At 59.7% G+C, this 69,872-nt stretch overlaps 2 protein-coding genes across 2 annotated transcripts; one reads left to right on the forward strand and one right to left on the reverse strand.

The window, feature by feature from the left end:
• The first annotated feature begins 29,442 nt into the window (after positions 1-29,442).
• On the forward strand, positions 29,443-41,211 carry CD5 (CD5 molecule). Its single transcript, XM_055143815.1, has 10 exons — positions 29,443-29,449; positions 31,631-31,669; positions 33,500-33,811; positions 34,183-34,245; positions 34,435-34,734; positions 36,182-36,469; positions 37,851-37,976; positions 38,632-38,685; positions 39,656-39,772; positions 40,652-41,211. Exons 1-10 carry the CDS (start codon positions 29,443-29,445, stop codon positions 40,738-40,740), a joined length of 1,395 nt encoding a protein of 464 aa, XP_054999790.1. The 3' UTR covers positions 40,741-41,211.
• A 2,345-nt stretch (positions 41,212-43,556) lies between these two features.
• Positions 43,557-58,121, reverse strand: VPS37C (VPS37C subunit of ESCRT-I). The gene is given in 6 exon segments (XM_055142230.1): positions 43,557-43,952; positions 43,954-44,339; positions 44,612-44,694; positions 45,175-45,346; positions 45,816-45,914; positions 57,870-58,121. Coding segments are annotated over 5 exon segments (978 nt in total). The 5' UTR covers positions 45,909-45,914; positions 57,870-58,121; the 3' UTR covers positions 43,557-43,708.
• Positions 58,122-69,872: the final 11,751 nt, after the last annotated feature.

Consider the following 69,872-nt stretch of genomic DNA (forward strand, 5'->3'; position numbering starts at 1 on the left):
TGATTACGTTCAATATTTCAACAGAAAACCCACTATTATTATTATTTGGAATTTCCCCCCCACCAATCAGACCTGCCCAAAAGGCATCATTAGATAATTTGTTTTCCACTGCTGAGAATGAAGAGCCAATGAGGTCTTGGATTTCTGGTATTTAGTAATTAAGTCCAGAGGAATTTCTGCCAGAAGTCGAGTCATTGCAATGTTCGTACCTCTGGTTAGTGGTCGCTACAAGATGGCGGTCGCCACGCCGCCGCCACCCGTGAAAGGAAAGGCCGAGAGAGAAAACCTTTCCCCTGCCGGGGCGGCATGGGGCCGGAGCTAGAGGCATTTCTGCAAGAAGCCGCTGGGTGCCGGAAGTAGTCAGGGTCTCCGGAATCATGGTCTTTCAGGGGCAGAGGAGGCCTTCGTGTGAGGCCGCTCGGGGTCTCATGTCTCCTCTCTCTCTCTCTCTCTCTCTCTCTCTCTCTCTCTCTCTCTCTCTCTCAAGCTGTCAATTGTCGCAGCAAATGGGTAAAGAAGGGAGTCTGAACATGCTTTATTTCTGTTAGCAAATGTCGTGAGCTGCTTTTTTTTTCCCTTTTCAGTTTTACTTTACTCGCCGTGGCTCACGGTGCCGTCATGGTAGTTTCATGCATTGAGCATTCCAGCATCACAGACACCAGCGTGTCGGTTTCTCCCTCCCCCACTGTCCCAGTGTCACCCCCCCATCACAGTCAACAGCCCAGGCTCCCGGTCCCCAAACTGCTTTTATCAGAACTAGAAATGCTCTTTAAAAGCAGGGCTGGGGCTGGGAGCCAGGGCCCCAATCCTGCAGCAACTGAAACTCAGAGAAGGTGGGCCCAGCCCCCTGCCCTGTGAGATTAGCAACAGCCCCAGAACACACACACACATGCACACACATACACATGCACATGCACATATGCACACATATGCACACACGCACACATATACGTGCACACACATGCATACATGCACATATGCACGCATACACCTGCACGCACACACATACACATGCACATGTGCACACACATGCACACACACATGCACGCATGCATGCACACATGCACATGCACACACATGCATGCACACATGCACGCATGCATGCACGCAGACATACGCATGTGCACAAACACACACACACACAGGGCAGGATCAGGAGAAAATTCCGGGGTCAGAGTGGAGCCCAGGGTGAATGCCGCCATCACGCCACTATTTCTTTTGACAGGAAGCCATCCCCCACACGGCCGCCTGACCCACTGGGACCTTCTGTGTCCTGCGCCCCCAAGTGTGCAAACACACAATTCCCGCCAAAGGAACCGCACGCAGCCCTGCCACACTGTCCCCAGCGGCCGCGCTTCCAGGAGGCAGGAAACCCCCATCTCTGCCCTCCAGACCGTCTCCTCCGGGCACCCAGCCGTAGCGTGTCAGGCTGTGTCAGAGACAGAGGGCCACGCCAGCACGCACCAGCTGAGCTGGCCGGCTAAAGAGGCCAGAGGCGGCCTGGCAGGCAGTGGACTGTGGTGAGGGGCTGAGCAGGGCGGAGGGGGCAGGGGTGGGGCGGGGAGGGCAGAGTCTCTGGGTGATGGGCAAGAGTGAGGTTCAGATGCTCTTCGCTAGAGTCTGGGGACCTCCTCGGCCTCACCCAGGAGGGGCAAGTGCTGATGTGCTCCCCCCCCACATGAGCCCATTCGAAGGTGGTAAAGGGGACGCGTGTCTCTCCTGGGAGGGACACAGAGACGAGGCACACGGTCACTCTCCTCTGCTCGGGGCTTCTGTGTCTAAGGCTCACTCAGGCCCGCGTGCTGAGACCAGCAGGGGAGGGAGAGGCAGGGGCAGGAGCAAGGACCCTGGCTGGCCCCGCCCCAGCCCCCAGGAGCCCCCCGGCTCCCCTCACCTTCTGTGCTTTGGGGGGCACCGAGGGGAAGCAGGGCTTGGGGGTCTGCCCTGGGGGCCAGAGCTCAGATGGGTCCCCCGAAGCCTTGTGTCTCTGCCACACGCCTTCACACGGTGTGTGTGGGAACCGGCCCTCGGGGTGATGGGGACTGGAGGGCACCGGGGTACTCCCACCTCCCCCCGATGATGGAATCGTCTCCTTTATCAGAAGAGACTGCAGACAGCCGGCTCCCTTCCGGGCCTCCTCAAAGGGAAAAAGGAAACAAGTGGTTGAGGAACATGTTTTCCCAGGACCCCGGGTCGCTGCTGAAGAGACTCTGGCGCGGTGCGGGGATTGGCCCATTGCGTGAAGATGCTGTTACTAAAATTTTTGCCAGGGGCCAGAGAGACGGTACAGTGGGCAGCGCGCCTTTCTGGCTTGGAGCCAAGCGGGTCCCATCCCCGGCAGCCTGGGTGGTCTCCCAGCCAGCCAGGACGGGTCACTGAGTGCAGAGCCAGGAGTCAGCCCGTGTGGCACAGCCCATGCGGCCCAAAAAGGAAAAAAAAAATAACAACAACACAAAAAACAAATCAAAGTTTTGTAATAAACATTAAAAACAAGGGCTGGGGCCATAGTACAGCAGGTAGGGCTCTTGCCTTGCACACGGCCGACCCAGGTTCAATCTCCGGCACCTGATATGATCCCCTGAGCACTGTCAGGTGAGACCCCTTGGTGCAGAGCCAGGAGTAAACCCGAAGAACTGTCGGACATGGTTAGAAAAGAACAAAACAAATTTAAAAAAATTTTTTAGATGTACTTCAACAGTCAAAAGAAAATTCTCACCCCACACCCACTACCACCCCCCCCCCAAAAAAAAGGGAAAGAAACTTGGTTTCCCCCACCTTGAGCTGGGGAGAGAAACTGAGTCAGCAATGAGTCCTAGGAGAGTATTAATGGGAGCAGCACTCAGAGGGCAGGGGAGGGGCCCAGCCTGCGCTGCGAGGGTCGCACTCGAGGCTCCCAGCCCCTCCCCTAACCCTCCCTTTGCTCAGTTTACCCCCCGATGTCGGCCCCGTCAGAGCAAGGGGGAAGGAACTCGAGTTTCCCGCTTCTGAGAACTGACACCAACTCACGTTTCTGTCACAGAAATTTCATTCCTGAGAACCTGGGGGTGGTCGGCCCCTGGCGCCCCCGTCCTGGGCCTCCCTATAGCTGAGGCTGGTCCCAGACCACACGCCTGAGGCCCATCCAAGGGGTGTTTCACCCCAGAGAAGGGCGAGACGTTGGGGTGACAGACGCCTCGCCCCCTTGGCGCCTTCCCTCGACAGGGCCAAGCTCTCTGTGTCGATGTCCTCTCGGGAGCCCCCAGAGCCCCCAATTCCCCAGACCCCCCCCCCACCAAGACCAGGAGCTGTGTAGGAGACTCCCGGGGCCTGCTGGAACCGCCCAAGTGAGCTGCGGCTAAAGTTAAGAAGCCGGGGCCATGGGGGGCACCCAGGGGCTCTGGGCTCAGACATCAGGACCCGATTACCAGCCTGCACCCACCCAGACACTGGCAGCTCCCTGCCACATCTAGGCCACTGCTGTTTCCACAGGGGGAAACGGCCCCAGATCCAAAGTGGCACTGCCCCGTGGCACTCCCAGGTACCAGCGTGGCCGACTCTTCAGCCCGCCTGGGTTCTATCCCCATATGGTCCCCTGAGCACTGCCAGGTGTGATCCCTGAGCACAAGAGCCAGGAGTAACCCCTGAGCACTGTCGATGTGACCCCAAAACACAAACCAATATCAAACAAATCAAAGTTTTGTAATAGCACTGTAGCACTGTCGTCCCGTCGCTCATCCATTTGCGGGCACCAGTAATGTCTCCATGGTGAGACTCGTTGTGACTGTTTTTGGCATACCGAATATGCCACGGGGAGCTTGCCAGGCTCTGCCGTGCGGGCGGGATACTCTCGGTAGCTTGCCGGGCTCTCCGAGAGGGGCGGAGGAATCGAACCCAGGTCGGCCACATGCAAAGCAAAAAAGCTTTGAAAAGAAAAGAAAAGAAAAGAAAAGAAAAGAAAAGAAAAGAAAAGAAAAGAAAAGAAAAGAAAAGAAAAGAAACAGGGGCTGGAGCCCTCGTCCAGCGGGTAGGGTAGGAAAGGCCTCACTTCCTTCTCTACACAGCAGGACTCAGCGCCAGGCACGGCCCCAGGACAGGGGACAGTTCCTGGGTGGGGGGGGGGGGGGCAGCACTGAGTGTCCGGGCCCTGCAGGGGGCCCTCGGCGGGGAGCGGCTGCAGCAAAGCAACAGACCATGAACGGACACGGGGACACGCTCGCCGGCTCGCCCGCCTGGACCCCAGCCCCCAGGGCTGCGGAGAGTGCGGGAGAGGGGGAGCAACGCACAGAGGCACCCCACGCCACAGGCAGCCTGGCGGGGACCCCTCCGGCGAGGGCCAGCCTGCAGTGGGGGGGGGGGCAGAAACGAAGTCCCCACCAGGCAGCTGGGCCTGACCCCCGCCTCGGTAGGGCTTTCTGGCAGGACTTGGGGTGTCTCATCCCTGCATGCAGGGTCCCCAAATCCGGGGTGGAACAAAAGGGGCTTCCTCTCTGGGAACTAAAGGTGTCCTGTGAGATGCACTCACAACGGGGGGGGGGGGGCAGGTGATGGGAACCCCCACAAAGCGCGGCTGTGAACACCCCATCTGGACTTGAGAACGACAGAAGGCGGCCCTCAGCCCTGATCGCCTTCGCCGCGTCCCGGGGTGACCAGCCGCACACCAGCATGTACCCACACTCCTTCCCGAGGCAGCCGGGCACCCCAGGGAGAAAACCCAGCCCCTGCTGGGTGAAGTCAGCCCGGGGGAGGGACAGTCACAGGCTGATGGCAGCAACACATCAATGTGGCACGTGAATAATACCCAGTACCCAAAGAGAGTAGAAACAGGGGCCGGGAGGACGGGTTTGGGGTGGGGAAGCCGACGCCGAGGGGGAGGGGGAGGGCGGTTAGGACAAAGAAGGGACCCCCGTGGCAGTGTGGCTGGAAAGGATCACTCTGGGCAAGAACTGAGTGCGGAGGGGGGCAAAGTGATGTGCCTGATAACCTTTCAGTAACAGTACCGCAAACCTGCAAACCACAGTGCTCGAATGCAGAGAGGGAGAGCGGAGAGTCTGCCACAGAGGGAGGAGGCTGGGGGGCGGCCAGCAGGAGGGAAACTGGGGACACGGGAAACGTACCCTGGTGAAAATGGTGAGGGGACCAGTTTTGGAACATTATATAACCGAAATCCAATCATGAGTAGTTTGATGTATTTTGGGGTGACTCTATAAAAGAGAAAAACTAGAAACAAACAAACAAACCCAGTATCGGTCCCTACCCCAAACCTGTCCAAAACACACACACACACACACACACACACACACACGCACACACACACACATGCACACACACTCACACACACATGCACATGCACACACATGCACGCACACACACATGCACACACGCACGCACACACATGCACACACGCACGCACATGCACACACATGTGCACACACACGAACATACATGTGCACACACATGCACACACAATGTGCGAGCGCGCGCACACACACATACACACAAGGTCGCCCCAGAAGGCCAGGTCAGGGTGTCCACCCGGGCTGTACCTTCCCCGTGTGGCGGAGGAAGCGCTCTCGGAATGACCCAAGCCAAGACCTCCCCCTCTTCCGCGCGTCCCCTCTGCCAGAGAGGGGGCATCAGAAGGGCACTGAGGGGAGACACCAAGACAGGGGAGGTGGGCACGCCCGCCCTGCAGGGTGTGAACCAAGGAGGGCTCCATGGCGGAGGAAGCCCAGGGCCAGAGCGTGGCTGAGGGTGAGAGCGGGGGCAGGACGGGCTCCGGCTTCCTTCCGCCCCCCACACGGCTTCCCACGCACCACCCCGACCTTGCCCTGAGCAGGCCCGGCCCCACCCACCGCCCCCGCCCTGCACCTCCAGCCCCGACCGGGGCGGGGGGGGGCCCTGTGCGCCCCCTCCCCAGTGCCAGCCCCGGGCTCGGGGTGCTTTGGGACGAAGGTCGGTCCCTTTCGGGCCTGGGAAACTTGGCCTAGTGGCCTTGTCAGGGACTCCGGGGAATGGCCAGGCCAGACTGGGGGTCCGGGCAGCCGGCCCTAATCTCGGAGCTCTGTCCCCTTCTTCTTCCTTTGGATGTCCCCCCCCACCCCCGCCACCCACCACCACACACCAGCATTCCTCTTGTTCCCTCCCGCCTGCCATGGGAGAACTTTCCGGAACATAAAAGAGGCTCTAAGAAGGCCGTGTGCAGGCACTCTGCTCTCCCACCCGGCCCGTGCTTTCTCCTGCAGGTCCCAGGGAGGGCCCCGAGCATCAGAGGTTCCTGTGCCCCGAGTCCCGTGCCCCCCTAAGCAGGCCTCAGTGGGGGGCGCGCCCCGCGGGGACGGAGCACAGAGGTGTGTCCTCTGGGTTCCTTTTCTGTGTGGGGGCCACACCCAGCAGTGCATGAGGGCTGCTCCCAGCTCAGGGGTCCCTCCCTCGTGGGAACCCGACTGGGCCAGGGATCGAACAAGGGACCCTCCCAACCCCGGGCCCCTGTTTCTCCTGAACCACTAAGAGCCTAAGGATGGTCTTTGCACCCCTTAAAAAAAAAGGGGGGAGGCCAAAAGTCTCTGCGCCGCCTCCCGCCGGGGCTATGAGATGACTCAGAAATCTGAAAGTGTTCAGCTCGTGAGGGCGTCGGGGCTGCGTATGATTACGGGGCCACAGTTCAAGGACCCCCACTCACCCACCCCTACCCCATCCTTCATCCGACACCCTCAGATTCCCAGGCTCCGAACACCCAAGAGCCCCAGCCAAGGGCTTAGTGTCTGCAGCGGCCGGGCCGGGTCCTGGCTCTGTGTTCTGGTCCCGGGCGGCGTGGCCCCAGCCTCAGGTCCCTCTCTGACACCCTGGAGATGAGGCCTGGCCTCAGCGGCTGCTGGGGAGCATGCTTTGCAGCGTCCGAGGCCACCGGCCAGGGAGGCGGTGGAGGGGAGCACTCCCTTTGCAGGTGTGAGGCCCTGGGTTCAAACGCCCGGCAGCACCAAAATAAAGAACAGAAAGTGCAATGCCCTGAGAGAAGGTGGCATGGTCCGACCGGCTCGCCCCGGCCAGGCTGCCTCGGGGGGGCCCCCTCTGGCTGGGAGAGCACCTCCCTCTGGGACTGTGGCTTTGCGTGTTTCACACCCCAGCTCCGTCCCGCCGGCCCTGAGGAGCCCGTATCTGTGGGTGGCAGCAGAGACCCAGGCTTGAGCTGTGTGCTGCAAACACCCTGCAGGGCAGAGGCAGCCTAGTGAGAGGGGCGCCGTGCAGGGCTGAGCAGGGAGCCAGCAGGAGCTAGTGACGCCTGCTGCACCCCCAAAGCACGGAGGAGCCTCCCAAGCACGGCGGCTGAATTGCACGGCTGGGCGGCACCATCCGACAAAGTGCAGCTGAAAGCCATCGACCGTGACAGAAACCGGGAAAGCAGGGAGCCAGAATTCCTTCCTATAGAGAGGGTTGTTTTTTTTTTTTTTTTTTGAGGGGGGAAGGGAGTGGATTGCTCGGGGTCTTGATCTGGCTTCCAGGGGCACAAGCTGCGTGAGCTGTTTGGAAAGGCGCTGATAGGTCCGAGTTTGGTGCCTGCATTTCTCTGCTTGCGTCTCACACCAAGACGACACGGCTTGAACGACTCTGGCCTCGCCACCACTGCCTGCTAGGGAGTCCATCTCCGCTCTTCTCTGCAAAGTGGGACTCCTAATGGCATCTGCCTCAAAGGGTCCCAGAGGGCAGCTATTCCAATCCCTCCTTTAAGATATGGATTTGGGGGGACAGGGGCTGGAGTGATAGCACTGCGGGGAGGGCGTTTGCCTTGCACGCGGCCGACCCGGGTTTGATCCCATATGGTCCCCTGAGCACCGCCAGGGGTGATTCCTGAGTGCAGAGCCAGGAATAACCCCTGAGGATTGCTGGGTGTGACCCAAAAAACAAACAAAACAGAAACAAGATATGGATTTTTGCTAAGTGTCATGTATTAACTCTTACGCCCCCCTCTAAAGTAACTTGACGGTTTCATCTCAATAATCTAAAAAAATGAGACTTCCATGACGGTGGAATGTTATATGACTGAAATCCAACCATGAACAACTTTGTAACTGTGTATCTCACTGTGATGCAATTACAAAATTAAATAGGGGGCTGGAGCGATAGCACAGCGGGGAGGGCGTTTGCCTTGCACGCGGCCGACCTGGGTTCGATTCCCAGCATCCCATAGGGTCCCCTGAGCACTGCCAGGGGTAATTCCTGAGTGCAGAGCCAGGAGTAACCCCTGTGCATAGCCAGGTGTGACCCAAAAAGCAAATTAATTAATTTATTTATTTATTTATTTTTAAATAATAATAGTAAGCATTAAAATGAGACTTCCCATCACCCTCATAAATCATAGACTTGGGCTACTGCTGACCTATTTTCTCTCACGCTAAACGAATAGCAGCGAAAGCAAACACATGGCTCCTAGGAACAGATGCTCCCCGCTGAGCCTCCCCATTCGTGCATCTGGCGCCACCTCCTACCATCGAGGGTGACCCACAACAGGACTGCGCTGTCAGGCCCCTCACTCTGTGTGGACCCGCAGAAGACGCAGCCGTTGTCCGTCACCACCGTCTCTCTTTTGTCTTATTTCTGAGGGACACCCAGCTGTGTTCCAGGTTTCCTCCCAGCTCTGTGCCCAGGGATGAGTCACGGCGAGGCTCAGGGGGCCATACGTGTGGTGCCAGGGGTTAAACCCAGCCAGCCGCGGGCAAGGCAGGCACCTCCGACCCTCTTCTCTCGCGCCAACCCACCATCACTGCTATTGATGCCGTCACCCTTGTCATCCCCGCCAGCCTGTCGTCACTGCCCTCATCCCCCTCCGGCTCCATCATTCCATCATCACTAGCGTCCTTCTCAGCATCAGCACCCGCCGTGATGGCCACGCCCCGTCCCCACCACCACACACACAGCCAATACACGTCTGCTTCTGCCGGTCACCACGGCGGGGCTCTGCCCACGGTAGAGCCGAAGAACACACAGTACGGAACCCACCCTGAAGGGGGCTGCTCCCTCCCCACCCCCTCCCCACAGACAAGCTCTCCCCAGAGCCCTTACTTCACCCGCCTCTTTCAGCAGGCCAAAGCTGACCCCCTCCCTGGGCGCCCGCAGCCTCTCAGGACATCTGCGTGGCCTCTAAAGCAGAGCCAGAGCTTGCCACGGGGTGCCCAGATTTCGGGCACACGTAAGTCATCAGAGGAGAGGCTCAAAATCATCAACGCTGTGAATCCGGGCGGAGTCCACGGGAGACAGGCACGAGGCTGTCGTTCAGTCTCCCCACTGTATGCCAGACTGAGCACCAGCCTGGGGCACCGTCCTTGCCGTCCCAGGAGTAACAGGAGTGCGTGGTCTCCAGCAAGCACCACACCAAGGGTGCAAACATCACACCAAGCATGCAAGCACCATGACCAAGTATGCAAACACCATGGCCAAGCATGAAACACCAGGATTAAATGTGCAAACACCATGACCAAACATGCAAGCACCATGACCAAGCATGCAAACACCATGGCCAAGCATGCAAGCACCATGACCAAGCATGCAAACACCATGGCCAAGCATGAAACACCAGGATCAAATGTGCAAACACCATGACCAAACATGCAAGCACCATGACCAAGCATGCAAACACCATGGCCAAGCATGCAAGCACCATGACCAAGCATGCAAACACCATGGCCAAGCATGAAACACCAGGATCAAATGTGTAAATACCATGACCAAGGGTGCAAGCACCATAACCAAGCATGCAAGCACAGCACCAAGCACAGAAGCACCATGACCAAGAGTGAAAATACCATGACCAAGATGCAAACACCATGCATGACCAAGCATGCAAACACCATGAGCAAGCATGCAACCATCATGAATTAGCATCATGCAAGCTCCATGACCAAGCATGCCTTCCCCAGTCGTGGAAAAACCACTGTAGCACTGTCATCCCATTGTTCATCGATTTGCTCGAGCGGGCACCAGTTGTTACTGTTTTTGGCTATGAATACACCACAGGGAGCTTGCCAGGCTCTGCTGTGCGGGTGGGATACTCTCAGAGGAGAGGCTCAAAGTCATCAACGCTGTGGATCCGGACGGAGTCCACGGGAGACAGGCACGAACTTGCCAGGCTCTCCGAGAGTGGGGGAGGAATCAAACCCAGGTCAGCCACGTGCAAGACAAACGCCCTACCCGCTGTGCTATCACTCCAGTTCAACGGGAAGGGGAATAAAATAAAATAGAATAAGTTATTTTTTAATGTGTCTTAAGGGGCCAAAGGGATTATGCAAGAACTAAATCACATGCCTTGCAGGCAGCTGACCCAGCTCGATCCCTGGCACTGCGCAGGTCACACATATGCAGACACTGAGCCCTGAGGAAAGGGGGTACTGGGTACCGGGTGTGGCCACTGTCCCCAAAATAAAAAGTGAATGTGACGAATTTTTCCTCTAAGGTGTGCCCCGCCTCCCCCCAACACACACGAACACTGACATATTTGGGGATACTCTGAGTGATCCTGAAAATGGAGCTCGCTTACTGGGGCGTGCTTCTTTAATTAAATCCTGCCAACCAGCACTCAGATTTACTAGAAGCAAGTCGGGGTGAGGCCACTGTTCTGTTTTAGAATGGGTCCTTTGGGCATTTGCCATGGGGAGGCCTTAGGGCTGGAACGATAGCACAGCGGGGAGGGTGTTTGCCTTGCACGCAGGCAACCCGGGTTCAAGTCCCAGCATCCCATAGGGTCCCCCGAGCATCTCCAGGAGTAATTTCTGGGTGCATGAGCCGGGAGGAACCCCTGTGCATTGCTGGGTGTGACCTTAAAAAATAAAAAACATGGGGAGGTCCGAAAGGAGCCGGCTGTCTGCAGTCTCTTCTGATAAAGGAGCCGATTCCATCCCGGGGTGGGGGGACCCCAGTGCCCTCCAGTCCCCATCACCCCAAGGCCCATTCCCACACACACCGTGTGAGGGCGTGTGGCCGAGACACAAGGCTTCGGGGGACCCATCTGAGCTCTGGGCCCCAGGGCAGACCCCCAAGCCCTGCTTCCCCTCGGTGCCCCCCAAAGCACAGAAGGTGAGGGGAGCCGGAGGGCTCCTGGGGGCTGGGGCGGGGCCAGCCAGGGTCCTTGCTCCTGCCCCTGCCTCTCCCTCCCCTGCTGGTCTCAGCACTCGGGCCTGAGTGAGCCTTAGACACAGAAGCCCCGAGCAGAGGAGGGTGACCGTGTGCCTCGTCTCTGTGTCCCTCCCTGGAGAGACACGCGTCCCCTTTACTACCTTCGAATGGGCTTGGGGGGGGAGCACATCAGCACTTGCCCCTCCTGGGTGAGGCCGAGAAGATCCCCAGACTCTAGGGAAGAGCATCTGAACCTCACTCTCGCCCATCACCCAGAGACTCTGCCCTCCCCGCCCCACCCCTGCCCCCTCCGCCCTGCTCAGCCCCTCACCAATGTCCACTGCCTGCCAGGCCGCCTCTGGCCTCTTTAGCCGGCCAGCTCAGCTGGTGTGTGCTGGCGTGGCCCTCTGTCTCTGACACAGCCTGACACGCTACGTCTGGGTGCCCGGAGGAGACGGTGTGGAGGGCAGAGACTGGGGTTTCCTGCCTCCTGGAAGCGCAGCCACTGGGGACAGTGTGGCAGGGCTGCGTGCGGTTCCTTTGGCGGGAATTGTGTGTTTGCACACTTGGGGGCGCAGGACACAGAAGGTGCCGGGTCCCAGTGGGGCAGGCGGCCGTGTGGGGGATGGCTTCCTGTCAAAGGAAATAGTGGCGTGATGGCGGCGTTCCCCGTGGGCACCGTCCCTGACCCCGGCATTTTCTCTTGACTGGCTGTGTGTGTGTGCATGTGCGCACGCATGTGAATGTGCATATGTGCGCATGTGTGTGTGCGGGTATGTGCGGGTATGTGCATGTGTGTGTGCGGGTATGTGCATGTATGTATGTGTATGTGTGTGCATGTGTGTGTGCGAGTATGTGCATGTATGTATGTGCATATGTGTGCATGTGTGTGCATGTGTGTGCGGGTATGTGCGTGTATGTATGTGCATGTGTGTGTGCATGTGTGTGTGCGGGTATGCACGTGTATGTATGTGCGTGTGTGTGTGTGTGTGTGTGTGTGTGTGTGTGTGTGTGGTGTATGTGTGTGCTGGGGCCGTTGCTAATCTCACAGGGGAGGGCGCTGGGCCCACCTTCTCTGAGGTTCAGCTGCTGCAGAATCAGGCCCTGGCTCCCAGTCCTGAGCCCTGTTTTTTTTTTAAGAGCGTTTCTAGTTCTGATAAAAGCAGTTCACGGCGGAGGCTGTGGGGGGTTAACACTGGGGCCGTGGAGGGGAGAAGCCAGCGTGCTGGTGTGGGTTCGGTGCTGGAATGTGTAATGCATGAAGCCCACGGTAACAACACCGTCGACCACGGTGCCCAAACGAAAACAAAACAAAATTAAAAAGCAGCTCATGATGTTTGTGAACAAAAATAAAGCGTGTTGGGGCTGCAGGGATAGCACTGCGGGGAGGGCGTTTGTCTTGCACACGGCCAACCCGGGTTCGATTCCCAGCATCCCATGTGGTCCCCTGAGCACCGCCAGGAGTAAATCCTGAGTGCAGAACCAGGAGTAACCCCTGTGCATCTCCAGGTGTGACCCAAAAAAGCCAAAAAAAAAAAAAAGAAAAATCATGCTATAAAAATGCTGTCATATGTAATCATATCAATGAAAAACATTTTTATTTGAAGAATTTTTGCATTTACATCCTTTACATCCGTCTGTGTGCATTTATTTTAATTGCATTTTAAAACATTGCTTTGTTTTACAAACACATTTATTAAGAAAAAAGCAGAGGGCGGAAGCAATAGTACAGTGGGTAGTACAGGCACCTGCCTGTAAAAGATCCACAGAACTCCGTATGATCCCCCCCATCCCCATCAGGACTAATCCCTGAGCTCAGAGGACCTGGGAGAAAGCCCTGAACACCATCAGGTGTGGCCCCCCACCAAAAAAAAGGGGGAAAACATGAAAAATATTCTTACAGGGTATCACTGTCACTGTCACTGTCATCCCGTTGCTCATTGATTTGCTCAACCAGGCACCAGTAAAGTCTCCATGGTGAGACTTGTTGTTACTGGTTTTGGCATATTGAATACGCCGCGGGGAGCTTGCCAGGCTCTGCCATGTGAGCGGGATACTCTTGGTAGCTTGCCGGGCTCTCTGAGAGAGACAGAGGAATCGAACCCGGGTCGGCCGCATGCAAGGAAAGCACCCTACCTGCTGTGCTATCACTCCAGCCCCTTACAGAGTATATCATACATAATTCAGACAGAGTACATAATAAAAGTATGCATCATACTATGCACTCATTAAAAAAAAAAATAGAGAAGACGAAAGTGCCCGAAATAAAACAGAAAGTCCCCCTCTGTCCCCTTCATCCGTCTCTACCAAATTCTGTGCCCACCATTCATCTCTATTATCATTATTTTATCGCTGTTTTCAATGATGAGTGGGAAAATGCATCTCACTTTCCACTTCCTGCTCGGAGGCTGAAATGAAAATATGAAATCATCCTGAAAGTCCGTGTTTTCACTGAGCGAGCCGGGCACTATCCCCGAATCAGAATTTTCCCTCCTTCTTGCTGGCTGTGTTGTACTCCAGAGTGGAGCTGGGTGTGACGACGCCCTTTGCCCTGTCTTCCCGCTTGCCCCTGACCCTGTGTCGGGGCGTAAGTGTAGAGACCGCTGAGCTAGGCGAGCACTGCACAGGGCGCCCACATCCGAGTTTCGAAAAGTCCTGTGGGGGCCGGAGCCACAGGACAGAGGGGAGGGCATTTGCCTTGCACACCGGGCTCACCTGAGCGCCACCCCAGGCATCTCAGAGCCCACCCGGGCCCCAGGCACCGCCGGGAGTAATTCCTGAGTGCAGAGCCAGGGGCTACTGAGCAGCCCAGGGCAGCACCAGGTGTGGCCAGAAAAAAAAAAAATTAAAGTTCAGTGGCTTTGGGGTGGGAAAATGGGGACAGTGGTGGAGGGAAGGGGACGGTGGGGGTGGGTGGGGGAGCCCTGGATGCAGCACAAGCAACTCTGTCAGCCTCAGTGTTTCAACCAAAGGGAAACAAGGCCATACCCATTTCTCAGATCCCTGTAACTGGTATTCTTTCAGACCTCACAGATGGGGGGTCTTGGGGACCAGGCCGTGGAGCCCCTTTGTGTTTGACAGATAAGGGGGACAGACCCTCAGGACTGACAACCAGGCTCCCCCCCCCCATTTAAAGATCGTTCCCGCAGTCACAGAGCTCCCAGGCAGACCCTTTGCTCTCAGTCCGGAGAAAAACATCTCCTGGCCAAACTGGCAAACTCCTACTCGCCCTCAGACCTTCCTCTGGGTGCCTCCCCTCTTCCAGGAAGGCTTCCTGGACTTTCCTGAGATTGGACAGGACACAAACTCCCCGGACACCTCCTGGCCAGGCCCAGGCTTGCCCAGGGAAGTGTCCCAGCTGCCCGTGGGTGGTCGCCCTACTGGACAGACAGGGTGTCGGGGGCTGGGCCCTTGCCCCTGCTCCTCTGCTCCGTGTCTCTCTATGTCTGCTTTCGGGACCCGTGTCCGTCTATTTCCCGCCTGTTTCACGGCCGCCTCTCTGTCAGCGTTTCTGGCCAAGTGAACACCGTTTCTTGTGTGTTCTGTGTCTGTTTCATCTCCCCAAGCCCCGAGCCTGCTCCCTTCATTCATTCACGGCTAAAAATAGCTTGGGTGCAAGGAGGGAGTGAGGAGACGGAACAGCCCCAGCAAGGAAGTGCAGGGGGGCGGGGTGGGGGGTCTGCAAACCCCAGCGAGACTGAATGCTCAGGTCAGGCTGCTCTGCCCATCTCCCAGAGGGCACCGGCCTGCCAGGGCAGGGGACTGCACTGGGCCTGTCACTCCTACACCACAGCGAACCCCTCCAAGGGCACGAGAGCACCAGCCACGCTGAGGGGAAGGAGGGGGTTGGTGGGGGGGGATGAGTCCCCACGAGTCCCTGCGCCCCCCCCACCACCACCCTACTCTATTGAAGCAGTCAGCGGTTTTATTTCCTCCGTCAAAATGTGTGGAGCCCACAAGCTCTCCGGAAACTGGAGTACTGAGTCCCAGGGAGTGCTGAGTCCCAGGGAGTACTGAGTCCCAGCACTGAGTCCCGGGGGGTCTGACCTGTACCCATAGCCAGGCAGCTGCTGAGGGGGCATTTGTTTCTAGAGCAGCCACATGGGGAGGCGGGCACAGGCTCTGTGTGTGTGTGTGTGTGTGTGTGTGTGTGTGTGTGTGTGCCCGCGCGTGCGTGTAAAAGGGCAGGTTGGTTTGTTCAAGGGCATCTCTGGGAGAGACAGAAAGAGACCCAGAAGAGATTGGGGTGGTGGGGAGGGGACAGTGAAATAAGCCCCAAGCTAATCGGTTCCCATTCTCAAAGGAGCAGGTGAGGGTCTGTAAGCCCTTCGTGTCGTCCCAATAGAACTTTCCAGAAATTCTTGCTATGCATCCGGGTTACAGAGAAAGACGATGGGTCTCAGGAAGGGGACATGAGTCCTCCAAGGCCGCCTCCCAGTTGGACGGAAGACCACCCCTCGGCCCCCCACACCTCCTGCCCCCTCCCCAGTGCTCGTCCCAGCCTGGCAGCTGTGGTTTCCCGGCCCGGCTGGGCGAGGAGACGGGGCTGGGCTCCGCCCTGGGGGTTCACGTCAACCCCCAACGGTCCCATTTTACAGATGAAGAGGCCGAGGGACTTCCCCGGGTGCTTTAGCTCTCGCCTCAGATTTCATTGCAGGGATCGGGGACCAGTGCTCCGTCAGGGGAGAGGCTGGGAAAGCGTGGGGCGGGTCCCTGCTGAGGACGGGCCCTGGGAGGGCGGGGGGGGGGGCAGCTCCTGAGACTTGGAGAAAGCGCAGGGACCCCCTGGCAGACCTGCGGATATTCTGTCCACCCCAAAGCCCCGCACTCCTGCCACCTCCTCAGAGTCCAGCAAGAATCAGGCGGGGCAGGAAGGACGCAGGAGACGAAATTCCCCCAGGCCCAGCCCGAGTGCGCCCCCAGGAAGAGAGAGGGTCGTCCAGTCCGGCGGGCAGGGGTGGGGCGGGAGCCCAAGGCCCCTCCACCAACCCCAGCACGCCCATCCCATCGGAGCCAGCAAGTGGGGTCCGTCCTAGTCCTCCCCGCCCCCAGCGCCCTGATTGGGTGCTAGCAAGGCTGCGGGAAGGCCGGCCCCCCACGCTCCAGGCTTCCCAGCCAAGGTTTTGAAGGAATTAGGTCACAGAGTCAATCAACAAACCTTCCCCTGCCGGTGGGCAGCGGGGCGGGGCGGTGGGGGGGAGGAGGGAGGGTGCTCTCTTTCCGACCTGCTCGCCAGCGGCTCCCGCTCTGGCCACCGGGCAGAGGGAGGCCGGCCGGCCAGAGCTCCGTCCGTCCCCGCGACCCCGCGCCCCCCACCCCGCGAGGTCCGACCGCGCGCTCCGCGGGCCCGCCCCTCCCCCGCGCGCAGGACGCGCGCCCGGGGCTTACCTGGCGCGGGCAGCAGCGGGCAGCGGGCAGCGCCTCTCGGGGCGCAGGGCGAGGAGGAACTGGCGCCGTCCCTGGGGGCGCTCACACCGCCCCCCACCCCCTCACCCCCCTAACCCCGGCCCGGCCCACCCCCCTGGGCCTCCATGGAAAACCCTGCCCGCCTGCCCAGCCCGGCGACTTCCTCTTGTGTCACGGAAAGTGCGGTGATGGGGGGCAGGAAACGGCACCAGGGATGGGGGTCTGCGTGGGGACCGACAGAAGGATGGGGCGGGCAGCGCTGGGGATGCCCGGGGAGAGCTGGGGACTCCCAGCCCTGGCACCTGGGTGAGGGGGCAGACAGGGGCCAGTGGGCAGCGACCCAGCCAGCCCCTTTGGGACCCCCAAAGCCAAGCTAAAGAAGGAAAAAGAAGAGGAAAGTAGCGCCCAGCCTGTGGTCAGGACCGGGAGCACCACGGGGAGTGAGCCTCTCTCTGCCTGCGCGGCTTCCGGGCCGGTTTGGGGGGTCCGCTGGGTGTAAGAGGCAGAGGGGAGGACTCTGCAGAGAAATACGGGGTTCAGGTCTTAGCTTTGACCTCCCGAACCCCAGTTTCTTCATAAAGTGACACCCACTTCCCCGAGGAGGGGAAGATTAAAGGGGCTGAGTGGCTTGCAGTGGGGAGGTGGGTGCAGACCCCTCTGCCTGTGGGAATCGATTAGGGTCTCCGGCTAAGGAAGGGCCTCGAAGCACGCCCGGAGCATGGCCCGTAAGAAGAGGTAAAGGCCCAGGTTCAATCCCCAGCACTCCTCGGCCCCCCAACCCAGACTCGGAGACAGCCGGGAAAGGCCACGGGCCGCTTTGCCCTGCCTCTCCGAAATGCTTTGGGTCTTTGCTTCTTACAATAATGTCAGTGTGTGGGCCCAGAGTGATAGTACAGCAGCTCAGGCGCTTGCCTGGCACAAGGCCAACATGGGTTCCATCCCTCGTACCCCATATGGTCCCTGAGCCCCGCCAGGAGTGATTCCTGAGCACAGAGCTAGGAGTCAGCCCAGGGTGGCCCCAAACAACTCCCCAAATTAAAAAATTTAATTATTTGAAATTTAGGGCTGGAGCGATAGCACAGGGGGTAGGGCGTTTGTCTTGCATGTGGCCAACCCGGGTTTGATTCCCAGCATCCCATACAGTCCCCTGAGCACCGCCTGGAATGATTCCTGAGTGCAGAGCCAGGAGTAACCCCTGAGCATCGCTGGGTGTGACCAAAAATTTTAAAAAATTAGTTTAAGGTTACAATGGTGTTAACAAGCATGGTTTTGAAGTACACAGTTCTGCTTCTTTACCATAAATTAAAACAAAAAAAAAGCTTTTAAAAGTCAGCTTTTAAGTCTTAGGGATAAGGGGCCAAGGGGGGGGGGCGGGTACTTATCATGGAATCAACAAGGATTTTGTTGGGTATTTGTCTTCTGTTAGCTGGAGGCCCCGCCTGACAGTGCTCAGGGCTTACTCCTGGCAGAATGCAGGGGACTAAATGGGGTGCGGGGGTGAGCCATTTGCAGGGTGCCCTCCCTGCTGTACTACCGCTCAGTTTTTTTAATTTTTTTTATGGAATTATTGTAAATGTAGGTTTTATTATTTCAGTAGTAATAAAGTCAACAGGTAAAAAGATGAATGTTCTGAGAATATTGGTATTCACTGTTTCTATTTATTTATTTTATTTTAATAAATCACCATGAGCTAGTTACAGACTCACAAACGTTCAAGATTACATTTCAGTCATACAATGATCGAGTAGCCATCCCGCCACCAGTGCCCATTCTCCACCACCGGTGGTCCCAGCATCCCCCCCCCACACACACACCCCTTCCCACCTCCTGCCTCTGTGGCAGGCACCTTCCCTCCTACTCTCTGTGCTTTGGGGTATTATGGTTTGCAATACAGGTACCAAGGGGCCATCATGTTAGGTCCATAGCTTACTTTCCTATTGCTCAATTCTCGAGAGAGGGAATGAACAGCTCACGAATGAATGAATGAAAAGCCCACCTCCGCCGCTGTTAGCAGAGCAGAAGGATGATGTGGGGGGCAAGAGGGGCCGGAAGGGCCAGCTGAGGCAAGGTCGCCTCCCAGCCTGCCTGGGGTGTGGCTGTGGCCCTGTCACAGCTGCTTGGGGGCATCCCCATTGTCCACTCTCCTCGAGTGAGTGGACTCGGGCCCCCAGCCCCCCAGCCCTCTGTCAGCTGACTGGGGTGCTACATGGATGCCTCCAGGTGGCTGCTAGATCCCCGGCATCCCACATGGTCCCCTGAGCACCTCCAGGAGTGATGCCAGAGTGCAGAGCCGGGGTAACCCCAGAGCATTGCAGGGTATGGACCAAAAGCACGAAACAAAATTTAAAAAGAAATCAAAGGCTTCACACAGCCTGGAACTGCCACATTATGAGACACCCTGAGATGCTGGGCCCCCCTGGAAAGCCAAGGGAGGGGGGAGCCCCTGAGCTCCACAGGCCAGACCCCCGACCCCGTCCCAGGCCTTCCCCATGGGACCCCAGGTCTCAGCCCCCCGCCATAGCTCCGAGGCTGATTCCAGCCCCTCGAACAGCCACGTCAGGCCAGAGACCAGCTCCGTGGGCCTGGAGAGCACACGCGGACATGGACACCAAACATGGACACGGAAACCGCACACAGGCATGAAAACAGTACACAGCACATGGACACAGAAGCTACACGTGGACACCACACATGGACATGGAAAATGAACATGGAAACTGCCCACGGACATGAAAACTACACAGAGACATGGAAACCGTACACGGACACAGAAACTGTATACGGACATGGAAACCACACACATGAACATGGAAATCACATATGTGGACGGGAAAGCACATGGCAACACAGGTGTGGAGATGGACATCATGACCATGGAGATCACACGCCAACCTGGAAACCATAGGCAGACAAGGGAAACACACACATGAACACTGATATTACACAGCATAGACAAGAGAACCATGGATGTGGAGATCACGCTTCCAGAAATCACACATGAGGACATGGAGGTCACACACATAGACATGGGGGCCATGGGTGTGAAAGTCATGTGCACAAGGATGTCACCTGTGGCAATGGAGGTCACCTGCATGAGCATCATACACACACATGGACACGGGGATTGATCACACATGTGTGCAAGGAGGTCACACGGCCTGGAGTTCACTCATGGAGGCGCCCTTTCCTGAGCTTGCCGTGGGGGTCCCCTCCGGCCGGCCTCAGTCCCGTGGGGGCTGGGGGACGGGGCTTCCTTTGGCTGGTCGTCACCAAGCCTGCAGCAGGGGTATCCCACATCCCGCCCCTGCCCCTGCCTCTGACCGCCCCAGACCGACCACTGCAGAGCCCCCGGGACCCCCGTGCTGTCTCCCTCCCGCCAGCCCAGCTCCCGTCCGCAGCGGGTCCCGGCGTGGCGTGGGGCGGCCCCCGGGCTGCCCTGGGCACCCGGCAGGAAGCTGGCAGTGCCAAGCCCGCCATTTGCCGGGAGCAGGTGGTTTCACCAGGAGGAAGTTGACAGTTCGACTTCAAACACGGGTGACGCAGGCCTCACAGTGCCTGCGCCCCAGCGCGCCCCGGCCCACGCCCGCCCGCTCCGCCCCCCGAGGGAGCCAGGGGCCCCCGCACCCTCACCCGCGGCCGCTCACCCAGGCCCGAGCAGAAGCCGCGCCCATGGGCTCTCCGCACGCGCCGCGGGCCGCCCTCTACCTGCTGGGGGTGCTGGGTGAGTACCCTCGGGGCGCGGGGGCGGGGGGGAAAGGGCAGAGAGGTCCTGGGGCCATGACAGAAGGGGGTCCCGCCGCGGGGCGCCCAGACGCCGCCGAGGGCCTGATGCAGCTCCCAGTGGCTCCAGGTTCCGCCGAGAGCTGAGAGCGCGTCAGTCTTCCCTTCGAGACTTGGAGTCGGGTGCTCACCCCCCGGGGCGGCCCAGTGGGCCGAGGCGCCCAGTCCCGAGCCACCTCTGGCTCCGTCCCCGCCGCGCTCCGGGCCGGCTCGGGCTATGGGGACGGCTGGGGTGGGCCTCCTTTGGACGGGAGGCCCTGGCGGGCACTTGGGGTCCTCTGTCCATGAGGGTGCTGAAAGGGGGGGGTCCGGGCCACGCTGGGGCGGGACTCGGACACACCCAGCTGGGAGAAGCATCTGGCTCCTGGCCAAGACGAGGGGGCGCAGGAGGGAGGGACCCAAGGGGACACGGTCTGCCTGGGCATGGAGCCACATTCCTCGAAAGGCTGGTGCGTGGGTGTGAGTGTGTGTAAGTGAGTGTGCTTGTGTGTGTGTGATATGTACATGAATTTGTATATGTCTATGGACTTTCGTGTGGACAGCATATGAAAAGAGTATGTGGGGATAGTATGTACGTGTATAGTGTACGTGTGTGAGAAGCATGTGTACGTGAATTCCTGTGTGAATCTACATGTGAGAAGCTACGAATTTATGCGCAGGTATGACGTGCGTATACAGTGTGTGGTGTGTGCGTGTACGGCGTGTGTGGTGTGGGGAGGGAGAGCGATGTGTATTTGGATTTGAGTGTGTTTGTGTCCGAGGCGTATGCACCGTGTGTGTACAATGTGTGTACACGTATTCGACATTGCAGCAAGGCCTCAGGGCGACTTTCCTCCCGTGCCAAGGCCTGGCGCCATGGGTTGGAGCCATAGTCCAGCGGGAAGGGCGTTTGCCTTGCCTGCGGCCTGCCGGGGCTCCATTAGTTCCCCCAGCCCACTAGGAGTGACCCCTGAGCACAGAGCCAGGAGTAAGCCCTGAGCACCACTGGGGGTGGCCCGAATCCCACCCTCCCTTGGAGCTTCCTGGGGGTCCTGGACCTGGTCTGAAACCCCCCCAAACACACACACTGTTGTGGCCTCTGACCCCAAGGGCCAGGGGCTCTGTGAATCCCCCCACCTGGGGCTCCGGGAGGGACCAGATGCGTCCCCTGGCCCAGGGGAGCCCAGAGCCAGGAAGCCGGGCCTGTCCGGGAACCTTCTGGAACGTGCCCGCTCACTGAGTGGGGGAACCTTCTGGAAGCCGGTTGTATGTCTGTGTGAACAGGCAGGTCACAGACCTCCTCAGTGTCGGCCGGCCCCTGGCTGACAGGTCACCCTCACGGCAATTTTCTTCCAGAAGCTTCACAGCTCCTGCCCCAGTTTCAGTGGGGAAACTGGGCCCGAGAAAGGCCGAGAAGGAACGCAGGGTGGGTGGGCTCCAGAGACCCCAGCCCGGCACCCCTGCTCCCACGGGGGCCCCTCGGCCCCCGGGCTCTGAGGAAGGCCATCCAAGGCAGCGCTGTGAGGAGGCCACAGGCCACAGAGACCTTCGGGGGGACATGCCAGGGGGCCAGTGCCCCAGGCCGCGCAGCAGCGGGGTGAGCCAGCGTTGGGGGTCTCCAGGGCAGGACCCCCACATCAGGCCCAGGGAGGGACGGGCTCACCGTCCCCCTCTGCCCCAGATGCTGACCGCTGCACGAGTGAAGGGTTGGGCGCGTCCACCAGGACCCCGGGGCCAGCACGGGACACTGGGCGGGCACCGGGGCTCCGCGGCCAGGATGCCAGCCTGCCGCCTGGCAGCGGGAGAAGCCCCCCACTCCCGGGACGTGCAGGACGCGGGAGCCGCGGGGGCCCTGCAGCACGGACAGGGCTGACCAGCAGTCAGGACTCGCCGACAGCCCGGAGTGACGAGTCAGTGGCCCTGGCAGGAGCCGAGTCCTGCCCGCCAGGCCGACCAGCCTCAAGCCCCGGCTCTGCCGTGGGCAACTGTCTCTGGACACCTGCTGCATGTCCCACTCCGTGGCCGCAGACACAAGCCCCGGCCCCCCCCCCCGGTGCTGCCAGAACCAGGGTCCCTGGAGGGCCCAGGCCAACGGCCCCCAACACTGTGAAAGCACGATGCAGGGTGGGGGCCAAGACACAGGGATGGGGCTGGCGGGCAGGGCAGGCCCAGAGCTCTAGGGGTGCCGTGCATGTGTTCTGTGTGTACCATGTGGCATATGTGTGCAATGTGTGTGCTATGTGTGTACCAAGCGGCATGCATGTACCGTGTGTGCTCTGTGTACCATGTGGCATGTGTGTACTCTGTGAGAGCCAAGTGTGTACTGTGTGTGCGCTCTGTTGTGTCATGTGTATTCCATGTGTGCTCCATGCATGCCATAAGTGTCATGTGTGTTCTGCATGTGCCGTATGTGCTGTGTGTACCATGTGTGTACTCTGTGCATTGTGTTGCTCTTTGTTGCTGTATAGCACTTGTGTGCTCTGTGTGTGCTGTTTGTGTGCTCTGTATGTGCCATGCATCATGTGTGTGCTGTGTGCATTGTGTCATGTGTGCTCTGCATGTGTCACGTGTGTGCTGTGTGTGCTCTGTGAGTGCCACATGTATATTCTATGTGTATCATGTTTGTGCTGGGTGTGTTCTCTGTATGTATCATGTATATCTTATGTGCTTATACTATGCATGAATGTGTGCCATGTGTGGTCTTATGTTCAATGTGTGTGTGTGTGTGTGTGTGTGCTCTGAGTGTGCTCTGTGTGCCATGGATGCTGTAATACATTTGTATCGTGTGTGTGCTGTGTGTGGATGCTGTGTGAGCCATATGTGCATGAAATGTACACACGTCGCAGGTACTGTGTAGGTTACGCGTGTTGTGGGTGGGTGAACCGTGAGCGTGTGTGTTGTGGAGAGTGCCCGGTGCTATCTGCAGCAAGCCCTGTGTGCGCTCGTGTGTGGAGGTGTGTGAAGGCTGTGACTGCACAGAGCTCAGGTCCGCCCGTGCCTTCGCCGCTCAGCCCGGCCGAGCAGTGCCCGAGTCCCCGGGCTCCTCTATGAAGGGGGTCAGTGGGGAGCGGGGGCTGCTGGCCGCTCCCCTGGCCCACCACGGGCTTAGACACATATTTCCTGAGCACTTACTATGCACCAGGCCCTGTCGGGAGTGCTCAGGACACAGCATAGAACGATCAGGGCCCACGGAGTGGACATGGGTGCCGGGATGATGGACGATGTGACGGGTCCAGGTTGAGTGGGGTGGGCCCTGGAGGTGCCGGGAGCACAGACTTGGGTTCAGGGTTAGGCAGGGGGTCCGTGCTGTTCCTGGGGGCGCAGGGGGTCTCGCGAGAGGCTGTACTGGAGCAAACACCCATCGGACGTGAAGGAGCAGCAGTGGGGATGGGGCCGAGGCAGGCAGAGGGGCCGGGCACACAGACGAGGGGGCAGCTGGGCGGGCCCTGGGACCCAGGCGGGCACCCAGGAGGGACGCAAGTGCCCGCGGGCACGATCCCTCTCTGGGGTCTCAGCTGGCGACGCTTTAGGAAACCCAGAACGACTCCATTGTAGGAGGCGGATGGCGTGTGTGCTGGGCACTCTACACCCCAGCTGGCGTGGGCAACACCACCCCCCGCCCCCGTTTAGGGGACAGGGAGATAGGACAGCGGGTAAGGTACTCGCCTTGTACACTGCTGACCTGGGTTCGATCCCCGGCACCTCACAGGTCCCCTCGAGAACCATCAGAAATGATCCCTGAGCACAGAGCCAGGAATGAGCCCCGAGCACAGCGAGGTGTCCCCCTAAAACAGAACAAAACAAGCACCCCAAGTTCAAATATTCCTGTACCCACAGGGGAGCAAGGATCCCCACCCGACTGGAAGCCCTGAAAGGCCTCGAAGGCTTCTGAGAAGACTGACATGAGATTTTATTGAGTGCACCCCGCAGTGCTCAGGACGGACTCCTGGGCTCTGTGCTCAGCGGGATCACTCCTGGCAGACTTAGGGGGCCAGATGCGGAGCTGGGGAATCCAAGTTGGCTGCATGCAAGGCAAGGGTCCCCACTCTACTATCGCTCCAGATCTAAAAACAAACATTTTGTTTTAAAAATTTGAGGATCTAGGGGCTAGAGCGATAGCACAGCGGGTAGGGCATTTGCCTTGCACATGGCGAACCCGGGTTCGATTCCCAGCATCCCATATGGTCCCCCGAGCACTGCCAGGAGTTATTCCTGAGTGCATGATCCAGGAGTAACCCCTGTGCATCGCCAGGTGTGACCCCCCCAAAAAATTGAAGATCTAGAGAGATAGTGGGGAGATGACTCAAAGGCCTGGACCACCCCCTGTGAGTGCCCGAACCCACTTTCCTTCCCTGGCACCACAGGGAGTGACCCCAGACCACCACTGGATCTGATCCCCCACCTAAAAAACCCAAAAATTGACTTAAGGAAACTGTTGTTGCTCACATACCTAGAATTTGTGAGCCTAGCATCTGTGAGGCCCTGGGTTGGATCCCTGGCATCACATAGGGCCCCCAACCAATTCTGGGAGTGGCCCTCAACAGCATTTTCTTTAAATCCTGACTCAAAAAAATTTATACCCCCTTGGGGCTGGAGCAAGAAGACAGCAAGTTAGGCATTTGCCTTGCATGCGGCCGACCCAGGTTCAATCTCCGGCATCCCATAGGGTCCCCTGAGCACCATCAAGAGTAATTTCTGAGTGCAGAGCCAGGAGTAACCCCTGAGCATCGCTGAGTGTGATCCAAAAAGAAAAAATATATATTTTGAATTTTACACCCTTCAAAGGACTGGAGCGATAGCACAGTGGGTAGGGCGTTTGCCTTGCACGCGACCATCTCGGGTTCGATTCCTCCGCCCCTCTCGGAGAGCCTGGCAAGCTATCGAGAGTATCCTGCCCGTGCGGCAGAGCCTGGCAAGCTACCCGTGGTGTACTGGATATGCCAAAAACAGTAACAACGATTCTCACCATGGAGACGTTACTGGTGCCCGCTAGAGCAAATCGATGAGCAACGGGATGACAGTGATACAGTGATACCCTTCAAAAAGCAAATAAAACTCTTCCACAGCTGGTGAGGCCAGCATGATTGCCAAGGTGAGAATCTTCTAGAATGCAATGCGGCAGCCGGCGGCGGCGGAGGTCGTGGGTTTAGCTGTATGCGTCTCAGTGCTGCCCGCAGGAGTTCGCCCACTCCTTGTCCAAACTCGGGGGCGCAGGTGGGTGGCTGAGAGGAGATCTCTGCAGATGTGGAGGTGCAGGAGGGGGCCGGGGAGGGGCCGCGCCCGGTGGTGCTTGGGGGACACACAGTGCCAGGACCCAAGTCGGGTCCCGGGTGCCGAGCACCTGCTCAGCCCTTTGAGCTGCTACAGTGCAGGGGTCCTTCTCTTTGAGTCCTGGGCTCTGGCCTGGGCTGGCTCTACGCTCTAAACTGGGGGGCTCTGGGGGCTGGAGCGATAGCATAGCAGGGAGGGCATTTGCCTTGCACACGGCCAACCCGGGTTCGATTCTCAACATCCCATAGGGTCCCCCGAGCACCGCCAGGAGTGATTCCTGAGTGCAGAGCCAGGAGTGACCCCTGTGCAATGCAGAGTGTGACCCAAAAGGAAAAATAACTAAAAACTAAACTGGGGGGCTCTAACGGGAGGCTGAAGGCCAAGGACAGAAGGGGACCCTGGGGGCCAGAGTGATAGCACAGTGGGTAGGGCGTTTGCCTTGCGCGCAGCCGACCCGGGTTCGATCCCCAGCATCCCATATGGTCCCCCAAGCACCGCCAGGAGTGATTCCTGAGTGCAAAGCCAGGAGTAACCCCTGAGCATCGCTGGGTGTGACCCAAAAAGCAAAAAAAAAAAAAAAAAAAAAGGGGACCCTGGAGAGGCGGTTCCCAGCCCCCACACTGGGGCATCTTGTGGAAGGCAGGTTGAGGAGTCGGCCAAGGACCTCCGTGCCCAGTGTCCCCACCCCCAGACTCTGAGGGCCCCAGGCCGCATGCAACTGACTGACCCTACCAGAGGCCCACAGCTCGTGAGGCCGGCATCCAGGCTGCACAATTCCAGCTGACGAAGGCCTTGGTCTGGCCCCTGGGAGAAGCAACGAGAACACACGATGAATGGTCTGTCCCGGAAGGCTCTGGACAGACAGTCCAGCGTGCAAACGCCCCTCTCCTCCTGCCCGCCCCTCACGTTTGAGGAGCTAGAACACTAGGAGTCGAGACAGTGCGATCAGAAGGGAGGAGAGGGTGCAACCTGATTCTAACGGAAGCGAAAACTGAGCCCAGAGAGGTGCATGGCCCGCCAAGATCACACAGCAACTTCCTGGAGAAGGCCTGCCGTGGATCAGTGCATACGTGCACTTCCTCTGACCAGGTCTGGGCAGTCCAGAGAGGCGGGAGGCGGGGAAATACGGGCAGGTGGTCACAGACTCTGTGCCACGATGGCTGACTTAATCCTGGCCGGAGCCCCACCACCTGGGCAAGTCCCTTGCAGTCTCTCAGCGTCCAACCTGGCACCATGTCCACTTCATGATGTGTTTAGGAACATGTTGCATCTAGGTGCAAAACTGCCTGCGTGCAAGGCAAGGGGTGGGGTGGTGGTGACGGAGGCGGGGTGATGGGGATGGTGCTGATGTTGGGGGATGTCGACAACAGGGATGGAGATGGTGTTGATGTTGGGGATATCGATGACAGGGATGGAGACGGTGCTGATGTTGGGGATGTTGACGACAGGGATGGAGACGGTGCTGATGTTGGGGATGTTGACAACAGGGATGGAGATGGTGCTGATGTTGGGGATGTTGACGACAGGGATGGAGATGGTGCTGGTGTTGGGGATGCTGACGACAGGGATGGAGATGGTGCTGGTGTTGGGGATGCTGACGACAGGGATGGAGATGGTGCTGGTGTTAGGGATGTTGACGACAGGGATGGAGATGGTGCTGATGATGGTGATGTTGACGACAGGGATGGAGATGGTGCTGGTGTTGGGGATGTTGACGACAGGGATGGAGATGGTGCTGGTGTTGGGGATGCTGACGACAGGGATGGGGATGGTGCTGATGTTGGGGATGTTGACAACAGGGATGGAGATGGTGCTGGTGTTGGGGATGTTGACAACAGGGACGGAGATGGTGCTGGTGAGGAGGATAATGAGGACAATGGTGATGACAATGTTGATGGAAACTCAAGTGGTGATATGGGTGATAATGAAAGAGGTCGTGATGGTTCTGGTGATGGAGGAAAGACTCGGGAAGTTCTACTCAACTCGGGAGAGACTGGCCTCCAGCGAAAGGTCAACTGGTTGACCCCGGAACACTGGCCTCTGGTAAACACCTACTTCCCTCTCTGAGGCCTGGAGCTCTGGGACAACTGTGACTGGCTCTCCCTCACCTGGGGACACCCGTCACGGGCCACAAGCATTTTATTACAAGGAGTCTGGGCTGCTGGCAGAGGGTGGGTGGGCAGGGGTCCCATTAAAACTCCTCCCCAGAGTAAAGTGCTCGCCCCTGGTTTCAGGCACCACTTATGGTCCCCAAGCACTGCCAGGAGTGATCCCTGAGTTCAGAGCCGGGAGTGAGCACTGCCAGGTGTGCCCGCCCCCCCAGTAGTGCCAGGAAGATAGTACAGGGATTGGTACATGCCTGGTCCAGGTTTGACCCCGCAGTACCACATGGCCCCTCAGGCAGTGTGGAGCGTAGCCCTGGAGGGCCCTGAGCATTGCGGGGTGCGAGCCTTTCATCCCCAGCCCTCACAGCACCAGGCCCGAGCAGCCCCTCACTCTCGGGCTCTCGGCTCACACTGGGGCACCAGTCTGTGGCCAGAGGTGGTCCCCAGGCCCCAGGCACTGCTCGGAAGTGACTCACCACCAGCACTCAAACTCCATCACCAGCTTCCGGACATTTTGCCAGAACAGAATATATGTTTGTTTTATTTATGTTTGGATTTTTTGTTTTTTGGTGTTTTTTTTTTTTTGCTTTTTTTGCTTTTTGGGTCACACCCAGCGATGATCAGATTACTCCTGACTCTGCACTCAGGAACCACTCCTGGCCGTGCTCGGGGGACCATATGGGATGCCGGGGATTGAACCTGGGTTGACCGCCTGCAAGGCAAATGCCCTACCCACTGTGCTACCGCTGTGGCCCATTGTTTTTTGTTTTAAATTTTATTTTCCCCTTACACTTCATATGAACGCCACGGCTTACAAAGCAGTTCATGATGATTCGTTACAGACACTCGGTCTTCCAGCCCCAAGCCCACCACCACTGCATCTCCCACCGCCATTAGCTCCGGTTTTCCCAACCACAGCCTAGGCTCGCCCCCGTAGCAGGCCCTCAATAATTTATTTTATATTGGTGCCCGCTCGAACAAATCGATGAGCAATGGGATGACAGTGACAGTGTTATCAGTAATTTGCTCAAAGGATGATCAAAAAATATTTCCTGGGGGGGAGGGGGGAGGTATACTGTGATTCTTGGTGGTGGAATATGTGCACTGGTGAAGGGATGGGTGTTCGAGCATTGTTTAACTGAGACTTAAACCTGAAAGCTTTGTAACTTTCCACATGGTGAATTAATAAAAGAATAAATTAAAAAATATATATTTCCTAGGAAGAAAGATAGTAAAGATTGTTGCATCTCCCCCACTCTTTTAATTTTTTTTTACTTTTTAATTTTAATGAATCACTCGTTTAAGGCCTGTTCTCACAAAACCTTGTCTTCCAAATGCCCAGAAACTATTCTTCCGAAGCGACTTCAACACAGTCGTCTACACTTCCCTGACTCGGGTGATCCCGGCCCCATGGGAAGCGACACAGGAGCCTGGCGGATGGTGGTCTAAACAGGGACCCTCGTGAAGGGCAGAGCTGGCTGTTCCAAGAAGGGATCTGAGGCCTCGCAGGCGACCACCTGGTCTTGTCCCCACCTAACTCAAACCTGAGGGGGCCCAGAGCCAGAGCACAGCGGGGAGGGCTCTTGCCCTGCGATTGGCTGGTTCAATCCCCAGCATCTCATGGTCCCCAACGTCCCCAGGAATGATCCCTGAGAGCAGAGCCAGGAGTAACCCCTGAGCACCACTGGGTGTGGCCCTTTTCCCCCCAAAATTAAATCATGCCTGAAGCAGCCCCGTGGCACCTGGCGCGTCATTGGGCCAGCAGTGGGGGCCACATCCCTGGACCTCCTGGACCCCGGCTGCAGCAGTGGCGATGCCCATGGACAGTCGGGGGCCTACAGGCCGTGCTCCCCGGAGTGGGGCTTGGAGCCTGGAGACCGTCTCTGCTCCCCTCTCGCCCCTAGAAACGTGCTCCCCCGCTTTGGACGGGCCCCTTTCCACAGCAGGTTTTCCTTTTCAACCCCAGGCCCAGGAAGTAAGCCCTCTCCCCGACACGCTCAGCACTTCATTACAAAGTTACGGGGCCAGAGTGGTAGTACAGCGGGGAGGGTGTTTGCCTTCCACACAGCAGGCCCGAGTCCCATACCCAGCATCCCACATGGTCCTCTGAGCATCCCCAGGAGTAATTCCTGAGTGCAGAGCCAGGAGTAACCCCTGAGTGTCACCAGATGTGACCCAAAAAGCAATCATCATCATCATCATCATCATCATCATCATCATCATCATCATCATCATCATCCCGTTGATCACCAAATTTCTCGAGCGGTCTCAGTAACGTCTCCTTTCGTCCTAGCCCTGAGATTTTAGAAGCCTCTCTTTACTCGTCCTTCCCAATGATGCTGCATTGGAGGCTCTTTCAGGGTCAGGGGAATGAGACCCATCATTGTTACTGGTTTTGACATATGAATACACCACAGGGAGTTTGCCAGGCTCTCCCATGTGGGCAGGAAACTCTCGGTAGCTTGCCAGGTTCTCTGAGAGGGAGAACTAGGCTAGAAGGTGTTTTCCGGAAGCTTGGTTTTATAGTCTCCGGATGTTGGCCGGTGGTGGGATTACACAGCGCCGGGGGCAGGCCCTGCGTGTGACCGCCTAGCTACTGGAAAATGGGGAATCTGGGCGGAAGAGGCCCAATCCTGATCCAAGCAGGCTTGGAGGTCTCAGCCCCAGGTCCCACACACTTGGGTTCCTCTGCCGGTTCCTTCATGCATGAGGCTCGTTCGAACGTGTGGAGAGGGGCCTTGAGCATGGTTGTGGCTAGGCTCCAGAGGTCTTCGGCTGTGGGAGCTCTGTTCAGGGCGGGGAGGGAAACTGAAGCCCACCCCCTCCAAGGCACGGGGGCAAGAGACTCTGCTAATAATAATAATAATAATAATAATAATAATAATAATAATAATAATAAAGTTATAATAGGGTCCCCAAGATAGTACAGGAGTACAGTGCTAACCCCAGGCTTCACATCACCCCGAGCACTGCCAGGAGAGATCCCTGAGCACAGAGCCAGGCATAACCCCTAGGTACTGCTGGATATGGCCCAAACACACCCCAACACCCCCAAACATATACTAATGGTCACTCTTCTACAGAAGCGTGGCAGAAGGAAATGTAGGGGGTAGTAGAAATGTCTTGTCCCTTGACTGCGACAGAGATGACACGGGTCTGCACATGTGCAACTATGCATAGATCTGTGCACACAAGGAAGATCTGCTGGACCACATGTTCATTTGAAAAGTGAAGTATATGTTGGTTTGGGGACCACCCAGAGGTACTCAGGGCTGAGTACCTTCTGGCTCTGTGCTCAAGCATCACTGAGCCAGTGATCAGGGGACCGGTTGACCTCAGGAGACCATATGGGGTGCTGGGAATTGAACCTGGGTCATCTGCATGCAAGGCAAGCACCCCACCCTCTGTACTCTCTCTCCAGTCTCATAAACTAGATATGGCATATGTATAGACACATATATATATATATATATAAAATAATAAGGAGTTTGAGGGTCATAGCGCTAGAACAGCGGGTAGAACACTTGCCTTACAGGCAGCTGGTCTGATTCGATCCCAAGCACCCCCATATGGTCTTCCGAGGCCCGCAAGGAGTGATTCCTGAGCACTGGGCCAGGAGTAACTCCCAAGTACCTCTAGGTGTAGCCCCAAGATAAAGGACTGTTTCAGCCCCCTCAATCATTTTTTTTCTTTTTGTTTGTTGTTTGGGGGCCACATTTAGCAATGCTCAGGGTTACTCCTGGCTCCGTGTTCAGAAATTACTCCTGGCAGGGCTTGGGGGACTCTATGGGGTATGGGGAATTGAACCAGGTCGGCCGCGTGCAAGGCCAGCGCCCTCCCCACTGTCCCCCGGGCCCTCAATTGATTTCATGAGATTTTAGTGGGGGGAGGAGGGAAACGCCTGCTGGCGAGCCCCCGGGGGCGGGGCGGGCTTGCTGCTCACCAAGGCCCCGAGGGGAGAAGGGCCCGGGACTCCCTGACCTGCTCTCTCCTCTCTCCTTCCACAGCCACGTCCTGCCTCGAAGCGCGCAGGTGGGAGGACAAAGGTAAGGACGAACTTCAGGAACACTGAGGAAAGGGGGGGGATAAGACTGAACCTTCTCGACGTGAACCCACCCTCGCAGGGCCGAACACGCACACTGAAGATGCAGGTGGACCCTCCCTGTCTATAAACACCCCTGCAGGCTGGTTCCCGTGAGAGCTGCCACAGGAAGTGCTCCCTGGAAAAGCCCCCACAAGCTCCCTCTCCCGCTCGGCTCTGTCAGACGCTCGTTTCCCACGACGTTGGCAGCCGAGGCAGTAACACCCATGAAACGCTCTGCCTTTGGGCTCAGAGCCTTGAGGCTAGTGTTCCGTGGAACCCTTGTTCCGTGGGTCACTTGTTCCATTGGTTCTTTATTCTGTGGAACCCTTGTTCCGTGGGTCCCTTGTTCCGTGGAACCCTTGTTCTGTGGGTCCCTTGTTCCGTGGAACCCTTGTTCCATGGGTCACCTGTTCCATGGGTCCCTTATTCCGTGGAACCCTTGTTCCATAGGCCCCCTTGTTCCGTGGAACCCTTGTTCCATAGGCCCCCTTGTTCCGTGGAACCCTTGTTCCATGGGTCACTTATTCCATTGGTCCCTTATTCCGTGGAACCCTTGTTCCATGGGTCCCTTGTTCCGTGGAACCCTTGTTCCATGGGTCACTTATTCCATGGGTCCCTTATTCCGTGGAACCCTTGTTCTTTAGGCCCTTGTTTCATAGGCCCCTTGTTTGATGGGTCCCTTGTTCCATGACACCCTCGTTCTATGGAGCCCTTATTCTGTGGGTTCCTTATTCTAGGGGGTCCCTTGTTCCATGACACTCTTGTTCCGTGACACCCTTATTCCGTGACACCCTTGTTCCATGACACCCTTGTTCCACGAAACCCTTGTTCTGTGGTCTCCTTGTTCCATGGCACTTTTGTTCCGTGGAACCCTTGATCCGTGGAGTCCTGTTCTGTGGCCTTGTTCCCTTGTTCCACGGGCCCCCTTGTTCTGTGGCCCCCTTGTTTTGTGGAACCCTTGATCCATGAATTCCTTGTTCTGAGGGCTCCTTGCTCCGTGGCATCCTTGTTCCGTGGCCCCCTTATTCCATGGATCTCTTGTTCCATGGCCCCCTTGTTCCATGGCCCCTGTTCCGTGAGGCCACCGTTTCACAGAACAAGCAAACACACTTGCCAAAGTCCCCAGAACTAGTGGCCCCCAGGGAGTGCCCTCCACTGCCAGTAGAACCCCAATAGCACTGCTTTTGTCTTGCTTGGGGGCCACACCTGACGATGCTCAGGGGTTACTCTGCCTCTGCGCTCAAAAATCACTCCTGGCAGGGATCAGGGATACGGGAATGTGGGGATCAAACCCAGGTCGGCCGCGTGCAAGGCTAACGCCCTCCCCACTGTACTGTCTCTCTGTTCCCATAAAACTGACATTAAGGTGGTGTGGGGGGGCGTTTGCCTTGCATGTGGCTGACCTGGGTTCAATTCCCAGCATCCCATAGGGTCCCCTGAGCACCACCAGGAGTAGTTCCTGAGTTCAGAGCCAGGAGTAACCCCTGTGCATTGGTGGGTGTGACCCAAAAGCAAAAAAAAAAAAAAAAAAAAAGGTGAGGGGAAAAGAATCAGGTCGCCGGCCTCTCTCAGGTCTACTGAACGGCTTCCAGGCGTGGAGGGTCCTGCTGGACAGGGGGTGCTGATTAGCCCCCACCCCTGTCCCTGGGGGGCTTCTGTACCGCACCCCCCAGGACTCGGGTGTGGGAGCCCAGCAAGGCCAGGTGGCCCAGGGTCTGGGGTGACAGGGCCGAGAGCGGCGGGCGGCTGTCCCTTCCCGCTGGCCCTCACTGCCCGCTTTGCCCACCCCCAGGGTTTCAGGTGGCGCTCAGCGGCTCTCCGTCGCTGTGCCAAGGCCAGCTGAAAGTGCACACGCTGGGCGGGTGGCACTCGGTGGACAACCAGAGCTGGGACTGGCACAACGGCCTCCAGGAGTCCCTCCAACAGGCCTCGAAGCTCTGCCAGAAGCTGGACTGCGGGGAGGCCTTGGCCCTCGGCCACTTCCCCGGCCTCACGCCCCCCAACAGCCCTCCCCCCGTCACCTGCCGGGGACACGTGGGCTCCTTCGCCAGGTGCAACGTCAGCTCGTCTGCCCGGACCAAGCCCCTGGGCCTCATCTGCTTAGGTGGGCAACCGGGGGACGGGGGGGGGGGGGGGGGAGGGGGGCCACACCCGGACCCACAGCCTGGGCACACCCACCGCGGGAAGGGGCGGGGTCCCCGACTTACGACCCCTGCCCGCCTCAGCCCCACCCCCACAAACACACCCTGCGCTCTTGTGAGTGAAAAGGGGCCCTCCACCCCGCCGACCTCGAGGGTCCCAACAACAAAGGGGCCGGGACTGCCCCCCAGGTACCCAACACATACCCGGACACTCACGTGTGGGCCCTCAGCGCCCCTGCCCTTCCCCTCCCAACAGTCCCCCGCCCCCACGCCCTCCCTCGCCCCTCCCTCGCAGCCTCCTTTGCGCCCACCTCACCAGAGGGTCTCATTACAGAGCCCCCCCAGAAGACCCCTCCTCCCACGAGCCCCCCGCCCACGACGACTCCGGCGCCCACAGGTAAGAGGACTCCGGAGGTCGCCAGGAGGCCCCGTGACGCGCTGGAGCTGTGTCCGAGGCCGTGGCTGGGGGCTTCCCCTCCGGGGCTGGCCACCAGAGATGGGGGAGAGGGGGACCATGGAGGGGGGGGCCCCCGCCCTGCCCTCCGCACTCAGGCCGGCCGCCCTGCGCCCTCTCCCCTCGCCCCAGATCCGCCCAGGCTGCTGCTGGTGGACGCGCCCGGGGGCCTGCGGTGTGCGGGCGTGCTGGAGGTCTACATCGGGGGCGTCATTGGCTCCGTCCTCTCGGGAGCTCCGGGCAGCGCCCCGGGCCTGGAGAACCGCATCTGCGAGAGGCTCCAGTGTGGCTCCTTCGTGAAGCACCTTTCGCTGAGCGGGTCCCTGCCGATCCGGTGGCGCATGGCCGACCCCAGCTGCGCCTTCCCCGAGGGGTGCTTCCTGCCGGTGCGGCCCCCGGCCAGCGGCGAGCCCCTCGCCCTGCTCTGCTCCGGTGAGTGAGACTGGGCCCCACCGCCACCTCGGGCGAGGGGAGTCAGTCGGGGCGGTAGTGGGCGGTGCAAAGGGGCTGGACCCCCTGGAGAGAGGGAGGGAGCACAAAGGAAGAGGAGCCGGCTGGTAGGAGGGAGGGGGCGTGGCTCCTGTCCCGGCCAGAGGGAGCACTTGGAAGGGATGATCCTCGCCAGAGAGATGATCGTAGAGTTGGGAGCCTTGGGGGTACACCAGGGCAGCCCCCCCCCCGGCTTCCTACGGGGCCTCCCTGGCTGGCCATGCTGGGGGACAGGGGGGGGCGTCAAGGTTGGCCCGGGGCACCCCAAAGCCAGGACCCACGGAGGAGGCAGAGAGATGAGGTTCTGCAAGGCTGGCGGGAGAGAGCCGCCCCGGGGTGTGGGGGGCCCAGACCGGAGGGTGGAGCGTCCCCAGAGCTGCCACAGGCCAGGGACCGTTCCCCACTGTCTCTGCTCTCCACCACCAGCGGGGAGCCGAGTGCTCAGCCCAGCTGACAGATGAGGAAACTGAGGCTTCAAGAGGCCAAAGTTCTTGTCCAAAATGTCAGAGCACTGGCGGGGATGCCCACAGCCCCTCCGGAACCAGGGTCTGAGCCCAGGCTGCTGGATCTGACCGGGATGCAAACTTCCCCCCCTCCTCCTCTGGGGTGTGGACATTTGCCTCACACACGACTGACAACCCTCAGCATCCCATAAGGTCCCCCAAGTCCCCAGGAGCACAGAGCACAGAGCCAGGAGTCAGCCCTGAGCACTGCCAGGTGTGGCCCAAAAACCAAAAAAAAAAAGGGGGGGATAGCACAGCAGGGAGGGCATTTGCCTTGCACGCAGACGACCTGGGTTCCATTCCCAACATCCCATATGGTCCCCTGAGCACCACCAGGAGTAATTTCTGAGTGCAGAGCCAGGAGTCACGCCTGTGCATTGCTGGGTGTGACCCAAGAAGCTAAAGAAGAAAAGAAAAAAAAGAACAGGACACCAGGGGCTGGAGGGATAGCACAGCGGGGAGGGCGTTTGCCTTGCACACGGCCAACCTGGGTTCGAATCCCAGCATCCCATAGGGTCCCCTGAGCACCACCAGGGGTAATTCCTGAGTGCAGAGCCAGGAGTAACCCCTGCAGGACACCAATCCCCAGAACCTGGGCCCCACGATCTGCAGGGACCTAAAGGGACATTTACCTGAGCTTCCAGGGCAGCCGTTGCTATGGAAACAGGCCAACACAGGAGCGCTCACACCTGACCTGGGGGGAGGGGCAGGGGCCGGTGGGGGCTCCTCTCTGGAGCCCCAGGCACCTGTGGTCTCCGTCTCAGCCTCCAGGGCCAGGAGCACCCCTGCAGGAGGGCAGGACGTGGAACAGGGGCCCCAGGCAGGCCGGCTCACGGCCAAGGGGGCATATTCCAAACCCACCCACTCCCGCCCACGTCCTCCCCCAGAGTTCCAGCCCAAGGTGCAGAGCCGCCTGGTCGGGGGCAGCGGCCCCTGTGCCGGCGCCGTGGAGGTACGGCAGGACGGGCAGTGGGCAACACTGTGCAGCAGCAACTCGGCCAAGTCCAGGGAACTCTGGGAGGAGGTGTGCCAGGAGCAGAAGTGCGGCCGGCTCAGCTCCTACCGCGAGCAGGATGCCAGAGGGACCACCCCCGGGCATCGGTGTCCCCATGAGAAGCTGTCGCAGTGCCACCTGCTGGACAAGAAACAGTCCTGCAAGAGGATGTTCATCACGTGTGAGTGGGCTGAGCCCGCAGGCAGTGCGGGGGCGGGCTGGAGGGGGGAGGGGGGCAAAAGCAGACCCAGAAGCTAGAGGTGGGTGCAGAGATGATGCGGAGAGGGGGATGGGATAGGGCAAGGAGGATCAGGCAGCGGTGAGGGGGAGCTGTGAGCAGGACACAGGGCGCGGGAATCCCTCATCCTCTTCCCCCTAACGCCAGACAGAGAAGCAAGGGGCTTCGTAACTAATGGCAGCCGGGCAATAAATGCAAGAGAGAACGGACAGCTCCGTGGGTGGGTAGGTGGGTGGGTGGGTGGGTGGATGGGTGGATGGATAATGAGCGGATGGGCAGTTGGATGGATAAGTGGATGGATGGAGGACAGGTGAGTGGGTGAATCTGTGAATGGATGGATAGATGAGTGGTTGGTGGGTGGGTGGATGGATGGTGGTGAGTGGGTGGGTGGATGATTGGAAGGATGGATGGGTAGATGGACAGATGAGTACATGGGTGGATGGGTAGATGAATGGATGGATGGATGGATGAGTAATGGACAGGTGAATGGATGGATGGATGGATGGATGGATGGATGAGTGGATGGACAGGTGAATGGATGGACGGTGGTGAATGGGTAGATGGATGGATGATTCGAAGGATGGATGGGTAGATGGATAGATGAGTACAAGGGTGGATGGGTAGATGGATAGATGGATGGATGGGTGGATGGATGAGTGGATAGACAGGTGGATGGATGGATGGATGGATGATAGTGAGTGGGTGGATGGATGAATGGATGGAGATCGGTGGATGAGTGAATGGATGGTGGTGAGTGGGTGGAGGGATGGATGATTCGAAGGATGGATGGGTAGATGGATAGATGAGTACATGGGTGGGTGGGTAGATGGATGGATGGATGGATGGATGGATGGATGGATGGATGGATGGATGGATGAATGGATGGATGGATGGATGATGACTGGATGGACAGGTGAATGGGTGGATGGATGAGTGGATGGACAGGTGAATGGATGGATGGATGAGTAGATGAGTAGATGGATGGATGGATGGATGGATGAACAGGTGGATGGATGGTGGTGAGTGGGTGGGTGGAGGGATGAGTGGGTAGATGAGTAGGTGGGTGTGTGGGTGGTGGGTAACGGGTAGATGGGCACTGGTGCACAGTCGTATGTTGGTAGATCAGAGCAGGGCAAGGCCTGTCTCTGGCCGCCAGTGAACAGCGGACACCGAGAGGAGAAAGTGGTACCTGGGCACAGCGAGGAAGGGGCGGGGAGAGAGATCCTAGGAACGGAGTCTGAGTCCCACAGAGCATCCCCGGGAAGCAGACAGCAGCCCCCTCCCCCCAGCGCTCTGACACCTGGACCCCTCCATCCCCCCCCAGGCCAGGATCCGAACCCGGCGGGCCTGGGTGCAGGCTCTGTGATGAGCATCGTCCTGGCCGTGGTGCTCCTGGCCGTGCTGCTGGCCGTGTGCGGGCCCCTCGCCTACAAGAAGCTGGTGAAGAAGTGTACGTGGAGGGGGGGACCTGGCGGGGGCGGGGGGCTCAGGGGCTGCACCTGAACCCACAGGGTTCCCCCCACCCCTTATCCTCTGCGTCACACCTGTCTGAACCTCATTTTTCTCGTCCATTGAATGGGCAACTATCCGCTGGGGATCAGAGAAGCATGATCCCTGACCCAGAGCAGGGAGGAAATTGATCAAAGATGAGAAATTTGCGGGGAGAGGGGGATGCAGAAAGATAGGACAGCGGGGAGGGCGTTTGCCCTGCACACATCCACCCCAGGTAGGATCCCGGCATCCCATAGGATCCCTCGAGCACTGCCAGGAGAGATCCCAGAGCACAGAGCCAGGAGTAACCCCTGAGCATTGTCGGATGTGGCCCTAAAACAACACAAAACAAACAAAACAAAAAACTCAAAAAAGAAAAACGATGGGGAAGGGGGGTGGAAGTCCAGGACGCGCCGGCAAGGCAGGCCGCACCCCTGCAGCCCCCTCCCCAGAAACCCGGGGTTCTTCTGCAACACCCCCTCTCCTCTGCTCCCGAGACAGACCACAAAGACTCCCCGGGGGCATGAGCCCCGTGTACCCCCACCCCAAGCTGTCTCTGGGCCTCCTCCCTCCTCCCCCCCCCTCACATGACTTCCTGTCTGTCTGTCCCCCAGTCCGCCAGAAGAAACAGCGCCAGTGGATCGGCCCCACGGAAATGAGCCAGAACAGTGAGTCCCCCCCCCCCGCCCCCCCCCCCCCGCCGTGTGGCCATGGGGAGGCGGGGCGCGGCCCGGGGCTGACCACAGGCGGGGCCAGCGGCTCTCCACGGCCTCTGGCCGCCACCACACTGGTCAGGGTGTGACCCCGGCTGTGGGCCCTGGGTGCTGAGCAGAGTCTCTCAGCCCTTCCCCAGGCTCGGGTCCCTCCTGCGCCCACCCCCCATCCCGCCTGCTGGCCGGGCCCCTCGCCCGCCCACCCCCACCCGCCTCTGCTCTCCTCATCTGCCATCTCTCAGGAGCACCCTGGGGACTATGGGGAGTGGGGTGCTGAGGGCCCCCGGCCGGGAAGCCCCGTCCCTGGACACAAGAGTCGCCCGCCGGGCTTGATCCCGCACGGCCAAGGAGGAAAGGAGGACGGGGCCCGCGGAGAGACAGCGCAGCGGGGAGGGCGCCGGCCCGGGGTGGTCCCCGGGCCCCCAGAGGGCCCCCCCAGCCCTGCGAGGAGAGAAGTGATCCCGGAGTGCGGGGCCAGGGGGAAGCCTGGGCATTGCAGACGTGCGCCCAGACACGGGGCAAGGGGGCAGGACACAGCGTTGATCTTGCACAGGGCTAACCGGGGTCCACCCCCAGGCCTGAGTCTCAGCCTGCCCCCCAGCCCGTGTTCCCGCTCCCCCCAGCGGGGGCCCAGCCCACCCCTCAGATCCTCAGCCCTCGGGAAACCTGTCTGTCCGCACCCAGCGGGGGCGGGGCGGGGGGCGGGGGCGGGGCGGGAGGCGTTTCTGCACCCGCCCCTCCCCTCTGCCCAACCCCCCCACAGAAACGCGCCCCGCCCGCGCTGCTCTGAAAGCTTGCCTCCGCAGCCCTGAGCCGCCGCCACCCGGGGGAGGGGGCTGGGGCAGGCAGGGCAGGGCCCCCCCCGGAGCGCCGAGGACGGGACGGAGCGCCCACCCAGCACCCACTCCCGCGTCTCCCTGCTCAGTGTCTTTCCACCGCCACCACACGGCCACGGTGCGCTCCTCCGCTGTGAACCCCACGGCCCCCCACGTGGAGAACGAGTACAGCCAGCCGCCCAGCAGCGCCCGCAGCGCCTACCCCGGTGAGCCCGGCCCCGGGGAGCCAGAGCACGGGGTGCAGCGGCACGCAGACGGGAGGGGGGTGCCCGCCCCGTGTGCCCGCAGGGCCTGGCAGGCTGCAGGGATTCACGGCGGCACCGCACTCCCAGCCTGGCACTCGGTGTGCGGCCCGAGGGAGCCCAGGCCAGCCTCCGCAGTGGCACCGGCTGGGGGACCCAGACACGCAGGGAGCAGCTTAGCAGGGACCCGTGATGTGTGATGGAATGTGGTGTGTAATATGGCATGGCGTGGTATGTGACATACATGGCATGGCATGGTATGTGACATGGTCCATGGTGTGGTATGTGACATGTGTGGCATGGCATGGCATGGCACGTGATGTGGTCCATGGTGTGGTATGTGACATGCATGGCATGGCATGGCAGGTATGTGACGTGGTCCATGGCGTGGCACGGCATGGTATGTGACATGCATGGTGTGGCATGGCTGGTATGTGACATTGTCCATGGTGTGGCACGGCATGGTATGTGACATGGTGTGTGGCATAGCATGGCATGGTATGTGATGTGGTCCATGGTGTGGTATGTGACATGCATGGTGTGGCATGGCTGGTATGTGACATTGTCCATGGTGTGGCACGGCATGGTATGTGACATGGTGTGTGGCATAGCATGGCATGGTATGTGATGTGGTCCATGGTGTGGTATGTGACATGCATGGTGTGGCATCACTGGTATGTGACATTGTCCATGGCGTGGCATGGCATGGTATGTGACATGGTGTGTAGCATAGCATGGCATGATATGTGATATGCATGGCGTGGCATGGCTGGGATGTGACGTGGTCCATGGCGTGGCCTGGCCTGACCGGGTGTGTGCCGGGGCTCCCTCTCCTCCCCGCAGCTCTGGAGGGCGCCCTGCGCCGCGTCTCAACCCAGCCCGACAACTCCTCCGACAGCGACTACGACCTGCAAGTGACCCAGAGGCTGTAGGGTGTGAGGACCCCCAGCCCCCACCCCCCGGGGGCTCGTGCCAATCAGCACCTGCCACTGGGGTGCTGGGGCAGGGCCCTCTCCGAGCCCTGAGAGCTTCCGCAGGGAGACCCCCCAACCTAATGCTAAAGGGGGAGGGGCTCGGGCCTGCCTGAACCCCTGAACCGTCTCTGGGCTTGAGGCCGCCTCTTTCTCGCCCCACAGAATCAGAACCGGGAGGAGCCCCGGAGAGCCCGAATGTGTCCTGTCTGCCTCCCCCGGGGCCGGGCTGTGGGCGGGGCCTCCTCCAAAGGGGTCTTTCTGCCCCACTCCTGCCCCACCCGGCCCGTGGACCCTCCCTAGGGTGGCCGCAGGAAGGCCTTGACCCGAGCCCGCTCCCCAGTGTGGGGACAGGGCCCCCCAGATTCTACCCCAACATGATGGTCGGCACGAAGCCCTCAGGACAGGGCCTCGTGTGTCTTTGAAATAAAGGTTTCTGCCTGGCTCGGGTGCCTCCTCCTGGCCTACCGGGGGTGACCAGGGGAAGGACTCTGGGCTTCAACGCTTCCTGACCAGGACAGTCACCGCAGCTGTCAGCTGAGCGCGGTTCTCTCCTCCGAGCTGCCTGGCCCTGGCCCTGGGGTTCCTGCGCCAATGAAGGCGTCCGCAGAAAGGCCAGGGAGGCTCACCCCGGCTCCCGTCAGGGGCTCTGACACTTGGAGTCTGCTCTGGGCCCAACGGGTCTGGCCCAGGGAACGGGGCACTTCCCTGGCTCAAACGGGGGCTTCAAAACAATGGGCTGGGGGTGGCCCAAAGGGTTGGTGGCGGGCTGGAGCGATAGCACAGCGGGGAGGGCGTTTGCCTTGCACGTGGCCGACCCGGGTTCGCTTCCCAGCATCCCATATGGTCCCCTGAGCACCGCCAGGGGTAATTCCTGAGTGCAGAGCCAGGAGTAACCCCTGTGCATCGCTGGGTGTGACCCAAAAAGCAAAAAAGAAAAAAAGGGCTGGGGGGGGGCAGGCTTCACACGCAGAAGACCTGCGTTTGATCTGGCACTGCACTGTCCCCTGAGTGCCCAGGAGAGACCCCAAGCATTGACCGGGAGCTGTCCCTTCACACAGCCAGCTGTGGCCCCAGATTCCAAACAAATCCTCGCGAGATGGACGGTGAGCTGGAGAGGGAGCGCGGGGTTAGGTGCTTTCCTTGCATGCAGCCAACAGGACTGCGAACCTTGGCATGGCACATGGCCGGTCATACCCCCAAGTGTGCATCCCCTACCCCCACACAAAAAAAAATTGTTGAGGACCCGGGAGGTAACACACACACACACACACTCCTCATAGCTGCCCTCCTGCTGGAAGCAAAAGGCGCCCTCCCAGGTCTCATAACCTGCAGGGATCAGGGGCAGTGAGTGAGGGGGCACGACCCGCTGATGCAGGGGCCTGCTGGGCCCCCAGTCCAGGGAGAAATTGAATGGAAGATTCCCCAACCCCTCACCCGGTCCTGGGTTCCGGATCGGCAGACAGGCTGTCGTTCCCCCGAGTGGCCAGCAGGGGGCGGGATTGCGCCGCTGCTGGAGCCAGATGGGGGGGGACAAGGCAGCGCGCCCTCTAGTGGAATCCTGTGGCGCTGCAGAGCTCACCGGCAGGCAGGCAGGAGAACCGCAAACCCAAAGTTCAGACATCTGAACATCTGATGTCGGAACCGGGCGGGGAGAGACCCAGACACCAGGCCTCTACGGGCGTGGGTCAAAGGGGCCTTTCAACAGGCCCACGCACCTGAGACTGGGAAAGAAACCCAGAAACTGCCTGGGCAGGCAGACACATGGCCAGTCCGAGAACTCATCCAGGTTTATTATGGCAATGAGTTACCTGGCCGCAGGGCCGCGGCGGGTCCAGGCGGGAAGGCTGGAACGGGTGGCGTCCGCGGGCGAGGTCTCGTGATAAATAACTTAGAGCAAGCGCGATCTCGGGAATGAACAGTGCGGAGCCAGCCAGGGGTGCCGACCGGGCGGGGGGCAGGCACCACCCACACAGTCTTTCCTCGTGGGACCCCCGCTCGCGGGCAGCCCTCACTGAGCACTGCAGAGTGGACATGTCAAGGCACATAGGACTTCCTCGGCGGCCGGCTCCACCTTGCCCTGGACCACCAGGTTCATGCTCCGTCGTTCACCCACTTGGGTCGGGCGAGGCCGCCTCCATGAGCCGACATGCACCACGGCCAGGGGGTTCGTGTCAAAGTCCCAGCGCCCCCCCCCTTGAATTCTGAAGAGGAGGGGGGGTGTGGGTAAAGGAGCGGCCCCGACGTGCAGAGGGTGTGGGAGAGCACCATTTGGGGACTCGCTGCCGGGGCATCTTCGTCTGGAGGGAGACGGAGGCAGGTGGCAGGGGTCTACATCCCAGGGGGGCCGAGGAGGAAGATGGGGGGGTCGCAGGGGGGGGTCGAGATTCAAGGCACTGGAGGAGTGGACAGGTTGGAGCAGGGTCACCTCAGAAGGGGTAGGTGGGGGCAGATGGCCTGGCTTCTCCTGAGCAGGGTGTGGGCACAGGGTCCCCGCTAGGGTGGTTCTCCGCCCAACCGGCGGGTGCGAGGCAGCCCCCCAGGTTTTGTAGAGAGTGCAGGTAAAGGCTGGGGTGCCCCCCTCCTGCCCGGCTGGTGGCCTGTAGGGGACCAACCACATCTAGGCCCCTGGGCGGCCACAGGGGGGCCACACGGAGCTGGGCTGGGGCTCCTTAAGCCAGAGCCAGTCTCGGTGCACCGGGCGGTGGGGACCTCACCGGCACCCCAACGCTGGCGTCCACGGGAGGGAGGGGGCACGCCATCACCCGCCCCCTGCGCACCCGCAGGCACCAGAGAGGTAGGAAGGACGCTGTCTCGCACCACTGAGTGAGAGACCCGGCACTGGAAGGGGGGCTCCCGGGACCCTCTCCCTCGGCCCCCGGAACCCACGTGCACGCGAGCCCCAGCCGCAGGCTGCAAGCGGGCCGGGCTAGTACCCGTGCCAGGCGGGGCCCTGGGGCGGGGGGAAGCCGTAGGGGGGGGCGGGGCCCACCGGGTAGGGGGGCCGCGGGGGCCCCACGGGCGGGGGCTGTGTGGGGTAGGGGGGCTGTGTGGGGTACGGGGCTCTTCCTCCGGGCACGGCGTAGGGGAGCTGCTGCGGGTACCCGGAGCTGCTGGGCCGGCCCCCTGCCACGGGGTAGCCTGGGCCCGCGGCGCCGGGCGGGGCGCGCGGGGGGCGACCAGAAGGCGGGGGCCGCGGCGGGGGTCGGCGCGGGGAAGGGCGCGGGGAAGGGCGCGGGCGGGAGCGCGCCGCGCGCCGTGGGCCCCACGGGCAGGCCGGGCGCCGGGCTGTAGGGCAGCGGGTAGGGGGGCACGGGCCGCGGCTCCTCGGGTGCCGGGGGCGTGGCGGAGGGCTCGGGGCGCGGCGGGGTGGGCGGCGGCAGCGGCGGCGGCGGGCGCGGGGGCGTCGCGTCCGCCTTGGGCCGCGCGGGCGCGCGCATCGCCTCCTGCAGCTTCTCCACGCGCACACGGCGCAGGTGGGACAGCACGCGCAGCGCCGAGAAGGTCTCCAGGAACGTGTCCAGGGGCACCTCGCCCTCCAGGAACTTCTCGGCCACGGCCTGGAAGGCAGATGGGGGCGGGCAGTGACTCCGGGGGTCCCGGGGTCCAGGCCTGCCTCGCCCTCCCCCACTGCCTCTGGGGTAGGGGGGCTTTGTCTTTCGGCCAGTGAGCACTGCCGTGCGGAGGTGGCCCGCTGTCCACCCCCACCCCCAGGCCACGCACGGCAGGTCACCAGCTGCTCCCATCCATCCAGGCCAGCCGGGAACGGGGCCAGAGTCAGGGGCCGAGGGGCACCACGGCCGTGCCCGCGCGGGGCGGCGCCCGGCCTCACCTCCGACTCCTCTTCCACCTTCAGGCCTTCAACCTGCAGCAGGTCAAGCAGGGTGCCCAGCTGCAGCGCCGAGGAGAACTTCTCTGGAGGGAAGGGCAAAGAGTCAGTGGCCCCGGGCTCCCGAGGTCACCTTCCCCGGCGGGCCCGGGGAGGGGGGAGGGGCGGTCCAGCACTGTAAGATGCCCCCCTGCTCGCCCGACAGGGATGGGGGCGCTGGGATGGATTCGATGCGAGGAGGCAGGCTGCCCCTCACCCCGACACCCCGCGGCCAGGACCCCGCCACGGAGCCCGGAGCCCGGGCTGAGCAGAGGCCGGGTGGCCGGCGCGGCACAGGGCCAGGCTCCAAACCTCAAGGCCTACCCACCAGCTCGGGCCCCTGCCCCGCGCTCCCTCCCGCCCCCACCCCATGGCTGGCGGGAAAGGGTTTAGATGGGGGTTGGGGGGGTGGAGTTCGTGACCCTCAGTGCCACTGGCCTGTCCGGTACAGGGCGGGGGAGCTGCTCCTGCCCCCCAGGCCGGGGCTGGGGTGGCCGTGAGGGGCAGAGCCCTGCCCCCTGGCCTACCCAGCTTGGCCCGGTGCTCCTGGCACCGCTCCACCAGCTGCCGCAGCTCCTGGTACTTGTCGGAGAGGCTGGCGCGGCTGACCTCCAGGGGGCCCTGGAACTCCAGGTTCTGCTCGGCCAGGCTGCGGTTGGTGGCCAGCGCCATCTCCCGCTCCAGCTGCAGGTCCTGGACCTGGAGGGCAGAGACGGCGCCGTCAGCCCCGCCCCGGGACGCCGGGGCCACGGGCACCAAGGCATGGTGAGTTAGCGCGGACCCCCCAGGACACCCTCCACGCCGTGGTGCCAGGGCAGTGACGTGGCACCCGGAGGGCGCAGTCCATGGACAGCTTGCCCACAGCCAGAGGACAAACCAGGCCCCTTGGGGGGGTGTCCAGGGCTGCAGGGAGGGGCCCCCGAGTCACCTGGGAAAGCTAGGGGCTTCCAGGAGGGAAGGGGCCCAAACGCCTGCGCCCGAGTCGCCGAGATTCAGGGCTGACTCGGAGGTGGACGCAGGTGACTCTGGGGCGGGACAGTCGGGCCCAGGCCTGGAGACCAGACTTGTCCCCGCCTCGGGGCCATGGGCATGTCCTGCAGAGGTGGGCTGAGGACCAACAGAGAGGGAGCGTGCCCCCCCCCAGCCCAGCCCAGCCAGCCCCGCTCACCTCGGGGGCCTCCTGGGCCAGCCGGTCGATGGCCTCGGGGTCACTCTGCATCTCCTCCAGCTCCTCCAGGGTCTTGTCCCTGAGCGTCTCCATCGCTACCTGGGGACAGTGACAGCCATTGGACAGTGACCAGAGACCCTCTACCAGGCAAATCAGAGGGGGTTTTTTTCTTTTTTGTTTTGTTTTTTTTGGGGGGCCCACACCTGGTGATGCTCGGGGGCTCCTCCTGGCTCTGCACTCAGGGATGACTCCCGGTGGCCCTCAGGGGACCATACGGGGGCCGGGGACGGAGCCCGGGCTGGCCGCGTGCCAGGCCGGTGCCCTGCTGTACAGCTACTGCTCCAGCCTTCCGAGGTGGAGGTGCTGCTGGTGATGCCACCCTCAAAGAAGGCCCTAGCGGGGCTGGGGTCCCCCCACCAGACCACCAGGAGCAGGATGGGAGGACCCCGGCAGCCAGAGGCCAATCGTACACCCCCCCCGGGGGGGCTGGATGTGGTTCCCTGAGGAGCAGGCAGACGGCGGGAGCAGAGGGGAGGCACTAGGGGTCCATGGCCCAGGGCCCCGCTGTAGCCCACCCCCAGCGCCAGCCTGCTTCCATCGGAACCAGAAACTCTCCCGGGAGCCAGGGGCAGCCTGGCCTTGCCCACTCACGGCGGTGGACCCCGGACTCCTGACTGCAGCCCCCCTCCCCGCACGCCCCCACATGGACGGTCAGCTTCAGGTCCTCAGGGAGCTGAGGGACAAGATCCCCAAGGTGACCCACAGGTGAGCAGGAGCCAAGATGGACAGGCCCACGCAGGAGAGCTGGCGACGGGGGACAGAGCGGTCACAGGCAGACCCCCGGAGGGAACCTCAGGGCCGGGGAAGCACCTGCAAAGCTGACCCGCCATTCCCTGCGCCGGGGGGCTCCGCCTCGCCTCCTGCCCACCTCCCTGGCACCCACACAGAGAGAGGGACCCAGCCCCCAGCAGCCCCAGGGGACAGCCGTGAGGGCAGAGGTGCCCTTCACCAGAGCTGTCCCACTCTGGCCTGACCTGAGACGGGAGGGACATCCCGGTCACAGAGGTGAAGGGAGGGGTGGAGAGTGGATACCGGCTGTGTGCGAGAGGCAGGGATGGACCCCGAGTCCCCCTCGGTCCCCGAGAACACAACAGCACGGTCACGAGTTAGCCCCTGGGTCCCACCAGGAATGGCCCAAAATTTAAAAAAAAAAAAAAAATTTTTTTTTAAAGGGCTATTTAGCTATTAAGGCTCCTTTACATGCCGCAAAGTGTCCTGATGATAAGACAACAAATTTGGACTCAGATTGTGGTCCTGCTAAGGTCTGATAAGTGACCTGATTCCTATCTGTGATCTGCTCCTGCCAGAATGCAGCCCAGGCCTGACCTGGGGGTGGGGGGACAGGAATGCCAGGCTCTGGGTGTGCCCCTCAGCCCGGGGCATGTCCCCGGGAAGGTTAGGTGTGCCCCGGCCCCGCCCAGAGTCCAGGCCTCTGACCCCGGGCCACAACCGCCCAGACAATCACTCTCTAGCAGGGGGGTGACGGCCCCACGCAGGGCGGCCCGAGGCGGCTAGGACATCACCTCACACAACTTTCTTGCCTTTGGTTGGGGGTTGCGGTGGTAAGGGGGATGGAGCCCAGGATCTCCCCATGGGCGAGGTGGGGCGCCCCGGCCTCTCCTGCCAAACTGCACCCTGACCCCAGACTCTCCCAGCTGCTGACGGCGCAGGGGTGGGCGGGAAGGGCAAAGGTCCCCAGCCTGGCCTGGCGCTCTCCCTGCGCTCTGGCCACGCCGCCCCCAATGCTGAGAACCCCCGGTGTAGAGTGGGGTGATGGGGGGTGGGGGAGGAGAACAGCAGGGCCGCAGCCCCCCAGGCACGGGAGGAAGCCGGCAGGCGGCAACCAGTGGGCCCACAGGCCTGGCGCCTTCCGGAGCCCCGACACCCAGCGGGAGGCTGGCACAGACCCGGGGGTCCCAGGCCCTGCTGCTTCGCCAGCCGTGTGACTCGGACATGGCATGGTCGCTGGGTGTCCCCCAGAAGCGGGTTGGTGCGGCAGCAAAGGGCTGGGAAGGGCTGGGAAGGGCAGAGCCAGAGCCAGCCGCCCACGGAGGGGTGCCCGCTGGGCTCCCCCTTCCGCTCTCCCCCCACTTCTACTGTCTTAAGCCCACCCGCTGATCCCTTGCTGAACCGGGCCCGAGAGACTACAGAATGGGGGGCGGTATTAGCCTCGTGCCCAGCCCCAGCGCCAGCCCTGGGCCCCCCAGCACTGCCGGGTGCAGCCCTGAAGCCCACCGGCACGGCTGGGGTGGCCCTGGAGGTGCCCCCGGCGCCCAGGCCCCCAGCAGCTCCGCAATAAGCTGCCGGGCGGACACTGGGCGGAGAATCTCAGGGAATGGCCCTGGCCCCCGAGCACTGTCTGAGCATGAGGAAGACCCCAGATCCCACCCGGGACTGCTGGCAGGATGGGCGGGGAGGAAGGAGCAGGGCCTCCCCCCAACCCCCACCCCCTGAGGGTGCCCGCGACCAGGGTAGCTCCGTCCCAGCCTCCTCACCCTCCCGTTTCCACACCGACACAGTCCAAAGGGGCAGAGAACACTCACGCGGGGGCCAGGCCTAAGGCACAGCAGGAAGCATCCCCCTGGCAGACAGCCGAGCTGGGTTTCACCCCTGCACCCCTGGTGATCCCTGGAGCACCGCCAGGAGTAACCCTTGAGCACAGAGCCAGGAGCAACCCCCTGAGGACCCCCGAGTATGGCCCAAAGATGAAAGAAAGAAAGAAAGAAAGAAAGAAAGAAAGAAAGAAAGAAAGAAAGAAAGAAAGAAAGAAAGAAAGAAAGAAAGAAAGGAAGGAAGGAAGGAAGAAAGAGAGAGAAAGAGAGAAAGAGAGAAAGAAAGAGAAAGAAAAAAGGAAAGAAAGAAAGAAAGAAAGAAAGAAAGAAAGAAAGAAAGAAAGAAAGAAAGAAAGAAAGAAAGAAGAGAGAAGAGAGAGAGAAAGAAAAAGAGAAAGAAAGAGAAAGAAAAAGGAAGGAAGGAAGGAAGGAAGGAAGGAAGGAAGGAAGGAAGGAAGGAAGGAAGGAAGGAAGGAAGGAAGGAAGGAAGGGAGGAAGGGAGGGAGGGAGGGAGGGAGGGAGGGAGGGAGGGAGGGAGGGAGGGAGGGAGGGAGGGAGGAAGGAAGGAAAAACACTCATGCACATGTCCCATGCAGGGGCGCCCAGCCCCTCCTTGAGACGAAAGCTGGGGCAGGGGCGGGGGTCACAGACCCCACCGACGAGGAGGCGGGTCAAGTGTCAGAGCCACTTTACCTCAGGTCTGTGTGGGGTGGACCACCAGGAATCAGAGGTGGGGTCCCAGGGGCCCCCAGGCCCCTGCAGAGACCCCTCCAGCCTCCAGTGTGGCCTGCAGCTCCTCACTCCACACCCCTGCATCACTCCCTCACCACCCTGCCCCAAGCCTGAGGCAGTTTTCAGTGGCCCTGGGGGGGTGCAGGGGGGGCAAAGGGGAGAGGAGGGGAGAGGAGGGGAAAGGAGGGGAGAGGAGGGGAGAGGACGGGAGAAGAGGGGGCACCATCCGGTTGATCTGGCCTTGATGGGGCGGGGAGCCTAACCAGGTCCTGCTCAGGAGCTCGGCCCGGGCGCTGGGGCCCAGAACACTTTCAAGTTGCATGAGAGTCTCTGCAAGGCTATGCACATTTGTACATGCACACATATGTATTCGTGTGACATGCATACATGTATACACAAGTGCGCACATGCACGCATGTGCATTCACATGCAGGCATATATATATGTAAAGCATGTGCACACACTTGCAAATGCATGCATGCATGCCTGCCCACATAAACACATTCGCACATACTCGGGTACGGATACGCTCACTTGATTATGAACAATGTGCGCACACATGTGTATGCATGTACAAGCATGCATACACAGACGGAAGACAAAGTGTTGCGTTTCTAAGCACAAGGGCATTCAGATCAGACCGAGGGGGGCCAGGCCCGAGTTTCTGGTGCCCCTCACCCCTGGACAGCCCCTGGCTGCCGCCCCCTGCAGGGTGCCCTGCTGCCCGCAGCTCTGTGCTCATCACCTGAGACCCGGTTCAGACGCCCTGGACCTCAGCTTTCTTGTCCAGAAAATGGGCACCTCGATGCGAGTCCCGCGTCGGGGGTCCCGCCCGCCAGCTGAGGAAGCAGGCCCGAGAGGACTCCGCAAGCCCTCAGGCACGGACCAGTTGGCCGCTCTGCCCCTGGGGGGGAGGGGATGGCGCTGTGTGAGACCAGAGGTCGGCACCCCTGGCAACTGTGTTCGAGGGGCACCACCACTCCCCGCCCGAGGCGCCCAGACGCCCACTTGCCGGGACCTTGTGCCTGAGGGCGGTGCCAGCTACAGGGACACACAGGCCGGGTTCCTGCAGATCTGAAGTTCCCGGATCCACTCACAGCCCAAGAGGCCGTTCCCACGGCAACCAGCCCCCTCCTGCCCTGCACACCCCACCCCACTCATCCTGATCTCCCTGACCCTGATCCTGCAGCTTAGCTGGGACGCCGCTGCCCGCCCCCTCCCCCCCACCGCTGCCCCCCTCTCAGCTGGCCCCGGGCGCTTAGACATGGTGGAGCAGCCCTAGGGAGAGTTTCCTTCCACAGGTAGGACAGGCGGCGAGAAGGGGGGCTTAGGCTCCTGCACCCGAGCCCCCCCCACCCCGACAGCGGCGCTAAGGCCGTGGGCAAACACTCAGCCCTTCTTGCTCTCCCCCATAAAACGGGCCCAACACGGGGCTCTGGGCAGGGCCGTGCGACCAGCCCTGGGGGTGCTGGGAAGGCCTCCGCATGTTCATGCACACACCTTGTCTGCTAGGGCGCCCAGGAGCCCGGCCACGTGCCAGCCAGGCACCCGGCCGCGCGCCCAACCATGTACCCAGACACACACCAGGCCACACGCCCAGCCACATGCCCTGCCACGTGCCCAGCTCCGAGGGGGGAGGGCCCGGGATAAGCAGGACCCAGAGGGAAGCCAACGGCGTGGCTTTCTGGAGCCAGCTCAAACCAGTCTTGACCAAGACCCTCCAGTGGGAGTGCCCTCCGTGGACGGGGATGGACGGGTACTACGGCCAGGGGGCGGGGGGCATCACATATGCCATCTATAGGGCACGCGTATGTACATTATGTGCAAACCTAGGAAGGTGGACACTGTGCATACAGCTACGGGGAACATATGTGACGTGTGTACCTCTATGGGGTGCACGTTACATACATGCCTCTATTACGCTCTATTATGGGGGGGAGGACACGGCGTTCTGAAGGATACTGTCGCCTTGCCATGAATAAAGGGCCATCAAAGGCACCTCGCGCCCCCTGAGCACTGCCATCTGAGCCCATCCCCAGAGGCAGGAAGGGGGTTCTGGGGAGCAGCCGCAGGCACCAAGCTCTGAGCTGTTCGAGGGGCTCCACACAGTGGGCGCAGTCACCCCCCCTTAGGTGACCGCCCCAGGCCCGCCCCAGGGTCCTCCTCCCCGGCCTGGCCACTCACTCTGGCTGCCCCAGGGGCTCTCGGGAAGGGCCCTGTCCAAGAGCACCTCCTCCCCTCTCCCCTCTCCCCAACCCCAGGACCCTCCCAGCAGCAGCCGCTGCCCTACCCTCCCGGTCAGGCCCAGGGCCAGCGCCAGGTCCCAGGGCCTGTGTCCGAGCCGCTCAGTGTGTCCAGGGGTCACGCGGCCACCTCCAGCGTCCCGGCACCTCATTTACTTAACGCCCACCTCCCCTCCCCTTTCCTGCCACCCCTCACACCAGGGGGTGCCCTGCCCTCCCCGCCCAGTGTCCCCTAGACACCCCCTCCCAGCCCAGTCCTGCCCCGCCACTCTCAGGGGTTCCCCCAGGCGTCCCTGCCGCAGAGGACATCAGGGGGTGCAGGGCAGCCCCCGCCGCCTCTCCCGGGCCCACCCTGCCCACACGGGTCAAACCCCTCAGCCATAGGCCCTGGAGCCCCCAAACTGGGGCAGCTGGCCTGCTGGGGAGCCGGACCAAGGCCCAAGGCTCCGGCGGAGAAGCAGCCCCGGCCCTCGGGCACCTGCTGGCCAGGGCACTCGGGCCGGTCACTTAATCTCTCCGTGGCTCGGCGTCCTCTACGAGAGAGGTCGCAGGGCCCGGACAGGCTGACGTGAGACTCGGGCCAAGGTTTTTCCCTCGGGGGCCGAGCTCCCCTCCGCCAGGCTCAGGGTGGGGTGGGGGTCTGCGGGCCACGCCTCATCAGCCACGTGGACGCAGCAGAGAGGCCGCCAGCTCCCTGAGACGGCAGCTCCCGGCGCTGGAGCCACAGCGGGCGGTGACAAGGGTCAAGGCGGTCCCTTGCCATCAGCCGGGGCCAGGAAGCGAATTCTTTTTGTTCTAGTTTCTGGGCCGCACCCCCCAAGCTCAGGGGTTACTCTTGGCTCCTAACTTAGGGATCATTCCAGGCAGGCTCGGGGGACCACCTGGGGGTGTCGGGAATCGAACCCAAGTCAGCCGCAGGCAAGGCAAGTGCCCCAGCCCCTGTGCCATGGCTCGAGTCCCCCAAGAAGCGGGCTGTTGCCCTCACTGACTGGGGCCATCCGAGGCTGGGGGGGTGGGCAGGGTGGAGGGAGAGAGGGAGGAAGGGAGAGAGAAAAGAAAAGTGCCCGTCACAGAGGGAGCACTTTGGGGGAGCTGGAGGGATGCAAGTGGGAAACCACTGACGCTGGGAACCGTGCACTGTGGGAGACAGGTGTTGAAACATTGTATCACAGAAACCCAATGATGAACCACTTTGTAACTGTGTATCTCACCGTGACTCAATTAAAAAATAATAATAATCAGAAAAAAATAAACTCATGCACCTCATGGTGGGGGGGGGGGGTCTGTCTGTCTGTCTGTCTGTGAGTGTTCTCAGAACTCACTCTCCAGGCGGACCTTCCCCCACTGGCCCCAGGCCACTCAGCCAAGACAGCTCCAGCCGCTCGGTCTTCTGAGCCCGGAACGCAAGCCCCGTCCGTTCCCAGTCCCGTGGCCCCGCAGCTCGCAGAAGGTGAGGCGGGACCCCTCCGGGACCCCCAGCACAGCCTCCCTCTCTGCTCCTGCCGGTCCCCGTCTCAGAATCCTGTCCTCCACCCACTGACAGTGCTCACGGCCCAGTGTCTGCTTCCAGGCACCTCCCAGACCTCGAGCCGGCCACCCAGTGGGGTCCCAGACTCCGAGCCCGGCCCCCTGCCTACCGTGGGCCCCGGTCTCTGGGCCTCAGGACTGCCCAGCAGTCCTCGGATCTGAAAACCTTCTCCCACAAGCCCCGCCCTGTCACGCTCACATCCGCACCCCCCTTGCCACAGAACCATTTTTGCTTTTTTTTTTTCGGGGGGGGGAGCCACACCCACTGATGCTCAGGGGTTACTCCTGGCTCTGTACTCAGGACTTACTCCTGGCGGTGCTCAGGGAACCCTATGGGATGCTGGGAATCGAACCCGGGTCGACCGCATGCAAAGCAAACACCCTACCCGCTGTGCTGTTGCTCCAGCCAGAGAAATCCAGGGGAGTCAGGAGCCACTTGCACCATCTCTTCCCATTTCAACCAGGAGGTTATGTGTGTCAAAACGTCCTTCCTGCAAAGGCCTTGCAGGGACGAGGCCAGAAGCCACCACGCTTTGTTTTTTTTCCTCCTTCTTCTGACCTCCCCACCCAGAGCCAGAAGCCAGGATGGAACCCCCACTCCCGGAAGCCCGAGCTCCACCAGCAAACTCCGCCCCTGGAAAGATGCACTTCCTTGTGAATGATGAGCTACCGCTTGCTCTCTGGGGACACTCATCCGCTGGTGCCTGCTGGCGACCATGAGTCTCGCTGCTGGGAACGCAAAGCAAACCATGTACAGGTCAGCGTTCCGCGCCGGCTTCTTCGGGGCACGTGTGCGTAACTGGACCCCCAGCCCCAGAGGCTCGGCTTTGGGGTCTGAGAAACGGTCCCACCGACTGGCCCCAGCATCCTCGCCGGCATAGCCACTCGCCAGTGGCCAGCTCGTTCGCTCGGTGGGATTTGTCACGACTGTCGGCCCTGATGATGACCAGCGAGGGGAGCGGCCTTTGTGTCTCTTCCTGGGAGAAACGTCTAGTCACAGCTTTTACCCAGCCAAAAAGGAAGAAAGAAAGAAAAAAAAAAAAAAGATTGGGGGCTGGAGCAATAAAAACAGCAGGAAGGGCGTTTGCCTTGCACGTGGCCGACCGGGTTCAATCCCTGGCATCGCATTCGGTCCCCCAGCACCGCCAGGAGTGAGCCCTGAGCATTACCGGGTGTGACCCAAAAAGCCAAAAAGAAGAAAGGCCTTTTTCCTATTTGAATCAGGTTGCTCATTTGTTGTTGGGCTGCAGACACTCTTTAAATACTCCAATAACCAATACACACATATTATTTTAAAAAACAAAAACAAAAAAACAGGGTGCCAGAGAGACAGTACAGCAGGGTAGGGCGTTTGCCATGCATGAAGCTGACCCAGGTTCAATGGTTCAATCCCCAGCACCCCACATGGTCCCCAGTGTTCTGTCAGGAGTGTCCCTGAGCACTGACAGGTGTGGCCCAAAAACCGAAGCACAGAAGCTGGACTGGCTATACCAGTAAGACACGGTGACTTCAGAGCTACGACGATGGCACAATCAAAAAGATCCACTCGTCAGAGGAACGGAACCCTCCAGAATGTTTCACGGACTTCATCAGAGAGCTGTAATGAAGCCAAATCTGATCAAGAAGAAATGGGGGGAACCCCATCGACGAGTTTCAGCGCCCCTCTCTCTCTGAATAACTCGGAGAAACGGGCAGAAGAGCAGTGGAAGCAGAGAGCCTGGGGAGAGGGTCCCCGACTGGACTCCACTGAGGGTTAAGAACACCCCCGGGGGGGGTGGAGCGATAGCACAGCGGGTAGGGCGTTTGCCTTGCACGCAGCTGACCCGGGTTCGATTCCCAGCATCCCTTATGGTCCTCTGAGCACTGCCAGGAGTAATTCCTGAGTGCAGAGCCAGGAGTAACCCCTGTGCATCGCCAGGTGTGACCCAAAATGAAAAAAAAAATAAAGAAATAAAGAACAACCCCCACCCACCCACCCCCCTCTGCCCAAGGCCTGACATCCCAGCCCCAGAACCACACAAAGTGCAGCCTCCTGCAGAAACGGAATTAGAAATCGGTGCTGGCTGGGCAGGAGACCAGAGCACTAGCCCGGCCTCCCTTCACTCGGAGTCACGTGCGGGAATCCCACAGGGAAGTCCCACGGAGGGGGGAAGAGGGGGGCCTGGAGTCCTCGCCGTGCTCCGTGCTCCATGTGCCCGGCCGGGGCCATGAGTCAGGCTCTCCGTGGGGGAGCCGCTCCTCTCCCCGCCCAGCCCCGGGGCTCCGCTGCTCGCTGGTCAGCTAATTCATGACCAACCTGTTTGTCAGTGCTCGGCAAAAGCAGATAAAGGGAGAAGATGCGTGGAGGGAGCACCTGCTGAGCCCACGTGCCTTTTCAGGGTGCCCCCCCCAAAACCTCAGGGGCTGTGGGCAGGACAAGAAGAGATCTCGGCCCCGGGGCCACGGGCCAGAACCTTCTGCCAACTCCAGACGGAGCGCAGAAACTCACAGAGTTTCCCAACCCGGATGCCAGCCTCACTGAACCCGTTGTGTCAGCCTGGAAACCCCCTCAAAGACAGGCCCCAGCGTCCAGAGATGATTCACACGGCCACTTAGCCCAGTGGGCTGCCTAGCCCGGGGGTAGCAGCAGACTAACCAGCAACACTTCGGAGAAGTGCCCAGAGCAAGCGCGAGGGGAGGGGGAGGGGGGAGCAGAGCAAGGGTGCAGCGGGAAGAGTGCTGGTCCTGCCAGCAGGTCCGGTTCAATCCCCGGCATCCCATCGGATCCCGCCACAACTGATCCCTGAGCCAGGAATAGGCCCTGAGCCAGGAATAGGCCCTGAGCACTGCGGAACGTGGCCCAAATAAATAAATGAAAATCATCCCACTGGCAGGCACAGCGCGCTTGAGCTCCGCAGAGCCAGTGCCTCCTGCACCTGCCCGCTGTGAGGCTCTGCAGGGCACTTGCTTAAAATGCAGCTTCCGCGGGTCGGGCTCGTGCCTTGCACGGAGCAGCGGTTTGATCCCCGCCACCCCGTTGGGTCCCTCCCCCCCCGCCCCGAGCACACCAAGAGTGACCCCTGAGCACAGGGCCAGGAGTAAGCCCTGAGCACCGCTGGGTGTGGCCCCAAACCAAATCACTGTCACTGTCATCCCGTTGCTCATCGATTTGTTCGAGCGGGCACCAGTAACGTCTCTCATTGAGAGACTTATTGTTACTGTTTTTGGCATATCCAATACGCCACGGGGAGCTTGCCAGGCTCTGCCGTGCAGGCACGATACTCTCGGTAGCTTGCCGGGCTCTCCAAGAGGGGCGGAGGAATCGAACCCGGGTCGGCCGCGTGAAAGGCGAACGCCCAACCGCTGTGCTATCGCTCCAGCCCAAACCAAATACATGAAATAAAATCGGAGCTTCCAGAGCTAGAGGGATAGTACAGTGGGTAGGGCATATGCCTTGCACATGGCTGACCCGGGTTCAATTCCTGGCATCCCAGATGGTCCCGTGAGCACCCCCAGGAGTAACCCCTGAACACAGCTGGGTGTGGCCAGAAACCCTAAATAAATAAATAAAATGCAGGCGCCTGAAATCAAAGACAGTACGGTGGGCCGTGGGAAAGACACTTGCCTTGCAGGCGCTGACTCAGACTCAACCCCTGGTGCCCCGTAAGGCACCCCCCACCCCATGCCCAGCCGCCAGGAGTGATGGCTCAGTATTGCCCTAAGAAAAACCAAATAAAATTCATTTTCCTGGGCTCCCGCTCCAGTCTGCTCAAGTCCCTCCTAGCAAACATCACACGGACGGTTCCATCTCCCGCTGGGGGACGTCCATGCGCTCTGAATCGAGACTGGTGGGGGCTAAAACAATCCCAACTGGCTGGCAGTGATCTGGATGCCTCTAGGAGACGTTTTCTGCTACATGGGATCACCAACTTCCTGGATGTGTTCTTGGGATTCCGCGCGTTCATAGGGCCCAGGAACTGGCTAAGAAGGTTGAGCTCAATCAAGTTCCTGTATCACTGTCATCCCGTTATTTGTGGATTTATTCGAGCGGGCACCAGTAACGTCTCTATTCCGCTCAGCCCTGATATTTGGCCAAGGCACCAGGTCAGACTGAGGGAACGTTGAGGGGTGGGGGAGCAGGACTCTTCTGGGCCCTTTGCTGAGGGGGGTTTACTCTCAGGACCCCAGCCGCGATGCCCACTCCCATCCAGAACCTGGGCAGTAGGACAGCAGCGGGGTGGAAACAGCCAGAAACTCGCCTCGCCACACCCCTCCAGCAGCTCAGCAGCTAGGAAAGTAGAACCACAGCGGGGGGCCGTGCACCAGAAAGCACGGGGCGTCCAGGGAAGTGACAGCCGGCCACCCAACAGCCAAAAAGTACACGGGGAAGCGTGTGCAAAGTTTCCGGAGCCAAAGTGGACACTTTTGCTGCTAGGGGCGGGGGTGACAGTTAACTCACACTAGAGCCCCCAGGGCCCCCTTCCCCTCCACGACCACATGCACACAGCCCAGATCTCTCCCGGACAGGTACGGGATGCAGGGCGGTCCTGCAATCAGCCTCACCCTCTCCAAGCCCGGGGGTGGGGCGTGAGGTGCCCCCCGGCCCCCCGCCCACCCCACGGTGCCCGCTGGCAGCCAGCCCCGCTCGCTCTCGGGCCTGTGTCCGTGCCCGGGCACCGCGGGCCGTCCACGCTCCGGTCCCCAGACCTGGGAGCAGCCCCGTGGGGGGGGACCCAAACCCGCGAAGGCTGGAGCAGGGCGGGCGGGGCTGGGGCGGGGCCGCCCCCTGCGCTCCCCCCCCTCCCCGCCTCCCCCCGCCAGGGGCAGGGGCGCCGGCCGGCCCCGGGCGGGAGTCACGCGACGCTCGCGCCCAATCACCGGGCTCCGCCGGGGAAGGGCGGGGGGCGCGCCGCGGGCCCGGCCGGCGCCACTACCCCGGCCAGTGCCCGGGCCCCGCTCACCTGCCGGGGCCGCCGCCGCCGCCGCCGCCGCCGCCACGGAGTCCGCCGCGGCCCGCGCCACACTTCCGGGGTCCGCGAGGCCCGCCCCTGCCCGCCGGATGTGACACTCGCCAACGTCCGGGCGCCGGGACAGCGCGACGCCCGCCGCCCGCGAGCCCCGGGGTCGCCACGACGGCGGCCCCGCCACGCGGCGACCCGGACCCCCGCCCACGGGCGTGCCCGCGAGACCCCCGCCGCGCGCCCCGACGCCCAGCCACGCCCCCGGGCCTCTGGTCACGCCCCTGAGCCTCTGGTCACGCCCCCGAGCGTCTGGCCACGCCCCGGTCCTCTGGCCACGCCCACTGGGCGGGGTCGCGCCCGGGCCTGCGCAGGTCGCCCCGCTTGTGTCCAGACGGGCAAGGTGCGCGGCTTATTCCAGGTTTCGTCTAGGTTACGGCCCCCGGGAAGAACCCAGTGGAATGCCCCTGTGGAGCACACGCTCACTCCCATGGCACACTGGCCTCTCCCCAGACTGCAGTGGACTGCAGTGTCCCTTGGCTAGCTCCAGTCCTGCCGGCCGGGCTGGGTCCTCCACGTCTCTCCTCTGTGGCCCCCAAGACGTTCCAAGGGGCCACAGGGGGAAGTCGTGTCAATGCGGGGGCACCTCGAGATGAGGGGACTAGCCGGCAGGACAGGGGCGCCAAGGGAAGGAGGCAAGATCGGAAAAGACAGAGGCTGCAGACCCCCACAGCCTGCCCCACCGCCAGCTCCCCGGGCGGTGTGGGTGTGTCGGGGTGCGGTGGGGCTAGGTTGTGGATTGTGGACAGCCTCACACACCTCTTGCCCAGATTTAGGCAGAAGCAGGAGGAACACCCGTAACCGAACCCCTTCCGTTTGCCTCTGAGCTGCATCTCTCACCGTCACTTTGTAAAAACATGCGACAGCAGGAGGGATGTTCAGGCCGGGAAAATCCTGGCAAATGGAGTTCCAAACCTTATTTGTTTTTTTTGTTTGTTTGTTTGTTTTTTGTTTTTTTCTTTTGGGGTCACACCCAGCGATGCTCAGGGGTTACTCCTGGCTTTGCACTCAAGAATTGCTCCTGGCAGTGCTTGGGGGACCATATGAGATGCCGGGGATCGAACCCGCGTTGGCCGCATGCAAGGGAAACGCCCTCCCGGCTGTGCTATCGCTCCAGCCCCTCCAAACCTTATTTGAAGATGAATTTCGGACCATTGTCGCTAGTGACAGAAGCCCATCTGGAGCCAGCTAGGGAGTTGGGTCACTGGGTCAAGTTCACCCATTCCCAGAGATAGTACCAGTGAGAGCAGTGGCAGAGGCCTTAACCTTATAGGACCCTCTTCCTTCTCATTGGTGCGACCAGCCTTTCTTTTCAGCCAAGTCTCACATTTTCCCCTTTCAGTTTCTAGTTTGACCAAGACCAACGACATTGACCCACTGGGACGGGCCTTATTCTTTCTTGCACCTCACAGGCCACCCGTTCATGACAGGCTGGTCAAGTGATCGGCCTTCTCCAACCCGGTCACCCCTGAGAGCCACAGAAGTGACAGTGTGAGACTATTTCAAGTCTGACCTGTCTGAGACGGAGACTCGTTTTGAGGAATGCCGGGGTTGGCTGGCAGACAGTTCACTTCAAAGCTGTCAGCTGGGCCCCCAGTGGCGGCGGCTGCCTGTTTCCGAGGAATAGGAAGGACCTTAACCTTTTTGTGAGACATAAAGCTGTTTGTGCTCTACATTCTTTCTCTTTTGCTTTTGCTTTTTTTTTTTGCTTTCTTGAGTCACACCCAGCGATGCTCAGGGGTTCCTCCTCCTGGCTCTGCACTCAGGAATTACTCCTGGTGGTGCTTGGGGGACCCTATGGGATGCCGGGGATGGAACCTGAGTCGGCTGCATGCAAGGCAAATGCCCTCCCCGCTGTGCTATCGCTCCCCCGCCCCGTGCTCTACAATTTTTAATCCTAAATTTGTTCCTTTAATCCTGAAGCAACGGGTATTGGAGGGCAGGAACAGAAAACAGTACTTATTAGTACAGAGCTTCTATTCACCCATTTTTTTTTCCCACTCCCTGGGACTGTTCTGGAGAGTGGGATGCAGATGTGAGGGCTGGAGCTAGAATAATCATCTGGAACCACGAGGTAGGTGCCCAGGGAGGATGGAGGGTGATCATACCTGGTAGCGCAACAAAGTAGAAGTTTCCTGAGCCCTGACTGTCACCGGAAACACAGGACTCCACTGGACTTTCACCCGAGATGGCATAAGACACCCCGTGTGAGCCTCGGAGGTTTCGAGTTCTCTATCCCTCGAGTCCTTTAGGCCTTAGACTGCATTCCCTGTTCTGAATAGGTGCCCCCCTTCTTGCTTGTTCTTCCAACACACTATTTTTGTTTTGTTTTGTTTTTTTGGGTCACAGCCGGCGATGCACAGGGGTTCCTCCTAGCTCTGCACTCCGGAATTACTCCTGGTGGTGCTCAGGGGACCCTATGGGATGTGGGGAATCAAACCTGGGTCGGCCACGTGCAAGGCCAGTGCCCTTCCCGCTGTGCTATCACGCCAGCCCCTTGCATGTTCTTCCAACACACGCATATTTCCCCTTCTTACCGCTTACTGCACGTCCCTGTAACTCGCCACTCACTCCCTCTGCAGAGTAACTGCTCAGAGGACAGGCGGAGACTCTCGGAGACGTCATTCGGCGCAGGTGCTAGAAGCGCCTCTGACAGTGACAGGGGGAAGTGCTGAGTGTGGTAGATGCAGCTGCCGCCTCGGAGGATGACATGCCACTCCTCGCCGGGCGTCAACTGGGTCATGGCCAAGGCAGGGAGGAGGGCAGGGCACACTGGCGCTTCAGAGGCAGAACCGGAAAGGGAATTAGAGCCAAGGTGGGAAATGCGTGCTGGGAAATGAGTCCCCAGGGGCGGTGGTCCTCCTGGCAAAGTGCTCTTGCTGCCTCAGTTCCTTGGATTCCACGGCAGAGTCCTTTCAGCTCCTCTGCCCGCTCTGGGTCCCCGGTCACGTGCTCCTATGATCCAGTTCTGCTTATATTTGGAGTCCCTGATCAGGGGGCCAGAGAGGGGGAGAGTCAGGGAGGGATCTAGGGAAGAGAGAGGGAGGGAGAGAAAGAGGGAGAAAGGGACTGAGAGAGCATCCTAAGCCTCCTCTCCCCTTCCTTCCTTCCTTCCTTCCTTCCTTCCTTCCTTCCTTCCTTCCTTCCTTCCTTCCTTCCTTCCTCCTGTGTTCACTGACTGCTGAGGATAAAATGGGCACCAGGGGCTGGAGCGATAGCACAGCGGGTAGGGCGTTTGCCTTGCACGCGGTCAACCCGGGTTCGACTCCCAGCATCCCTTATGGTCCCCCGAGCAGTGCCAGGAGTAATTCCTGAGTGCCTTTGCCAGGAATAACCCCAGTGCATCACCGCGTGTGACCCAAAAAGAAATAAAAGGGGGGAGGGCACCAGTGCCATCTGCAAGCCTGGAGAAGTCTGGCTGGGCTGGGATCTGAGGCAAACACGGGAGCCTCTTATCCCAAGGCTTCTCAGTGCTGGCTTGGGTCAGGAAGCAGGGGTGGGTGGGGTGGACACGGACATTCCAGCCGAAAAAGTCCTGTGTTTCCCCTCTGCCTGCTTCTAAACATGGCTTGCTGGTTGCGCTCCCCTGCACTGAATCTGACGGTGCTGTTTGACGGGATGGTAGTAAGCGAAGTCCCCCGAAGGGGCGAAGGTGACACGGAGGGTCAGGTGCCTCGGAGGTAACAAAGAGGAGGTATTTGAAAAGCTGAGTGCAGAGGCGGGGAACTAGTTGGAAAAGCAGTTTTTGAGGCTGGGTAGCTGTGTAGCATGAATATTTTTATTTCTTTTTTTTTTACACTTTTTTTTTTTTTTGCTTTTTGGGTCACACCCGGCGATGCACAGGGGTCACTCCTGGCTCATGCACTCAAGAATTACTACTCCTGGCGGTGCTTGGGGGACCATATGGGATGCTGGGATTTGAACCCGGGTCGGCCATGTGCAAGACAAACGACCTACCCGCTGTGTTATCACTCCAGCCCCAATATTTTTATTTCTTGACGGGGTGGGGGCTTGTTCCTGGGTCTGCACTCAGGGATCACTCCTGAGAAGGGTTCGGGTCGGCTACGTGCAAGACAAGTGCCCTACCCACTGTACCATCTCTCCAGGCCCCTCCCTACCCCCCCACCCCGGGTCTGTGAGGTTTAAGGCGGGCGCTCCCCCACCCGCACCAGGAGACAGCCTTGGAAACGATGTTGGCCTCCAGCTCTGGGGGGCCGCCCCCCAGCTTTGTTTAAGGGGGGGGAGGGAACAAGTCAAAGTTTGTCCCCTTTAAGTTTTATTTGTTTTAAGGTTTTTGGAAAGAGCAGGTAATCTCAGAGCATGCGTGAGTATGGCGGCAGCTTTGTTTCTGCCGGATGAGATAAGTCTGTTGACAGTTCATAAATGTATTTCCTCCGTTATTGTCTTAGGCAAGAGCCACGTATTAGCTTCGGTGCGTTGTGATTGCAAAACGGAGCACAGGAACGGGCGTGCTTGAAGCCCAACGCGTGGGTTGTCTTCCAGCTTGGTCTGCCTTCTTCCTGACGGCCAGGAGTGCTGTGCCCCAGAAATGTCCCCGTATCGGGACCCGTGGGTCGAGGGGAAGGGAAGGACCCAGATGAGCGAAGTACAGGCCTCGAGAGAGCGATGGGACCATTGTGGCGTGTCCCCAATATTCTTTTTGTCTTGTTTTGTTTTTGTTTTTGTTTGGAGGCCACACCTGCGACACTCGGGGCTTACTTCAGGCTCTGCACTCAGGAATCAATCCTGGAGGTTCTGGGGGCGGGGCTGGAGCGATAGCACAGCAGGTAGGGCGTTTGCCTTGCACGCAGCCTACCCGGGTTCTATTCCCAGCATCCCATAGGGTTCCCCGAGCACCGCCAGGAGTAATTCCTGAGTGCAGAGCCAGGAGTAACCCCTGAGCATCGCCGGGTGTGACCCAAAAAGCAAAAAAAAAAAAAAAAAAGAGATGCCGGGGATCGAACCCAGGGTCGGCGGCGTGCAAGACACACGCCTTTTCCACTGTGCTATGGCCCCAGCCCCAGCTGGTCACAAAAATTCTGGGCAGGATCCCGACCCCTCCCCTTGCGCCCACCCCTCCCTCCCCCACCCATTCATTCATTCATGCTATGCGTGCATGCATTCCACTCGGCCAAGGAAACGTGAGCAGAAGCGAGACGGGTCTCCCGAGGCGGGACGTGTTTTAGAAGCCCCGTCCAAGGTCACACGTCCCCTTCCTGCAACAAGAGGAGGCACCGTCTGCTCCTCCCGAGTGCCTCCCGCACCCCTGCCTGCCCGCACCAGCCGCTAGTGAGAAAGGACCCTTGGATGGAGTGTGAGATCTCCGGAATTTGGCTGAATGTCGTCACCGTGACGGAGCTCGTCCTCCCTGACCAGTGCGTGCCAGGGTCTCCGCACTGACTTTCTCTTCTTCTACTCAATTTCCTCCCCCAGAGCCACCCAGCTAAGGAGCCTTAGAGCCTTCCTTTCCCCTCAAAGTGTCCTGTGATTCTCAGTAGCACCAGTGAGACATGCATGGAAGGCGAAACAGTGACTTCTGATGCTAGGAAGGGGTATCATTTGTTTGCCTTCCTCTAGTTCTGGCTAGCAGGAATGCAGTTGTATGGCAGGGGATGGAGCAGCCCCAGTAGGCCAAGAGGCAAATAATAGATTTTTTTTTTTTTTTTTTTGCTTTTTGGGTCACACCTGGCAATGCACAGGGGTTACTCCTGGCTCATGCACTCGGGAATTAACCTGAGATGGTCCCCTCTGCTTTTTTTTTTGTGGGGGGAGGTCACACTCAGCGATGCACAGGGGTTACTCCTGGCTCTGCACTCAGGAATTACTCCTGGCGGTGCTCAGGGGACCATATGGGATGCTGGGAATCGAACCCAGGTTGGCCGCGTGCAAGGCAAACGCCCTACCCGCTGTGCGGATCACTCCAGCCCCCAAGAGGCAAATAATAAATGCAGGTTGAAGATGTTGAAGCTGAACAAAGAACAAGGAAGAACTTGCCCCCTCCCGCCCCCTCCCTCCACCTCCCCCGGGCCCCTCCCCCCCTCCCCAGCTGTGGAGCCATCTAGATGGTTCCGTGAAAGAGAATGGAGTTGTCCGTCCTGTCAGGCTTTGCCCGGGTGTTGTCTTTACAGAGCGTGTTACATACAAACCACGTCTCTTTCCATGGGCTCATAGACAAGGCAGGGAGACCCCAACCCTCTGAAACGTGAGAAACACGGAGGTGAGTGGGCTTCAGGAAAATCCAGCAGTGGGAAAGCTCCGATGTCAGGGGCAATTGCAGGGTGACCCCAGCGTCCCGCAGAGGGGACCGTCTCTGGGGCTGGAGCGACAGCACAGTGGGGAGGGCGTTGGCCTTGCGCGCGGCCGACCTGGGTTCGATTCCCAGCATCCCATATGGTCCCCCAAGCACTGCCAGGAGCAATTCCTGAGTGCAGAGCCAGGAGTAACCCCTGTGCATCGCGGGTGTGACCCAAAAAGCAATAAATAAATAAATAAATAGTTTTTTTAAAGTGCCCTCACGCAGGCAAAGCGCTGAGCCTCAGGCACCCACGGGCCCCCCTGATGGGCCACTGTGTTAGACCGGCCCCCCCCAACGACTAGCCCCCATGGCAGTGGAAGCAACGACACCCCCAGCCTGGGGCACATGCTGCATCCGCACGTCCACACCCCTGTGCCTGCAGAATCCTGTCCACGGATGAGCCCATCTCGGAAGGCTGAGGGCCCTGCAAGGGGTTGGGGGGGGGGTGGAGAGGGCCACTGCAGAGGGATCAGGAAGGAGCCCCCCGTGGGAACTTGCTCAGGCTTCAGCCCCCCAGGGCCCGGGGAAACTACAGAGGCAGGTACACGCGCTCGCGCGAGCGCATACACACACACACACACACACACACACACACACACACACGCCTCCCCCACACATGCGCACACACACATGTACCCTGCACACACACGTGCCCCCCACACACATGCACACACATGTACCCTGCACACACGTGTACACACACATGCCCCCCACACACACGTATGCACACACACATGTACCCTGCACACACTTGTACACACACACACACACACACACACACGCACACACACAAGCACTGCCCAAGAGCAGTATCCAGGGGTGGGGATGACTCAGGCCAGACTGTCTCGTTTAGGTGTGACCCTGCGGCCGCCAGCCGCGCGCCAGCCCGGGCAGGGATAAACCGAGCGAATCTCTCAGCCCCAGGCCAGCTGGATAGCAGAGGTGGAGACCCAAGGCCAACGTGCTATCAGATGTCGGGCCCGCTCTTGCTCCAGGCCAGGGGCCTCTGGAACCCATCATACCCTGTCCCCGGTCAGGACTGCAGGGACAACCCGCAGGAGTAACCCAGGAAGAGGTTATTTATCCCTCGGCTGGTAGCCCAGTGGTTAGGGTCACACCGCTCCCGAGAGACCAGCTCAGGACTCAGACTTCCCAACGGCCGAGGGCTCAGCCCTGGCGTCGAAGCAAATCCCACGGGTCCGGGGAGACTTGCCAAGGCCCTTCTGCCTGTGGGGCTCATCTCCCCCTTGGCAAGGCCAGAGACAGAGCTAAAGCGGGCCCTCAAGAGAAGAGAAGCGGGGTCGGAGCCAGGGTACAGCAGGGAGGGCGTTTGCCTTGCGTGTGGCCAATCAGGGTTCGATCCCCGGCATCCCATAGGGTCCCCCGAGCACCATCGGGACTAATTCCTGAGTGCAGAGCCCAGAAGAAGCCCTGAGCACTGCCAGGTGTGGCCTGAAAAAGAAAATAGGGCCGGAGCGATAGCACAGTGGGTAGGGCGTTTGCCTTGCACGCAGTCGACCTGGGTTCGATCCCCGGCATCCCATATGGTCCCCCAAGCACCGCCAGGAGTAATTCCTGAGTGCAAAGCCAGGAGTAACCCCTGAGCATCGCTGGGTGTGACCCAAAAAGCAAATAAATAAATAAATAAATAAAAGAGCACAAGCGCCCCCAGAGCAGGCGGAACAAGCCTGATTTTAAATCCAATGTTCTTGGCCGGTTCTCTAGAATTCTCCGGGGGCCCTCACCGGGGGTCTCGGCTGCCTCTCCCTGGCAGCTCCAGAGGTCCTGAGATTACCCACGTTGGACAGGGAAAGCGGCACCCAAGAGAGTCAGAAGCTGTGCAGGCAAGGCCAGCAAGGCCACGACTGTGTGGATAAGGTCACAGCCGAGCTCAGATGGGACCCCGACCCTTTTGATGCCCGCACAGTGTTTCCAAGTGTGAGGCTGGGGGCTGGAGATAGCCCAGTGGGCAGGGCGCTGAGCTAGCTAGCAGGCATCCCACCCCAGTTCAATCCTGGCACCCCCTCGGTTCTCCCCCGCCTCAGCCCCCAAGCCCTGTCAGGAGTGATCCCTGAGCACAGAGCCAGGAGTAAGCCCTGAGCACCATCAGGTGTGACCTAGAAACAAACAAACAAGCAAACAAAGAAAAGGAGGCCATTTGTGGGGCACCCACTCCTTGCAGGCAAGGCCCTGCCTGGCCACAGGGGTGGGGGGGTGGGAGAGTCAGCTCAGAGAGAAGCAGGCAGTCCCCACTCGGGGTCCCCCCACCCCACCGGGCACTGGCCTTTTCATGGCCTTCCCCACGCCGCTGGGGGTTTTCTGCACACACTTCTAGAACATTTTTTTAGGCAGCTAGGAAGCTTTTATTATTGTAATTCTAACCAATATAATTGGCATGGTCAACTCTCTCAGAGTAACATGAGAGTATAGTGTTTTTACAGAAGACCTTATTTTAATTTTTTAATGTTAAATATTGGAATTAACCAGATGAAATATTGGATGAGCCTGGCAAGCTCCCCGTGGTGTATTCATATGCCAAAACCAGTAACAATGATGGGTCTCGTTCCCCTGACCCTGAAAGAGCCTCCAATGCGGCACTGTTGGGAAGGACGAGGAAAGAGAGACTGCTAAAATCTCAGGGCTGGGACGAATGGAGACGTTACTGAGACTGCTCGGGAAAATCAATGATCAACGGGATGATGATGATGATGATGATGATGATGATGATGATGATTTCTAGAACTCAGCAAACACACAGCTGAGCTGCCTCGCCTCCTAGGGATGAGGGCCTTTCTTCTTCCTCCCTTCTTCTCCAGCGACGAGAGCAGAAGACAGTGAATGAATCTTTCCCTGTAGCACCACGCACGGCAGGGCCAAGTGCTCAGCCAAGAGCACAAATCATCGCAGACGGCTGATAAGAGACATTCTTATCAAGGTCAAGTGAGCTTGGCCTCTCCCCAGTTCCTTGCCTTAGTCCTGATGCTACTTGGAAAATTCACGGAAGCAGTAGTGTGATCTCTTGGGACGGGAGCAATAGAACAGTGAACAGGACGCTTGACCGCAGCCCACCCAGGTTCGATCCCCGGCACCCCAGATGGTCCTCCCCAAGCACCGCCAGGAGTGATCCCTGAGTGAACGGTCTGGAGTAAACTCTGAGCTGAGGAAATTCTAAAGTGTGGTGTGCACCCTCACCATCAAAATAATAATAATAACAATAATAATAATAGTGATCATGATCACGAAATCCCATTAATCATCAATTTCTCGGGCGGGCTCAGTAACCTCTCAATTCGTCCTTTCCCTGAGATCTTAGAAGTCTCTCTCAATTTTGCCCTCCCACTGGAGGTCTTTCAGGGTCAGGGGAATGGGATCCAGCTTGTTACTGGATTTAGCACATGAATACACCATGGGAAGCTTGCGAGGCTGTCCCATGTGGGCAGGAAACTCTCAGAAGCTTGTTAGTTTCTCCCGGACGGAGAAGTAGGCTACAAGATATCGCATGGGCTTCTGGGAGCTTGCTTTTTTTTTTTCTTTGTGACCCAGAGCAGCCTGTTCAGCCCCTTTTATTAACTAGCTTAATATTCTAACCAATGATATTCAGCCACATAATATGCAAATTAACTTAGTCAACAGAAACAGTATCAAAGTCAGTTGCATAACTGGGAACATAGTCAGTTACAGTAACAGAAAAACAATTTTTATATCCAAGCCTAGCTAGACCTGAGATCGTGAGATGTTGTACACGAATATTTCCCCCTTTTTTGTTAAAATGACCAGTAACAAACAACACGAACATTTTCACAAATCTTTCCAGCAATACCTCAATGCTGTTTTAAGAAAAATCTAACCTTATTCTACAGTTCAAAACATAAGTTTTAAGAGATAACAGGCTTATTATATAAGACTGGATAATATTCCATGCATATTTTATTGAAACATCTAAGAAGTTTGAGAAGGAGGAAGTTTCTATTTTTACTTATGGATGCCAGTGATTCTTCTTTGTCCATGAGAGAAGAATCTGATAACGGGAGTGCTTTGGCAGTTGCTGATTGTGGAAAAAACTGGACTGTGGAGTTCAACCAGAAATGGCATGAGAGTGTTGTTTTTGTTTAGAGACTAACTGGTCTTCGTTGACAAATGTCTCTCACCAGGACTTGAACTGGAATATTAATATGTGTAAACTCTGTATATGTAAACTCTGTATTGTAAAATGAAAAAGAATTTCTGTAGAATAAGGGAGCTTGCTTTTAAGTCTCTGGATGTTGGCCGTTGATGGGATTACACACACCTGGGTTCCTCTGCCGGTACCTTCATGCATGAGGCCTGTCCGAACGTGTGGAGAGGGGCCTCGAGCATGATGGCTGTGGCTAGGTTCCGGTGGTCTTCGGCCGCTGGGAGCTCTGCTGGGGGTGGGGAGGGAAGCTGGAGCCCATCCCCTCCGAGGGGCCCCGGGGAAGACAGCCAGGCATGCAGGCAAGAGGCTCTTATAATAATAATAATAATAATGATTATTATTATTATATTATAATATAATAATAATAATAATAATAATAATGGCATCTCTGGGAAGTTCTGAAGGAGGAAGCTTGGATGGCTAAGCTCAGGCTTCCAGGCTGAGGGGTTGAGGACGCAGCATGATGTTCTCCAGACGGTCCCAGCCTTCGTGCCCCCTTGAGTTCACTGTGGCCGTGTGGCTTGTGGGCATCAGGGAAACATGAGTCTTGCCCCAGGCGTGGCTGTGACGCTGGTATGGGGGCTGGAAGGTGTTCTGCCCTGGCCAGGGCCCCCCGAGACATGGCAGAGGGTGGATTCCCATCCACATGCACCCCCCCCCCAAGGAAAAAGGGCCACAAATCAGAGGCCCGGCTGCAGGGGAAGCACTAGAGAAGCCTCATTATTTTTGCTTTTATTTGTCTGGGGAGGCTGCAGTGCTCAGGGATCATCCCTGACAGGACTCGGGAGCCCAGATGGGGCTGCAGGGGACGAACTGGGGTTGGATGCACGCAAGGCAAGCACCTTCCCAGCTGGCCCATCTCTCCAGCCCAGAACTTCGAAGCGTTTTTGTTTTTTGGGTTTTTTATTTTGTTTTGTTTTTTGCCTTTTGCTTTTCGGCTCACACCCGGCCATGCACAGGGGTGACTCCTGGCTCAGCACTCAGGAATGACTCCTGGCGGTGCCCGGGGGACCCCTATGAGATGCTGGGAATCGAACCCGGTTGGCCGGGTGCAAGGCAAATGCCCTCCCCGCTGTGCTGTCGCTCCGCCTCATAGCGTTTAGGTTGGGCACCGCTTCCCACTGCCTGTTGCATCCAACAGGACGTCACACCTGGCGCCCCGGCCCTCGTGAGCACTTCCGGCTAGGAGCCTTCCAATCCCCCGATGCATTACGCTGCCCTCGTGAACAACCGTTCCCTCCACCCAGGGAGGCCCAAGGGACAGAGTCTCCTCGTGATCAGGAGGAGCCGGACAGTCACATCCCCACTTGGGCATCCGCGAGACTGCAAGCCCAGAGTGTCCCTCGGTCTGTTCTGCAATTTCACTGTGCTCGGCTTCTAGTACTCAGCGGTCTGACTCGTCACGGGATCACATTTAAGTGTCTTTTTTTCTCCTGAGGCGGCAAACACTGTTCATTTTCTCACCTGCCCGCCCAGT

The sequence above is a fragment of the Sorex araneus genome, chromosome 6, assembly GCF_027595985.1.
Source record: "Sorex araneus isolate mSorAra2 chromosome 6, mSorAra2.pri, whole genome shotgun sequence".
NCBI classification, from domain to species: domain Eukaryota; kingdom Metazoa; phylum Chordata; class Mammalia; order Eulipotyphla; family Soricidae; genus Sorex; species Sorex araneus.

What these genes read in the sequence shown, in the direction of transcription:
- CD5 (XM_055143815.1), top strand. An exon ending in CAAGAAGCTGGTGAAGAAGT is followed by an intron (nt 37,977 to 38,631) that starts GTACGTGGAGGG and finishes TCTGTCCCCCAG; the next exon opens with TCCGCCAGAAGAAACAGCGC. An exon ending in CACGGAAATGAGCCAGAACA is followed by an intron (nt 38,686 to 39,655) that starts GTGAGTCCCCCC and finishes CTCCCTGCTCAG; the next exon opens with TGTCTTTCCACCGCCACCAC.